This window comes from Lissotriton helveticus (assembly GCF_964261635.1).
Source record: "Lissotriton helveticus chromosome 1_1 unlocalized genomic scaffold, aLisHel1.1 SUPER_1_unloc_33, whole genome shotgun sequence".
In the NCBI taxonomy this organism is placed as follows: Eukaryota; Metazoa; Chordata; class Amphibia; order Caudata; family Salamandridae; genus Lissotriton; species Lissotriton helveticus.
In genome coordinates this window covers 1744588-1816676 of record NW_027611674.1, presented here as the reverse complement: position 1 = coordinate 1816676, position 72089 = coordinate 1744588, and the positions used below count along the sequence as shown (strand labels likewise).

Genomic DNA, 72089 nt, shown 5'->3' with positions numbered 1-72089 from the left:
CTGATTAATAGCCTGTTTAGCCCGGACCGTGTATTAGAGGTGGACCATATAGCTCCACTAGAAGGCACCCCTAATAAGGACATGTTCATAAACTATGGATTAGTCACCATAGCCTATAATAAATTGTGGCACAGGTATACCGAAGAAAGTCAAGACAAACAGTGGCCACTGGCAGGATCCTTTGACCTTGATAAAATAGAAACGTTAGAAATAGCCCTTCGAAATAATAAGACAACGCCTATTATGCTCGACAGTCTCGGTATGTGGCGCAGAGAGGCTATGCAACGACAGAGAAAAGACGAGGACAAACCAAGTAGAGAAATATACCGACAGGACAACCCCAGGACACCGCTACCCACAAGTTATCCCCCGACACTACGCAAAAGACGACCAGACTTAGGGCCAGACCAATGCGCTTTTTGTAGATATGTCGGACACTGGAAAGCCCAATGCCCGACTCTACTGAGCGTGAGTAAAGGCAAAGGGCCGACAGGAACGACAGACCGGCAGTACGAGAAAAAGCGCGAGACAAAGAAGAACCCGACTTACATAGACAGACCGGATAGAACCACCACGTTTGATTATGCCCGATGGCACAGATTTCGCCAGGACAATTTCAGCGGCATGCTCAAGTTCTCCTAGGTCGGGCAACGTCAAGACGGGAACCCAGCCTCGCTTTAAAATTTCACAGACGGACAGAGATAATTATGACCAATAACTGTTTTTTATTCGTCTTGGGTCTTTGTATGTCGTATTTGTACTGTCCCCCCGTCTGAGTGTGTGTGTATGTAATGTACGAATCTGCGTCATCCCTCTACACGTGTTTTCGTGTTACTCAACCTCTGTTAAGCAGAAACTTAGCATAAAAGCAACCTGGAAAGAAAGAAATGGTACAACAAAATCCGTAGACCATTGATGAACTTGAACTTTTAATTTAACACAGCAAACAAGAAATAATAACGGTAAACTGTAGAAAATGGAAGTCAAACAGAACATTCGCCCCCCCCCCCTTCTGGAACCTTCCAAAGTAGGGCAGGGTTACGGCTACGCCCAACCAGCGACAACCCATATAAGGCGGGCCCCGCTGCCAACTCTTGGTCAGGAAATCTTAACATATGGGGAAGCCGGAGGAGAGGCAGGGGCCAGCGGAGTCCAGCCGCAGCGGCCCTGGACAGTTGCAGGCAGTCCCGCCACATGCCTCCTCGGCCCAGCCGCAACGGGCCTGGATAGACTTAAGTAGTCCCGCCACATGTCCAGGGAGGGACGAGACACCTCTTTCTTTTCCCTTCCGTAACAGCCGCAGCAGCTCTGGACGGCGGGATGTCCTGCACGTACCTCCACAACAATTTGTCCAAGTTGGGCTGGGAGGGAGAGGCGACGCGGACGAGCCTCTCCCACCTCCACCGATAGGAGGTCTCCCAGCCCCCGGCCCAACGCCGAACACCCCCAGTCAGGCGATGGTGCCAATACTTGCACAGCACCGAACACACCATGGTGGCGCCCCAGTATTTGCGCAGCACCGAACGTGCAATGGTGGCCATATTTTCGGAACACCGAACCTGCAATGACTGCACTGATACTCGTGCCGCGCCGAATGCGCGCCACAGGTGGCCATACTCCCACAGCACTGAGCACAAGACTTGGGGAACACCGGATGTGGAGAGACCTTCATGCGGGGCGATGAAAAAGAACAGCACGGAGTGCACCGGGAGAAGGAGACGGCGCGAACGAGTCTCCCTCGCCCCCCCCCAGGTGGGGGCATCACAGCTGCACCCCAGCTGAACGTCCCGCTTTCACACAACAGGGACCTCTTCCTTTCACTCCGAAGGATCTCTTCCGCTCTTGCAAACTCGACGAGAGTGGCCCCTGTAGGGCCTCAAAATGGCGTCTGGGTCCGCTGGAAGGCGGGCCCCGGCCACTAGAGTAACTTTGACCAGCAATATAACTCGGACATTTGCCCACAGGGGCACGAGCCCCCATCTCCGACAGCATCTCCGCAGCCTTGGAGACCCTACAAAAGTCCCCGGCGGAACCTTCGGCCTCTGCAGGTTTCCGGTAAGGGACGGCTGCCTTGATCGCCAACGAAATAAACGTGACATTGCCACTCCTTCTGTTAGCATGAATTCTAGAACTGCCGAAAAGGACTCTGGTCCAACTGCCAGTAATGGGAAACATTTCCCCCTGATGCTGCTTCCGGACTGAGCCGGCCCCGCCCAAGATGGCGCTGGTATCAATCGGAACTTACGAACACCTCGTGGTGTTCCTTCGCACTAATATAAACTTGATGTTCTGAGACTTTATATGATCCTTTGTACACTTGGCTAGAAAAGACAAGGAGAGCTCACTCGACGAACAGTATGAAAGGATCCCGTTACAAATGTTGATCACAAATGTACAATGTATTATATTTTTTTATAGCTGATGTATAACCTCATCTACGACGCACACATACGGTATACATATAGGAAATCTGATTGCAACTATTATGATTATGCTTCTAAATTATGAAAATAAATGCCCCCCCCCGAACCCCCAGCCAATTAATAGACGTTTTTAGTTTCTTACAAATGAATGAATAAAACTTTCCGATGTTTTTATTGCTGCAAACGACACCCCCACTGTACGCACTTTAGCCATTGCCACGACCGGCCAAATACGACCGCACCCTCATAATCCACGTGCTGAAATGATTTTGCAAAATAAAGTTTTTGAAACTATGGACGGGTATCGCATGCTTTATTTTAAAAAAATGTGGGATCGGTGGGAAAGTCCTTTTCTGTGCACCCTACTCTGCTCTCTCTTTAAGGTTGAAAGAAGATGGTTGCCCAGCCCTGGAGGACGGATCGGATCGACAACACGACACTCTGCCTTCAAAGTACGCGACTGACCCATGAACTCTCGCGTAGAGGAAGACCTTGACTTCCAAGGATGGGTAAAACGAACGGTGTAAATGAGGGAATGTAAAAGGAGGGTGAAATGAAATAATGTAAATGTTATAAAGTACAACGTTCCAAGGTATCAGGGAACGGAGCTGACCCAAGAACCGAAGAACCTTAGAACGCCACAGCGTTGAAAGAGGTTTAAGGATCCCGATAGTGAGATACATCCTTTGACTAGATACCTCGCACTAAGCACCTCTGGTTTCCTTTTCACGTTTCCCCGCACACGACCTATATGGACACACTACCCCCCTCGACTCCAGAAACCATATCCCCGGGGACCCTGCCCCGAGGAGGAAAGACGAGTAAGAGGTAAGTAAAGGACTTATGAATCCATGTATTTGAATATGCGCGAATGCTGTCTCCCCCACCCCCTTTTTTCCTCTCTCTGCAGGTTACATCAGAGATTACAGCCGAGGTGTGGCGAAGATCTGAAGCCTTGCCATGTCTAATACACGAAGCAGACTAGCGCCGCAAGGTGGTGCCTAAGCACGCCTGCAAACTACTCACGTGTCGAACAAAAAAAAAAAATTAGCACAACCTGATAAAAAGTGATCGCCCTTAAACCAGACCGGACGAATGAACCCATGTCACGTATGATGCGAAACTATGAGAGAATGTGTGTGTGTGACTGAGGCGTTGACCCAACTGGTCGAAGGACCGAGAATGCGAGAAAGTGCGACAAAATGGTACCTCCTTTCTTCTTTCCTTTTCTCAAGGCACGTCCCCTCTACCCTGTCTAATGCTCAAACTGCATGATTACAAGATTCTAACGCAGACCCGCGAATGTCCTTTACTGTGTAATGCACTAAATAGCCTTTCTTGAATACACTGCCACCCTCTCTGTTGCACGTGTACTATTTAGCCTGCCGTTGCACTCTCTCTCTCTCTCTCTCTCTCTCTCTCTCTCTCTCTCTCTCTCTCTCTCTCTCTCTCTCTCTATTTTTGCACTCCCACTCTTCCGAGCGATTAGCCCCGAAATTGGCAGACTGCCACCCCTAGCGCACCACCTAATTGGCTTCAAATACCGTCAGTATTTGCACAAAAACTTGTCCTTAATACAATCACCCTGAGACCGTGTCATTACCTCTCCTTTTCCGCTAGAAGTCAATGAACCGAGGTTGGGCCGTAAGGGAAAGGACAGGTAAGACGACAGAGGTTCCCTAATCTGGCCCGAAATAAGGGAACTGCATGTCAACGGCTCCTATGGTATAAAACAAGGACCTCAGAATACGCGACCCTCCCCGCCCCGAATTGTCGCAATACCCAGACAGGAAAAATGATCACCCCTGTTACATCCCCTGTATCAGCCGCTCCAAATTGGAGTTATGAAACTACCCCTCATTCCCGGTTATGAGAGATGGGTCGATTTACGCCCTTACCATAAGTTTTCTATGTCCCTAGGTGTCTTCCGATGAGACCCCTGTCTTCTCTAATTTAGTAATCCGGCCGCGAGAGGCTGCATAGGGACCAGAATGATGTTTTGCAAAGTTAAGATTAGACTGGAGCAAAGAAAACCATTACACTGTACCATGCCGAAAGCGAAAATGTTTAGTTGAGAAGCAGGAGGCATTGATAGAAAATAAATGTTTAGCCTATGTTCGTCCCTCAGCAAAATGCCTGTGTAGTACCATGTTGACAACTCACAGTACCCTTTGTAAATGTAAAACTCTAGAGAACGGCATATCTTTGCCAGGTTCGTCTCACGAAGGTGGGTCACCATCAGATGAACTGTCGTGACTGTAATAAATAATTGTGAAGGAAAGTCATAGTAAATCCAACAGGCCCGTCACCGGTCATTCATATGCCAGTTGTGAACACTAATATAACGGGCATTTTCATTCTTTGCCTGGAGCTGGGAGAGAAATAGACTTTTTGATTATCTTCATCTGCAAATTCTCTAAAGACTGTCTTTTCAAACTTGTTTAAGGGCACTGCTGTTGGAGGAGAGAAGGACCGGATGTGGGAGCACGAGGCCTGACTGCAGACTAAGGAACACCTGCGACATTAGCCAAGGCGAGACCACGACAGAAAAAGAGCTGCAGGACGAGGCACTGTTTTCGACAACATGAGAAAAAAGGGCCGACCTGATGCCCCTGCTCGATGTCCAGTGTTTGCCGACAAGTCCCCGCTCTCTGAATTCGGTCACACGCCCGCCTATCTGAAGTCTCTCGTTCCCCTAGTTTGTTCCTAATTTGGCCTTGCTCCATCCCCCTTTTCCTCCGACCTACCCTATGGACTGTTTTGTACGCTCTTCTTCCATCTGAACTTTCTGACAATCACCTCAAAGGACACAGGGCGAAAAGGACCTTTCCGACCAGAAACGCGAGGAAAGGGTCGTGCCCTGCAACGCAGAACTTAGAATAGAGCTGGACTTGTAGCTCCACCGCCGGTGCTCCTCAGCGCCAACGAAAGACAACAAAGAATAATGAGAACTCGTTAACTTCGAACATTTGACATCCTCAATCACCGTTTCTGCTATGCCTCATTTCTCTCCCAGCCGCCATTGTATTGATCATGCTCCAATCCGAATCTGATATATGTAGTAACTTACCAGTTCACGTTATGAAATGTATTCGCTGCTCTCGCTACAGAATCGTTTTTTTGTATTACATTTTTATGACTTTCCTGCTAAACAAATTGATCAAAGTTTATCAAATAGGTCCACCTCCTAAAAACTAGAAATGTTAAAATGTATTGTTTACAACTCTTTTTCATCTAGGGTTCCTACCGTTTTCTTTCTCATGCCCACCACAATAGAACCGAGTAGAAAATGAACCAGCAAGATGTCTTGAATATGTTAAAGGGAGGACTGTTGAAAATTAGTACGGTTTGGTGAACATTATCTGCGCCATCTTGCCTCTTCCCCTGATGCCACACTTTTGTCGTGCGCACCCGCCATTTTAGAATGCCCTGATCAGAACGAACCCTTTTTCATGCCGCTGGCCCCTGACATAGCCCTTCGCCTTCACTAAGCCTGCACGCTGACCAACCCCCTGCTTGCACCTGCCTAGAATCATAAACCCCTCTTCGGCGCTGCTCTGCCCCAGGCCCTCATCCTGTTCCCAGCGCGACACCTCCCTTCTTCCCTTTCATGATCTCCGGCCCTTAGATGCAAAATCCCCTTTTTCCCCGTGTGCCCGTTTGTCTTCCCCGTTCCCAGGCCGACACCCAGCTCTGCCGATACCATTCCTTGCCCCTCCCTGTACAATAGAAAGCTTCCCCCATCAAAGGATCCCCGGGTTGATCAAAGCCCCCACTCCATGAGATCCGATCAAACCCCCCACATTCCGTGACTCGGCGGAATATCCAGCTGCGCGATACTCATCACCTGTTGTGACTAGGGTGGGGACTTCAACTGTAAATGTGTGTGGGAACGGGCCCAAAGGGGAGTTCCGGGAATGTCTTTTCCATACATCAAAGCTTTAACATGAATATGTAATCTGCAATAAAGTCATAAAACAGTGTATAAGAGGCCAGGCCTCAGAAATGTAGTTAGAGCACCTCAGAACGATACCTTCTGCCCGTTTTGTTGTGTTCTCCTCCGGAGAGAATAAAAACCTTGTTTCCTGCCTTCCAGTCTCCAGCGCCTGCCTCTTCATTGATTAAATAACTAGAGGGTCACAGAGGCAATACCGCCGGGCAAATACCGATTGTCCCCGACCCACCCCAGGTTCAACAATAGCCTAGTAAGTTGGGATTTCAGGGTACTGAAGAAGAACCTCCCTGGATTATATGGAATGTTAACAAAGAGATATAATAGTTTTGGCAGCAGTACCATCTTGGCCAGAGCTATCCTTCCAGCCATTGATAGTGGGAGGTAAATCCACTTGGTGACATTATCAGTAATTTTGTCAATGACAGTGCCATAATTTGCCCGCATCATGGCGTCTTTCCGCCTGGAGATGTGAATGCCCAAGTATTTCAGGTCTTCCTGTTCCCACACAAGAGGGTAGTCGAGTGGGTGTGGATGAGTGTTGTCAGTCAATGGGAAAATGGCAGATTTGGCCCGATGTATTTGCACTCCGGCAATTCCCCCAAATTTGGTGATTTCGCGCAATACCGGGTTTAAATTTTCTTGGGGCTTCTTAATGTAAAGAGTCATGTCATCCGCGTAGAGGGACACGAGCAGCTGGCGGGCGGGGTAGATGATGGTGCGGTGGTTATGCTTTTGACGGAGTTTCGCGGCAAGGGACTCGATCGTGATGGCAAAAAGGATAGGGGATAGAGGGTATCCCTGGTGAGTACCTCTTTGAACAGTGAAGGGGTCAGATCTGGCTCCATTAAGCAGTACGGTAGCGGTCGGTTGGTGATATAATAATCGAACCCAGTCTATGAAGCTGAATGGCATCCCATTGTGTTGTAGTGTACCCAGGAGGTAGTCCCACTGAAGCGTATCGAAAGCCTTGGTGGCATCCGAGAATACCGCCGCGGCTTCGCACTTAGGATCTATGTCCTGCAGGACAGCATGTAGCGTGCGGAGATTGTGCGAAGTTGCACGGTTGGGGACAAAACCAGCCTGGTCCGGCAGGACCAGTCGTTCCATGAGGTGGTTAAGGCGAGTCGCCAACACTTTAGCCAAGATTTTAGTGTCACAATTCAGTAGGGCTAGGGGCCGATAGGAGTCGCATTGCGTAGAGGGCTTGCCAGGTTTAAGTAGAGAGGTGATTAGTGCTTCGCGCATGGTGCGGGGGAGGCTGCCTTCTTCAAGCACTGCGTAATATACCTGTTTCAGAATGGGGGCTAGGATTGGAGCAAAGAGTTTGTAAAAGTCAATAGGTAGACCATCTGATCCACGAGTGGTCTGAATGGATACGGGCTAAGTGTTGTGTCCGTGTAAGCCATGGCGCCAAACCCGCAGATATGAATATGTAGTCTAAGCGCATCCAGGAGGAATGTACAGAGGAATAATGTGTGCCTTCTTTAAGGGAGGGGTGGGCAAATCTCCAGGCATCAATCAAGCTATTATCTTGTACTATGTCATTAAGAGTTCTTTGAGTGTTTGTGTAGTGCGAGGGGAGTGCTCTCGACCTGTCCAGCAGGGGATGCAGTGCAGTATTAAAATCACACCCCCAGACGACCTGAGTGATGCCCAGAGTGAGGATCTTGCCCCAAAGTACGAGCATGGCAGAGGGGTCGTCCACATTGGGGCCATAGTAGTTCGCGAAAAGGATATCGTGTGCATGAAGTCGTCCCCACGGCAGGCAGATCTGCCTCCCGTATCAAGGTCCACTCCGCCCGGTACGAACGCCACCCCGCGCTTGATAAGAACAGTGACCCCTCTGGAATAGCTAGAGTAGGAAGAGAAAGTGCGGCTCATGGCCCATTTGGATGGGAACTGAGTAGACCCCCCAGGGGCCAAGTGTGTCTCCTGTAGGAGGGCGATTTGTATTCCATGTCTGTCTAGGTAACCTAACACTTGTCTACGTTTTCTGGGGTCGTTAAGGCCTCGTATGTTCCAGGTGATAATTTTGATATTCTGTATTCTGTTGTGTCCTATCCTCGCCAAGGGAGACGATATATACGGATGAACATTCGTGAGTGTTTGGAGTGTGCAATTAAAGATAGTAGTGGATTCCGTGATGCAGAATAAGGTTGCGGCATAATTACAGTAAATGCAGCGGTACATTGTGTGACACTTCTCCTGTTGATCCCTCCCACACCGGTTTCCCCAACTTGCCGGGTAGCATTGTCCCTCCCATTTGAACTGCAACTTAACAGAGTAACAATAGAGTCTCCAACCAAATAGTAGTGGAGGAGTAGCAAGGGGTTCGTCCTGATTAAGGGGAAGAGTCACTAGGGGCAGTCGACCCGCCCATACATCTCCCTAATTTCACCCACCGGTTGCCTAGCCAGTAGCCAAGAACTCGAATGTGGGACGGAGATGTAAGTCTGAGCATCAAAGTGAGTGCAAAAAGAAAAAGAAGAAAGTCAAACGGTGTAATATTCTTATACGTCACCCAGCAGTTCAGAAAATGGGCTCAGTGTTCGCACGGCAATGGACTCCATCAAGATCCGTTAATGCCCATAAGATCAGCATTGTTGAGAAAGTGGAGAGGGCGATCTGGAGCGACCCCCCGTAGCCGCCACCTTGGAGTTCACCTGTTTGTGTCTTTTGAGGTAGTCCTCGGCCTGCTGAGGGGAGCCATAGATGTGTTGCTTTCCATTATGCGTGATCTTGAGCTTTGCCGGGTAGAGCATTGCGTAAGGGATTTCCAGAGTCTGCAGCTTTTTCTTTATTCCTGCGAATTTGCGGCGTGCTTCCTGCACCGAGGTCGTAAAGTCAGGGTAAAAGGACAGCGATGTGTTCTCATAGGGGACATGTTGCTTCTCTCTGGCCAGCCGCAGAACTGTGTCCCTGTCGCGGTAGTTGAGGAACCTGACGATAATAGGTCGTGGTGGGGTGCCTGGGGGGACACGGGCCGCAAGGGACCGGTGAGCCCGCTCAACTGTAAGGTGTGCAGAGGAGTCCCTGCCAAAGAGGTCGACTATGAGCTTTTCAATGAAGTCTCCGCCAGGCCCAAAATTTGCACATTGTTTCTTCGCGACCTGGCTTCGAGTTCCTCATTTTTGTCTGCGATGATTTTAAGCAACTTGCCCATTTGGGTGACTTGGCGACCAGTACTAGTAGCAGTGTCCTCTAGATCGGAAATACGGCTCTCCGCCTCCTTCAAACGGGTATCGTGCTGGCCCAATTTCACCACGACAGTATCCATACGTGAGTTAAGCGCGTCAATTTTGGAATCAATTGAGGTGAGGCTGTGTTTCATGCCCAGGAGAAGTGACTTCCAATCTTCATCGGCTGGGGCCGTAGCACCAGAGGCAGTCTGCTCTGTTGGTTGGGTTTCGGAGTTCTTCCGGGCCTCGTAAGGCAGTTTGGATTTTCTGGCATCATTTCGCCCCATGGTATAGGATCAGACAATAGGGTGACCGGAGGGCCGTGCAACGTCAATGGGATTGCGAGGAAGTAGTTAAGATCGAGGGAAAGGGTGTGCCGGCCGGGGGAACAGGTTCACAGCGCAGTCAGAGGGTGTTGACCATACGTGCGCAGACAATAATGCCGGGTTGAAGTGGTGCCGCGGGGCCTCTTGCTGTAAATGCCTAGCGCGGATCCGCCAGGTTCAGTGGCAATCCACGTGTTAGGGGGTAACTTCCTCACAGGCGGCCGGGCCTGGGGGCATTTAATATAGCTGCTCCAGCTCTAGCAGTGTTCTTTTGTTGGTTTTTAAGGGTGCCCAGAAAGGGGTGCCGCTCAGCCAGGTGCAGCCCCAGGGTCCAGAGCGGGGTGACAGGCGTCGAAACTGTCCGAGCCGGTGTATCAGCGCACAAGATCTCAAGGTCGCAGCAGCCAGGCGGAGGAAGATGGATGTAGGGCCTAGCCCCGGCCAGAAGATGCGTCATTGGCCTCGCGAGGGCCCGGGCACCGCAGGGAACCAGCGATGTAGGAGCGTAGGAGGACGGGAGCCGGGAAAGCTCCTGCAGACTCCTCACTTTGGCTCCGGTCAGCAATCGGTCCAGGGCGGCACCCAAGTCGTTACGCTCCTCCTAAGTGTAGGCTCCTCACCAGGTCGGGATCGGGGATAGGCCTCAAAGCGGCGGTGTATGTTCCCGGGCCCGCCCAGGTCGCGAGCTCGCGCGAGGTACGGCAGAGACCGCAGTAAGGTCGAGGCGGCTGCAACTCAGCAATAACCTCCGCTGGGTCAGCAAGTTTGGTATCGGAGGAATCCTCTCAGCCTCACAGAACCAGTGGTGACATTTGCGGGCAATTATGAGCACTCAGGATGATGTGGAGGATCGGATGAAGCTCAGAAGGGCTAGAACCTCACTAAAGCGCGGCCATCTTGGTCCAGCGCTACCTAGTGCCTCACTCAGGTAGTGAATCTTAACAAACATAATTATAGATGAACCCAATGCATTTCAGGTTTTCAAGAAACCCTTCCTCAGAGGTACTCGAATCAAAATTCACAGTTCAGATCTACAACAAGAATACAATGAATGTCCAATGAGCCACTGTATGTATCAAGATGCATTAAAAATCGGATTTGCACTCGAAAGGTCAAAAAAGACAACGAGTGTAATGTGCTGAAGTTATTCAGATTGGAAAAAATAGTGACGTTTGAGAGAGTGTCATCTTGAATACTAGTCAGTGTCGGAAGAAAAGGAATATTACTATCACCACAGCCCCGTGCGGTCTAAACAGTATGACACTGATGCCTCTGACCCAAAGCTCGAATGATAGACACTGTGTACAAACAGGAACGTCAGAGTTTGTATTAGGCAAGTACACAACAAACATGAAAATACGACGTGGCAGCAGCCGCCGCCTAGAACTGCAGCAAAGCAGCAGAAATGGAAGGAAGGGCACTAACTGGAGACAGCAGCATGACTGCAGCTCTCAGTGACAGAGACATTTAACCCCTGAAATAAAACCAAACACATAAGTCCAAGGAAAAAGCTAAATAGCAGAAATTACGCCCTTTAAAACAGTAATAAACTTTGGAAAAAGGTTCCTAAAGGGGCTTCTGCAAAGCCGCTGAATTGCAAACTTACTAACCTACAGCCCCTTTCTAAGATGAATGTTACTGGAAGGGGGCCTGCTAGCAAAAGGCTTGTGTTTTAAAACTTCATGGGATATAAATTGCACACGAATGATCAATCATGGTAATGAAGAAATCATTTTTAGAACCATTATATGTGAACTGTAACTCATCCAAGCATGTTTTTTTTTTAAGGGACCATTTCTCCTTTTTCCGTCTTCATACTGCTTTTCAAAAAAGGTTTTCGTTTTGGCGTTTATAAAAACAGAAGAGTTCAGGTCTTACAAGCAATACTCTGCTTAGGCCGCATGTGGAGAGCAGGGCACGTGCACACTCCAGTACGGATGACAGCACTAGGTCAGGTGTAACATGAAAACGAAGTACAGAACTCCCATGATCGCTTTTAGGTGACCTCGAGACGCCACAATGTACTAAAGAAACAGTCCATGGAAAATAAAATGCAATAGTTTAGACAAAAACGCAGTCATGTAGATAAGAACAGGAGTATGTGCAAAACAAGAGAGGTTCGGTATTAAATACACTCGTATCACTGCTAAACAATTCCCAAGCAGGCCTCTGCAACAGGTTATGAAATAATTGCATAACATTATGATGTGAATGCAGAGCCCGCACACTGCCAAGGTGAACAGAAGGGCCCTGCACACATTTGTTTTCAGAAGTTGCTGTCACGGAGAGCTACAACATAGATACTGAGCACGTGAGCTGTGCCGAATTAAGTTCGCTAGAAGAAACCAGGAGAACCCGTTTACTAAATAGAATAATTCAGTCTAAAAACAAAGCTACATTGGCACAACTTAGCTGAATAGCTTAGACAATTGAGACAAATGAGGCTTCTGTCTTTACAACAATGGAATAAGACACCTGCAATGTATTCGTATGTCTTGTAAATAAAAAAAAGCTCTGTCAGACACGCTAGTTACATGATGAAAGAGAGCGCACAACGGGAACGTCGTACCACACATAAATCAAGGACAATTTGCAATTAAAGAAATTTTTACTTTTTAAGGAACGCTACAAATTCAAGATATTTTCCATTCTTATTGAACGATGCCACTCCAGTAAGCAAAAACATAGCCGGGACTGCATAGAAGAGGGTTTCGCTGTGAATAAGCAGCAGAACCTTTTACTATTTAGTACAAACAACTCAGGTCACAAACTGCCACTGAAAGTATTAGGAACGGCAGTACTGGCAGCACGCTAGCGCTTTTAATAAAATGTAAAGTACACTTCGAAGAAAACCGATACCTCTCGAGGAGCAGCAATTGTACGGGCCGGACCTTGCCGCAATGACTACCTCCGACAATCAACTCTCTCCCGTTGCTTTGCACCACATCAGGGTTTGCATTTCTCTGCTGCTTTCTTGTTCACCTCCCCCTTCAGGAGCTCACTCATAAAACAAGGAAAGAAGCAGCACAATAAAGTCATGAGACAGAACCATCAGGTGTGACCCACACATGGGTCTCTCACTCAGTGGATGGGGTCTGATGGAGGGGTATTTCACCCACACAGGGGTCTCTCACTCAGTAGATGGGGTCTGATGGAGGGGGTATTTCACCCACACAGGTGTCTCCCACTCAGTGGATGTGGTCTGAGGATGGAGGGGGTATTTCACCCACACAGGGTCTCTCACTCAGTGGATGGGGGTCTGAGGATGGAGTGGGTATTTCACCCACACAGGGATCTCTCACTCAGTGGATGGGGTCAGATGGAGGGGGTATTTCACCCACACAGGGGTCTCTCGCTCAGGGGATGGGGTCTGACGACGGAGGGGGTATTTCACCCACACAGGGGTCTCTGACTCAGTGTATGGGGTCTGATGGAGGGGTATTTCACCCACACAGGGTCTCTCACTCAGTGGATGGGGGTCTGAGGACGGAGGGGTTATTTCACCCACACAGGGGTCTCTCACTCAGTGGATGGGGTCTGAGGATAGAGGGGTATTTCAGCCACACAGGGTTCTCTCACTCAGTGGACGGTGTCTGAGGATTGGAGGGGTATTTCACCCACACAGGGGTCTTTCACTCAGTGGATTGGGTCTGATGGAGGGAGTATTTCACCCACTGTGAGAAGTTGGCCTGATAGGGGATGTTTCCAATTCTGGAACCACCTGCTATCTGACCAAACAATCCCTTATGGTGTCTGGTTGTAAGTCAACCTTATTAGACAAGCTATCCTAGGGGTAGCATGGACTAAGCAGCCTAAAGGCTTAACTTAAGAGGTCGTGTTAAGCGAGCTGTTTTACCACTTACAATCCTGTAATACCAAATGAAAGGACACCACACAAGTATATATTATAAAAATATATGTGTTTATTACTAAAAACAATCCCCAGTATTCTTTATGAATAAAGGGGCACAAGCGTTAAATCAAAAGTACTGTTTAAGCATATAAAGTTGCACGATTATGGATGAGGGCGGGGGCCACTCAAACCATATACTAAACAAGTGGTATAAGAGATACCAATCAAACAGTGGTTAGGCCTAGGGCCTAGGGAATCGCTGGGAGCAGTCGGGACAAGCAATGCTGAAGTCGGGAGAGGCCCACGGGATTCGGGTGCAGTGCGGAACGCGCACGCATGTACCAATGTTAACCAATGGTGCGTAAAAGTTGTAAAGTTAGAGTTTAAGGACACTTCCGCTGAACCTAGAGGAACGAAACTTAAGACACAGACCCTAGAGATGTGCACCAGTGTGGGAACACCGGCGGAGCAAAGTTACCTCACCCACAGGAAGCGGGTGCATAGGGTCGAAGTCGAGTCGGGTTTCGTCACGCAGGCTCTTGGTGCTTGAAGCTGAAAGGGCTGCAGGCGGTGTGAAGGAGAAGTGTCCGGTGGAGTCCAAGGGTAGACTCAAGTCGAGAAGTACCTGAAAGCAGAGGGGACAGAGTCTGGGTCACTCAGCAGTGACCAGGGTGGAACCAGGACGGAACCAGGCAATGTCGGGCGCAATCAGGCGGTCGTCGTGTAGCTTCTCTCCGCTGTCACGTGGGCTCTGGGGCATCTGCGACGTCCAGGAGCAGGTCACGATCTGTCCCACGCAGGCTCTCGCCGTCGGCGCTGTCGGCTTCAAGATTGGAGCAAACAACACTTGGCAAAAGCAATCCACGCGGAACCGGGAGATTGCTTCTCACTCGAACCAGGAAGGTCAGAGTGGGGGCTCCTTTTCAGGGGAGCTGGTGTAAATCTGGAGCAACCAGATTCAGAGGTCGAATTTCAAAGTTCGTCAGTGCAGGGGCCACTAGCCGGCTGGCAAGTGACCGGACCAACGCGTTGAGCCAAAAGAAGCAGAAGGGTCCCACGCGGCACTCGTCGAGTGTGGGGGGCTGGACTTCGATGCAAGAGTGGCTCAGGGTTGGGGCTTCTCAAACCCCGGTGCACAGCTTCGAGGGTTGCTCGTGGGCTGCACGGTCAGCGTCTCGTGGTCAATTCAAGATGGCGAGCCCCACGCTTCCGGTCGCCTCCACGGGTCTCAGCTCTGCAGGGACTGTGGATCGGGCTGTTGGAAGGCAGGCAAGCTTGATCTCGTCGATCTCAGTCGCTCGAGTTCCGGCGGGAACTGCGACAAAGCAGACGTCGAGTGCTGGATGGTGCCTGCTTACACAGGGTGGTCACTCCTTGACCACAAGGGAGATTCTTCGGGCTTCCACGTTGAGTAGGATGTCGAAGGGTCCAGAGTTTCATTTCTTAAGTTTCCTCAGGATAATCTAAAGTGTCTTGGCACTGCTCCCGCTCTTATTCGAATCTGGGGGGCGTGATTACCTGCTAGGTCCCCTCCTATGGGTGGGACCCAGGAAGGGGGTGGTTACACCCCTTTCCTTTGATCCAGGCCGCCCTGGCACGAGGGCTGGAGTGCCCCAGAACCGGTTTGGCCGGATCATGCAAGGGGCAGCCTTGTGCGCCCCAAGCAGTGTCTGCAGTGTCTGGTTTCTTTCAGACCTCCCTGCTACAATCCACTATTTCCTGTCTGGAGGGTGGTAAAACCCCCCTGCGACAGGAAACCCTTTGTCCAGGCCCCATTTGGCGGACTTTCGGTCAGCTGCAGGGGTCCAGACCCGTGTCTGTGGCAGAGGCATCCATTTTGTGGATCTAAGGCCCTTTTAGAAATTAACCGCATTTAAGTAAAGTAACATGTCTTACCCCTCTAGAGGGGTGGAATGCTATCCCCGTCGCCAGAACTGGCGAGGGGATAGCATTCCAAATCGTATGACACCTTACACGACATGTTTTGATAAAGCCAAACCAAAGATGCTATATAACCGCGAGGATTATAAGGCACTTAAGAGTATATGGTATGGCGTTACCCTGAAACAGCTTAGGGAGTTGTTCCCGACAGCTGCAGACAGGCTCAGCTCATGCTAGAGCTCCATCTCACATTAAACCACGCACTCTGCCTCCAGGATTGATGAGGCCTTCCATAGGAGTGGCTCACAGGTTTATATGTGTCCAGATATAGGTTTAGACATAGGTATACTATATCTAAGTAAGGGGTGTTTACACCACCTTACCCCAGCTGAGTGATCAGCCAGTTGTGTCAATTTAAGAACCAGCCAGGGGTGGCAAAAGATATGCTGCAGCCCCGGGTAGGCCTTGGTGGCCCCTATGCCCTGGGCACCTATAGTGCATTATACAGGGGCTGACAAGGAGTCCATTTCCAATTGTGGTATGTGCCTATAGCACATGTATCAGTAATTTAGTGAGAGAACAGCAGGCAGGGGGTCTGATCAGCAGGCCCACAGCCTCAGTAGTCGAAAACCAGTGAAGCAAAAAGCAAAAATTTGTGGTGACCATAGGATAGCAGACCCTACTCTCCTACACCCACACAGGGGTCTCTTACTCAGTGGATGAGGTCTGATGGAAGGAGTATTTCATCCACACTGGGGTCTCTCACTCAATGGATGGGGTCTGAGGACGGAGGGGGTATTTCACCCACACAGTCCTAGATCTACTCCTGAGGCGGAAGCTGGGAGCTGTGTTTCGTGAATTTCTACTCTGTACTTTTTAACACTTGAATTATCATTTAGCAATTTGCTCACATTTTAAGATCCTTCGCCGCAATCACCCCTCAGCCAGGTAGGCGCTGAGTTGACATACGCACCCGGAGGCTGCCGGACAAATCCAGCGGCCATCTTTGCCAGGTACGCTGGGTGGTGGTCTAGTCTTTTCTGACGCGCTCTGCGACAGTTTAAAAGCAGGAATTACCGCGCAGGCGCTAGTCCTAGATCTACTCCTGAGGCGGAAACCAGGAGCTGTGTTTCGTGAATTTGTACTCTGTACTTTTTAATACTTGAATTATCATTTAGCAATTTGCTCACATTTTAAGATCCTTCGCCGCAATCACCCCTCAGCCGAGTAGGTGCTGAGTTGACATATGCACCCGGAGGCTGCCGGACAAATCCAGCGGCCATCTTGGCCAGGTACGCTGGGTGGCGGTCTAGTGTTTTCTGAAACGATCTGCAACAGCTTAAAAGCAGACGGGCATGCCTCTGCGCAGCGGACGCGAGAAGCAGGCACGCTTAAAACGCGCCGAAGGAGCGCCTAAGGAAAGCCCGTCTGCGCCCGTCCACGCCCGCACAAGCCCAGAGACCTTGACCCCTGCCCAAAATCAGGTAACACCTATTTCTCTCCCTCGGATTTCATACTCATCTGATATCTTACATACTATCAGAGCCACACAAACTCTCACTAAATGACCTAGCGCTAGCTGTATAAATATTTTTCCTGACTTATTGGAAGGTCCGGTAGCTTGCAGACATTGTTCCTTCCAGAGAAATCTGTATATATCTTTCGTCTCACCAGCCCGACTTCAAAGATTCTTTTCTCCTGAGGGCACCTCTTTCATCCTATGCAACGTGCGCTCCTTAGCCAAACACCCATATGAAATCTGGGACACGATCACCTCTCACTCACCAGAGATATGGGTTTTTTATGGAAACTTGGCTAAATCCCTCAAACCACCTCACTATAAACATTGCCATTCCAGAGAACTCCAAATGTATCCATCTGGATCGGACAGGGAAAGTAGGCGAGGGGATAGCCATTGATTTCAAAAATCATCTCAAACTATCCTGGATTTCCACTATGATAGATGAGAGCCTAGAAATAGGCATTTTTAAGGTCACTAAATCCCCTACGGAAAGTTGGCTTGGAGCATTAGTCTACCGACCTCCTGGCCCAAAAACAGACTTTGCGGCTACCGTAATAGACTACATAGCCATCCATGTCTTTGCGTCAAATAAATTCCTGATGCTGGGTGATTTTAATCTTCACTGTGAGGCTCACATAACTCAAGAGATCAGTAATTTCCTCGGTGATCTAGAACAGTTAGGGCTTACACAAAGAGTAATAGGTCCTACCCACCAGGCGGGCCACACCTCAGACCTAATTTTTTCAATATAGATCAGATCAAATGCGATCCTCCGTGGCCTCTTACGTGGACCGATCACTCTATGATCAAGTTTGCAATGCCCAACATCGCCCTTAAATCTCCAACACAGTTGGCTCTCAAAAAACCATCATCCCGTAGGCCCTGGCATAAACTAACGACCTCAGCTTTCAATATAAATTTTCAGGCCGAGCAACAAATACGAAACCATGATCAAGATGCATCTGCTATGCTGACTTTTTTTAATAAGGCTCTTGAAAATTCTTTTGACAAAATTATTCAGACAAGTAAAAAGTCCAGACCAATCCCTTGTCGAACCTCAGCCCAATGGTACTCCTTAGAACTAAGACAGAAAAAATCCTCCTGCAAACAACTAGAGAGACACTGGCGAGCGACCAAGTGTTCTCAAAGTAGACAGATATTTAAACTAGCTCTAACTAGTTACCATCGAAATCTAAAGACTGCCAGACGCCTTTTTTATTCTGAATCAAATTGAGAATGCCAGTAACTCCTCCAAAGCCCTCTTTGGCATTGTTAGAGAATGTATATCACCTGAAGTGTGCAAACAATTGCCTGTGGAATCCCAGGAATTCTGTGATTCCCTAACCGCCTTCTTTCAGGAGAAAATCTCAATTATCTACTCCAATTTTCCTTCACAGGATAACATTCCCCCTTCAATCCTGTCCAGCCTAAAAAGTCCCACTAGCAGGTTAACCTGTTCTCTGGACAGTTTTGTTCCTGCCACACTTGAAGAAGTGATTAAAGCACTAAATGTGGCCAAATCAGGCTCCCCTGCTGACCTTTGCCCCCCTAAAATTATGTCTATTTTATCCCACAGCTGTGCACCAACCATTCAAACAATTTTCAACCACTCTATTCAATCGGGCACTATCCCTATTTCCTGGAAGGAAGCGTTTGTTCGTCCCATCCTAAAAAACCTCTGGCTAACCCGCAGGAGCTCAGCAATTACCACCCCATTTCACTGCTCCCCCTGCTGGCCAAAATGCTGGAAAGCATTGTAAATAGACAACTAAACAGTTATCTTGAAACCAACAACATCATGGCCCCCTCGCAAACAGGGTTTCGCCCAGGTTTTAGCACAGAGACCGCCCTGTTAGCCGTTACGGACTCTTTGAGGCTGACTGTGGATGCTGGAGGATCTGCCATACTGATTCTCCTTGACCTCTCCGCGGCCTTCGATACCGTCTCCCACACCAGGCTCGCGGAGAGGTTAATATCCTATGGCATCCAGGGTCTAGCCCTTAAATGGCTTCAAAACTTCCTAACGGACAGAGCCCAAACGGTTATCATGGGTCCTTTCCACTCAGATAAAACAACGCTGGACAAGGGTGTCCCACAAGGCTCCTGCCTCAGCCCTAACCTTTTTAACATTTTTTCTGGCTCCGCTGGCTGAGGCAGTAGAAGCATTAGGTTTCGAAACAATCTCCTATGCACATGACACCCAGCTACTGTTCACCATCGGCCCAAACCCAGAGGCTGACAGGCTCCGGTTAACCAAGGGCAAACATGCAATATCCAACTGGATGACCGACAACTGTCTCCAATTGAACCCTGGTAAAACTGAAGTTATGCTGCTGGGAAAGGCCGCTACCATCTGGACAAACAAATGGTGGCCTTTACAACAGGGTATTACCCCTGCTCCAAAACAGAGTGTAAAAAACCTGGGTGTGAAACTAGATCGCCTACTGTCAATGAAGGATCATGTAGCAGCCACTATTGGTTCCTGCTACCACAGCCTTCGCCTACTTCGGAAAATGTTCCCATATATCTCAACTGACAACCGTAGAACGCTGATCCAAGTGATGGTGATCAGCCATTTGGACTACGGGAACGCCTTACTGGCTGAGGTTGGGACCACACTTCAAAACAAACTTCAAGTAATCCAACATACAGCTGCAAGAATTATCCTAAACATGCCTGCTGGTTCTCCGTCATTGCCTTTGTTAAAATCTCTACACTGGCTGCCGGTAAAAAAAAGATCCATCTTCAAAATCTGCTGCTTGTCTTTTAATGCTTTAAACGGCCGAGGCCCTCAATATTTACAAAAGAAATTGTACAGATACACCCTTGGTCGTTTGCTGAGATCGGGCTCGGCGAGGCTGCTTCATATTCCTCGCATCCGTCTCAAGCGTACAGGTGGTATGGCTTTCTCCTATCTCGCCCCCAAATACTGGAATAGTCTTCCCAAATTTCTTAGAGATATTCCACTGTATACATCCTTCAGGAAACATCTAAAAGCCTTTCTGTACTAAATTCCAACTCAGCCCCGATGTTGCTATCAGTGATGTTTTACTCTAGGCAGCACCGAGATGCCCCAGGGTGATTCGAGCGCTATACAAGAGTGACTAACATAGCATAACATAACATAACACAGGGGTCTCTGACTCAGTGGATGGGGTCTGAGGATGGAGGGGGTATTTCACCCACACATGGGTCTCTGACTCAGTGGATGGGGTCTGAGGATGGAGGGGGTATTTCACCCACACAGGGGTCTCTCACTCAGTGGATGTGGTCTAATGGAGGGGGTATTTCACCCACACAGTAGTCTCCCACTCAGTGGATGGGTCTGATGGAGGGGGTATTTCACCCACACAGGGGTCTCCCACTCAGTGGATGGGTCTGATGGAGGGGGTATTTCACCCACACAGGGGTCTGTCACTCAGTGGATGGGGTCTGATGGAGGGGGTATTTCATCCACACAGGGGTCTCTCAATCAGTGGATGCAGTCTGATGGAGGGGGTATTTCACCCACACAGGGGTCTCTCACTCACTGGAGGGGGTCTGATGGACGGAGGGGGTATTTCACCCACACAGGGGTCTCTCAATCAGTGGATGTGCTCTGATGGAGGGGGTATTTTACCCACACAGGGGTCTCTCACTCAGTGGATGGGGTCTGATGACGGTGGGAGTATTTCACCCACACAGGGGTCTCTGACTCAGTGGATGGAGTCTGATGGAGGGGGTATTTCACCCACACAGGGGTCTCTCACTCACTGGAGGGGGTCTGATGGACGGAGGGGGTATTTCACCCACACAGGGGTCTCTAACTCAGTGGATGGGTTCTGAGGACGGAGGGGGTATTCCATCCACACAGGGGTCTCTAACTCAGTGGATGGGGTCTGAGGATGGAGGGGGTATATCACCCACACAGGGGTCTCTGACTCAGTGGATGGGGTCTGAGTATAGAGGGGTATTTCGCCCACACAGGGGTCTCTCTCTCAGTGGAGGGGGTATTTCACCCACACAAGGGTCTTTTACTCAGTGGAGGGGGTCTGAGGACAGAGGGGGTATTTCACCCACACAGGGGTCTTTCACTCAGTGGAGGGGGTCTGAGTACAGAGAGGGTATTTTACCCACACAGGGGTCTCTCACTCAGTGGAGGGGGTCTGAGGACAGAGGGGGTATTTCATCCTCAAAGGGATCTCTCACTCAGCAGAGGGGGTCTGAGGACAGAGGGGGTATTTCACCCTCACAGGGATCTCTCACTCAGTGGATGGGGTCTGATGGAGGGGGTATTTCACCCACACAGGGGTCTCACTCAGCGGATGTGGTCTGAGGACAGAGGGGGTATTTCACCCTCACAGGGATCTCTCACTCAGTGGATGGGGTCTGATGGAGGGGGTATTTCACCCACACAGGGGTCTCACTCAGCGGATGGGGTCTGAGTCCGGAGGGGGTAGTTCACCCACACAGGGTCTCTCACTCAGTGGATGGGTCTGATGGAGAGGGTAGTTCACCCACACAGGGGTCTCTCACTCAGTGGATGGGTCTGATGGAGAGGGATGTTCACCCACACAGGGGTCTCTCACTCAGTGGATGGGGTCTGAGGACGGAGGCAGTATTTCACCCACACAGGGGTCTCTCACTCAGTGGATGGGGTCTGAGGATGGAGGGGGTATTTCACTCACACAGGGGTCTCTCACTCAGTTGAGGGGGTCTGAGGATGGAGGGGGTATTTCACCCACACAGGGATCTCTTACTCAGTGGATGGGGTCTGAGGACGGAGGGGGTATTTCACCCACACAGAGACGGTGGCGAGGCCGAGGTCAGCGGATCTAAGCTGGCGGTTCGGGGTGTAGAAGCTGAGTCGTCTGTTGAGGTAGGCTGGTCAGGTGTTGTGGAGTGCCTTGTGTGCGTTGCTGAGGAGCTTATTTATTTATTTATTATTGCAATTTGTAAAGCGCAACGTATGCCCGTAGGAGCTTGAAGGATATCCTCTTGATGGGGAGCCAGTGCAGGTCTCTCAGGTGGGATGTGATGTGGATGTGGCGGGGAATGCCGAGGCTGAGGCTTGCAGAGGCATTCTGTATGCCTTGTAGTTGTTTCTGGAGTTTGCCAGAGGTTCCTGCTTAGAGGGCGTTAGCGTAGTCCTGCCTGCTGGTGACGAGGGCCTGGGTGACTGTCCTTCTGGTTCTGGTGGGGATCCATCTGTAGATCTTGCGGAGCATGCAGAGGGTGTTGAGGCTCGAGGAGGATACGGAGTTGACTTGCTGGGCCATTGACAGGGATGAGTCCAGGATGGACCCCAGATTGTGTGCGTGGTCGGTGGGAGTCGGTGCAGCTCCCTGTGTGGCCGGCATTCAGGAGTCGTTCCAGGTGGACGGGGTGCAGCCGTCTTGTCCGAGAACTGTTTCAGGTGGATGTTCTTCATCCATTCGGCGACGGCCTTCATTCCTTTTGACAGTTCGGATGAGTTGGTGGTGTCTGCGGATGGCGCTCTTTTGGGCTGCATTGCTGTCCGGTGGTGTCTGTTTGTGGTGCTACTTCATTTCGAGCCTTCGGCAGGTCTGCTCGGATGCCTGGAGGTCGGCGGTGAACCAGATGGATATTCTGTTGATGCATCTGTTTGAGGGTTTCTTGATCTGGGCGAGAGTGTTGGCACAGTCGTCGATCCATTGCCTGAGGTTGCGGGCCGCAGTGTCGGTGTCGGCGGTGTCAGTTGGTGGGTTTCGGGCAAGGGTGGCGATTAGCTGGTCTTCGGTGACTTTGCTCTAGCTGCAGCATTGAGTCTGTTGTGTGTGGTGGTGCATGGTGGGTTTCTCAAAGGGGAAGTGGATGCAGTGGTGGTCGGTTCAGTGGAGTTTGGTGGTGTAGTTGAAGGTGACATAGTTGCTGGCGGAGAAGATGCTGTTGAGCATGTGTCCAGCGGAGTGGGTGGAAGTCGTGACTAGCTGTTTGAGTCCGAGGTTGTTGAGGTTGTCGAGCAGAGTGGTAGAGTTGCTGTTGAGGTGGAAGTTCAGGTCTCTGAGGCGGATGTAGTCCGTGGATGCAAGGGTGTGCGTGCTGACGAAGTCGGGGATGGAGTCGTTGCACTGTGGCCTGGTGGGTCTGTAGACGAGGGTTCCTCTGAGGGTGGTATTGGGGTCGATGTGGATCTGGAAGTGCTGTCGTTCGGCGGCGCTGAGAGTGTCGTCGGTGCTGGTCGAGATTCTGAGGGAGTTCCTGTGGACGATGGTGATTCCTCCTCCTGCTCTGTTGGTACGGTCCCTGCATGTGATCTTGTAGCCGTCCAGGATGGATATGGCGATGTCGGGTGCAGAGGAGGGGTTCATCCAGGTCTCCGTTAGGAAGGCGACGTCCGGGGAGGATGAGTCGGGTAGGTCCCAGAGTGCGATGGGGTGCTTGTGGGCAGAGCGGGTGTTGAGTAGTACGCATCTGAGGTGGTGGCGTCCTACCCTGGTGGGCAGGGTGGCGGCTTGGAGGCCGGCGAAGCTGCAGCTCCGGCAGGAGAAGGGTCCTTGGTTGCGCTTCGGGTGGCCAGTAAGCAGGTGTATGATCGGCCGGCGTTGAGTGCGTGGTCGGTGCTGGTGTGGTAGTGGCGGCGGGCATTGTGGCATTTGGGGGCCCAAGGGAGTCTGGCACTGGGCGCGGTTCAGGCGTGGACGAGCGCAGGCAAGTTTGCATTCGGTGCGCTTTCGGCACGGCGGCCATTAGAAGGGGAGGTGGGAGGGAGGAGCAGCTGGGAGACGGGAGCAGGATGAATGGGCAAGCAGGGGTAGGGGCCGCAGGGGACGCAGCGGCGGGGAGGGGAGAGGTAGGCTGGAATGCTGGAGGGCCACAGAGCAAAAAAGAGGTGGAAGCAAAGAATACAAAGAAAAGGAATACAACAGTGGGCACAAAATAATACAGCAGCAGAATACTAAAAAGTAATACAACAGTGGGTAACAGATACCGCAAAAAGTAATACAACAGCAGGCAAATAACAGGCAAAAAGGAACAGAGCGAGCACACAGATACTTACGGCTCACCACTGGGCCACCAGGGATGAGGCGCAGGTGGGAGCCTGCAGGTGGTGGAGGATCTTGAACTCGCGGCAGCAGCGAGATCAGGGACATGGGCACAGACAGGTAGAGATGTGCGGCGTGGGGAGCAACCTGTCTGAATCAGGGTCAAGGGTCGCTCCTATATCTCACTCTTGATTCATGGCTCTTTATTCAACCATCAGCCACTCTCGGCTCCTTTATCTCACATTGATTCCACCTCATGGCTCTTTAATCCACCCCAGACACTCTCGGCTCCTTTATCTCACTCTTGATTCCACCTCATGGCTCTTTAATCCACCTTGAAACCAAGGAGAGGGGCTCGTAAAGTCCAATAGAGACAGAGCACCATAAATAGTTATATAAAACAAGTTTTCCCTATGGACTCTTCTTTTCACTTTATCAGTCATACACACCACACTCACAGGTTTGGAGCCACCAACAGGACAATATGCTGCCTGTTTGTTACAAATGTATTCAATATCAGACAAATAATTAAAAACACAGGAGATCATAAATATCTCAAATTGAATCAAATCATTTGATATCACAATATCTAAAATTTCATTACATAAACATCATTACCAATACACATTTTAAAATCATATTCCTAACTAAGTGTATATAACAAAACACAGTAAAACAATATCAAAATCAATAAAACCTCATACGGAAGGAAAACAAAACCAAGGCCATAGGTTTCGGCCCTTGCAGTGTTAATCTGCGTTGTGCTAAGACCACAGGAAGAGACCAAGGGTTTAATAATTCTGCTCTGTGTCCTGCTTCAGATTTAACCTCAATTAGGCATCGACGCGTTTCGGTGGAGTTTTGTTATTTTCTTCCACCTTCTTCAGGACAATTTACAATAGAGATCCTTCCTCTCTTTCTGCTTTCAATAAAATCTAACAAAAAACATATTACAGTCAGTACCCTTTCGGGCAAATAATACAATTAAAAGCATCTGTAACGATACACTTCTTCTACCTTTATCTGACATATGTAAGACAATTCATTCAGCATCACTATGACATTTATTTTGAGTAAAACCCACAAATAATTATCACATTAATCCTTCTTCACATTCTTGTTATAAATCCTAAGGGGTTCCAAATACTCATCATTCTATCGCGCAGACATACTTATTCTTATTGTCTGATAAGCAATTCTGATCACCAACATCTGATAAAATGTATTAGTTAGAGTCCCTGATTCGTTTCCATAACCGGATCTAGATCTCCCGATTCAAATTCACAATCTTATTAAGACATGACTCCATTAAGCCTTCTATATCTAAATGAACAAGTTTTTAGAGCCCACTTATATCGGTCCTCATATAGTGTTCCATATTAAGGTCCAACCCTTCCCCTATCAATGTTTAGGGTACTCATTTTCTTTCATTGATATATCACCTTATTCTTTATAGTGTGTCGGTTAGACAATGCCCCTATAGTGCTTCCATATTGCGATCCTTAGACCATTTGTTGTAGGATCTCAATTAACAAAGAGAGAATAGGGATGACGCTTTCCAACATTATACCGACAAAAAATCAATGTGGCCCAATCTTCACTGGCAACTGCAAACACAACAATGATGGACAGAATGTGGATCAATGTCCCACATTCACCCCAGTCCAAAGATCTGGGCCCAAATCCATCGTTTTTCCACTCCACACCACCCTGGGTTAGACAATGGCGATATGCAAATCAGCGCTGACCCTGTGCCCCATGGGAACAGTCCAGTCCGAACTACAAAAGCCATGTCCTTCCCAGAACGGAATCAAGCATCCGAGGACCGGCCCGGTTTCGAGGTAACACCTCTCATCAGCCCGGCTAGCTTGACTCCAGTGGTGTGGAGTGCCTGGGACTCACGTCTGAGCATCCCCAGTACACTTAGAGCGGTAACTGCAAACACAACAATGATGGACAGAATGTGGATCAATGTCACACATTCACCCCAGTCCAAAGATCTGGGCCCAAATCCATAGTTTTTCCACTCCACACCACCCTGGGTTAGACAATGGCGATATGCAAATCAGCGCTGACCCTGTGCCCCATGGGAACAGTCCAGTCCGAACTACAAAAGCCATGTCCTTCCCAGAACGGAATCAAGCATCCGAGGACCGGCCCCGTTTCGAGGTAACACCTCTCATCAGCCCGGCTAGCTTGACTCCAGTGGTGTGGAGTGCCTGGGACTCACGTCTGAGCATCCCCAGTACACTTAGAGCGGTAACTGCAAACACAACAATGATGGACAGAATGTGGATCAATGTCACACATTCACCCCAGTCCAAAGATCTGGGCCCAAATACATCGTTTTTCCACTCCACACCACCCTGGGTTAGACAATGGCGATATGCAAATCAGCGCTGACCCTGTGCCCCATGGGAACAGTCCAGTCCGAACTACAAAAGCCATGTCCTTCCCAGAACGGAATCAAGCATCCGAGGACCGGCCCGGTTTCGAGGTAACACCTCTCATCAGCCCGGCTAGCTTGACTCCAGTGGTGTGGAGTGCCTGGGACTCACGTCTGAGCATCCCCAGTACACTTAGAGCGGTAACTGCAAACACAACAATGATGGACAGAATGTGGATCAATGTCACATATTCACCCCAGTCCAAAGATCTGGGCCCAAATCCATCGTTTTTCCACTCCACACCACCCTGGGTTAGACAATGGCGATATGCAAATCAGCGCTGACCCTGTGCCCCATGGGAACAGTCCAGTCCGAACTACAAAAGCAATGTCCTTCCCAGAATGGAATCAAGCATCCGAGGACCGGCCCGGTTTCGAGGTAACACCTCTCATCAGCCCGGCTAGCTTGACTCCAGTGGTGTGGAGTGCCTGGGACTCACGTCTGAGCATCCCCAGTACACTTAGAGCGGTAACTGCAAACACAACAATGATGGACAGAATGTGGATCAATGTCACACATTCACCCCAGTCCAAAGATCTGGGCCCAAATCCATCGTTTTTCCACTCCACACCACCCTGGGTTAGACAATGGCGATATGCAAATCAGCGCTGACCCTGTGCCCCATGGGAACAGTCCAGTCCGAACTACAAAAGCCATGTCCTTCCCTGAACGGAATCAAGCATCCGAGGACCGGCCCGGTTTCGAGGTAACACCTCTCATCAGCCCGGCTAGCTTGACTCCAGTGGTGTGGAGTGCCTGGGACTCACGTCTGAGCATCCCCAGTACACTTAGAGCGGTAACTGCAAACACAACAATGATGGACAGAATGTGGATCAATGTCACACATTCACCCCAGTCCAAAGATCTGGGCCCAAATCCATCGTTTTTCCACTCCACACCACCCTGAGTTAGACAATGGCGATATGCAAATCAGCGCTGACCCTGTGCCCCATGGGAACAGTCCAGTCCGAACTACAAAAGCCATGTCCTTCCCAGAACGGAATCAAGCATCCGAGGACCGGCCCAGTTTCGAGGTAACACCTCTCATCAGCCCGGCTAGCTTGACTCCAGTGGTGTGGAGTGCCTGGGACACACGTCTGAGCATCCCCAGTACACTTAGAGCGGTAACTGCAAACACAACAATGATGGACAACGATGGATTTGGGCCCAGATCTTTGGACTGGGGTGAATGTGTGACATTGATCCACATTCTGTCCATCATTGTTGTGTTTGCAGTTACCGCTCTAAGTGTACTGGGGATGCTCAGACGTGAGTCCCAGGCACTCCACACCACTGGAGTCAAGCTAGCCGGGCTGATGAGAGGTGTTACCTCGAAACCGGGCCGGTCCTCGGATGCTTGATTCCATTCTGGGAAGGACATGGCTTTTGTAGATCGGACTGGACTGTTCCCATGGGGCACAGGGTCAGCGCTGATTTGCATATCGCCATTGTCTAACCCAGGGTGGTGTGGAGTGGAAAAACGATGGATTTGGGCCCAGATCTTTGGACTGGGGTGAATGTGTGACATTGATCCACATTCTGTCCATCATTGTTGTGTTTGCAGTTACCGCTCTAAGTGTACTGGGGATGCTCAGACGTGAGTCCCAGGCACTCCACACCACTGGAGTCAAGCTAGCCGGGCTGATGAGAGGTGTTACCTCGAAACTGGGCCGGTCCTCGGATGCTTGATTCCGTTCTGGGAAGGACATGGCTTTTGTAGTTCGGACTGGACTGTTCCCATGGGGCACAGGGTCAGCGCTGATTTGCATATCGCCATTGTCTAACCCAGGGTGGTGTGGAGTGGAAAAACGATGGATTTGGGCCCAGATCTTTGGACTGGGGTGAATGTGTGACATTGATCCACATTCTGTCCATCATTGTTGTGTTTGCAGTTACCGCTCTAAGTGTACTGGGGATGCTCAGACGTGAGTCCCAGGCACTCCACACCACTGGAGTCAAGCTAGCCGGGCTGATGAGAGGTGTTACCTCGAAACCGGGCCGGTCCTCGGATGCTTGATTCCGTTCTGGGAAGGACATGCCTTTTGTAGTTCGGACTGGACTGTTCCCATGGGGCACAGGGTCAGCGCTGATTTGCATATCGCCATTGTCTAACCCAGGGTGGTGTGGAGTGGAAAAACGATGGATTTGGGCCCAGATCTTTGGACTGGGGAGAATGTGTGACATTGATCCACATTCTGTCCATCATTGTTGTGTTTGCAGTTACCGCTCTAAGTGTACTGGGGATGCTCAGACGTGAGTCCCAGGCACTCCACACCACTGGAGTCAAGCTAGCCAGGCTGATGAGAGGTGTTACCTCGAAACCGGGCCGGTCCTCGGATGCTTGATTCCGTTCTGGGAAGGACATGGCTTTTGTAGTTCGGACTGGACTGTTCCCATGGGGCACAGGGTCAGCGCTGATTTGCATATCGCCATTGTCTAACCCAGGGTGGTGTGGAGTGGAAAAACGATGGATTTGGGCCCAGATCTTTGGACTGGGGTGAATGTGTGACATTGATCCACATTCTGTCCATCATTGTTGTGTTTGCAGTTACCAATCTTCACTGGCGCCACTATCGTCTATGGTGGCTTTAAAGATTATGTAATTCCATCTCACCTTAAATTAAAAAACCTCAATCAGTTCATTTTCTTCGTTTCCTCTGTATCCAGTCAAGTTATGGAGACAAAGGACCTTAAAAACAACCAGGGCACCGTTCTCCGACGTGCAGTTTGTCTAAAAGAAGGAAATTTCCTTATGTAATTATATTCAATGTAGTCAGTTGCCCTTAAAAGGTGAGCTCAGTCAATAGTGGCTTACCTTGAACTACTTATTTCAACCGAACTGTTACTTCCCAGTTTTTCTTGTTTCAATGGTCGGGACACTCATTTATTCCATCTGTACAAATTATGTTTTCAATTTTCTTCAAAATACCAGGGCTATTAAATAAAATACAATATAAATACCAAAGGTAGCCCATTTTTTAAAAAAAATTCAAAGACCTTTCACCTCTACTGCTTATCTTTGCTCACTAGAGAAAGAGATTATCAAGTTTTACCTCCCTTTAGCATAGATGCCTGTTGGTTACATTAAGGCAATACTACACTTTTCTATTTTTATCTAAGACTAGCTTGGTTTACCAACGTCTAGGGATAGTCCATCCCCTGCTGCTGCCCAAGCGGCCTCCTTCGGTAGCGAAAAATACACATTTCTTTTTAACAGCTCCCTGCCCCACATCTTAATTTTCCCGAGGGGATGGTGACACTAACACTTATGTAAAAGAATGAAACTCCCGCTGCCCGCACTCAACTTATGCCCTAACTGCTTGTGAGTTCAACCCCCACCTTATCACATTTGGGGCCTCTCTTATAGGCAATCCCCTTGCCTCTATTGCTCCTGGAGACTCGCATCCACCCCCAGACACTCTCTGCTCCTTTATCTCACTCTTGATTCCACCTTGTGCCTCTTTAATCCACCCCCAGACACTCTTGGCTCCTTTATCTCACTCTTGATTCCACCTCGTGGCTCTTTAATCTACTCCCAGACACTCTCGGCTCCTTTATCTCACTCTTGATTCTACCTCGTGGCTCTTTAATCTACTCCCAGACACTCTTGGCTCCTTTCTCTCACTCTTGATTCCATCTCATGGCTCTTTCATCCACCTCCAGACACTCCTGGCTCCTTTATCTCACTCTTGATTCCACCTCATGGCTCTTTAATCAACCCCCAGATACTCTCGGCTCCTTTATCTCACTCTTGATTCCACCTTGTGGCTCTTTAATCCACCCCTGACACTCTTGGCTCCTTTATCTCACTCTTGATTCCACCTCGTGGCTGTTTAATCCACCCTAGATGCTCTCAGCTACTTTATCTCACTCTTAATTCCACCTCGTGGCTCTTTAATCCACCCCAGACACTCTCGGCTCCTTTATCTAACTCTTCATTCCACCTCGTGGCTCTTCAAACCACCCCAGACACTCTCGGCTCCTTTATCTCACTCTTGATTCCATCTTATGGTTCTTTAATCCACCCCAGACACTCTCGGCTCGTTTATCTCACTCTTCATTCCACCTCATGGCTCTTTAATCCACCCCAGATGCTCCTGGCTCCTTTATCTCACTCTTGATTCTACCTCATGGCTCTTTAATCAACCCCCAGATACTCTTGGCTCCTTTATCTCACTCTTGATTCCACCTTGTGGCTCTTTAATCCACCCCATACACTCCTGGCTCCTTTATCTCCCTCTTGATTTTACCTCATGGCTCTTTAATCCACCCCAGACACTCTTGGCTCCTTTATCTCACTCTTGATTCCACCTCCTGGCTGTTTAATCCACCCCAGACGCTCTCAGCTACTTTATCTCACTCTTAATTCCACCTTGTGGCTCTTTAATCCACCCCAGACACTCTTGGCTCCTTTATCTAACTCTTCATTCCACCTCGTGGCTCTTCAAACCACCCCAGACACTCTCGGCTCCTTTATCTCACTCTTGATTCCACCTTGTGGCTCTTTAATCCACCCCAGATACTCTCGGCTCCTTTATCTCACTCTTGATTCCACCTTGTGGCTCTTTAATCCACCCCATACACTCCTGGCTCCTTTATCTCCCTATTGATTCTACCTCATGGCTCTTTAATCCACCACAGACACTCTTGGCTCCTTTATTTCACTCTTGATTCCACCTTGTGGCTCTTTAATCCACCCCTGACACTCTTGGCTCCTTTATCTCACTCTTGATTCCACCTCGTGGCTGTTTAATCCACCGCAGACGCTCTCAGCTACTTTATCTCACTCTTAATTCCACCTCGTGGCTCTTTAATCCACCCCAGACACTCTCGGCTCCTTTATCTAACTCTTCATTCCACCTCGTGGCTCTTCAAACCACCCCAGACACTCTCGGCTCCTTTATCTCACTCTTGATTCTACCTCGTGGCTCTTTAATCCACCCCAGACACTCTTGGCTCCTTTATCTCACTCTTGATTCCATCTTATGGTTCTTTAATCCACCCCAGACACTCTCGGCTCGTTTATCTCACTCTTCATTCCACCTCATGGCTCTTTAATCCACTCCAGACACTCTCGGCCCGTTTATCTCACTCTTGATTCCACCTCATGGCTCTTTAATGCACCCCAGATGCTCCTGGCTCCTTTATCTCACTCTTGATTTCATCTCATGGCTCTTTAATCCACCCCCAGATACTCTTGGCTCCTTTATCTCACTCTTGATTCCACCTTGTGGCTCTTTAATCCACTCCATACACTCCTGGCTCCTTTATCTCCCTCTTGATTCTACCTCATGGCTCTTTAATCCACCCAGACACTCTTGGCTCCTTTATCTCACTCTTGATTCCACCTCGTGGCTGTTTAATCCATCCCAGACGCTCTCAGCTACTTTATCTCACTCTTAATTCCACCTTGTGGCTCTTTAATCCACCCCAGACACTCTCGGCTCCTTTTTCTAACTCTTCATTCCACCTCGTGGCTCTTCAAACCACCCAGACACTCTCGGCTCCTTTATCTCACTCTTGATTCTACCTCGTGGCTCTTTAATCCACCCCAGACACTCTCGGCTCCTTTATCTCACTCTTGATTCCATCTTATGGTTCTTTAATCCACCCCAGACACTCTCGGCTCGTTTATCTCATTCTTGATTCCACCTCATGGCTCTTTAATCCACCCCAGATGCTCTTGGCTCCTTTATCTCACTCTTGATTCCACCTCGTGGCTCTTTAATCCACCCCAGATGCTCTTGGCTCCTTTATCTCACTCTTGATTCTACCTCATGGCTCTCTAATCCACCCCAGATGCTCTTGGCTCCTTTATCTCACTCTTGATTCCACCTCATGGCTCTTTAATCCACCACCAGCCACTCTCGGCTCCTTTATGTCACTTGTGTAGGTTCCTGCTTTCCCCCTTTGTTGGTTCCCTCCCTCCCTGTTTGTATATTGCTAACTAGGACACAGGCTTGTGTCCCACTTTATGTATTGTTTTGTTAAAACTGTCTAATATTATTGATCAAGTAAAAATTAGACCTCTGTCCGGCTGGACTTGTCCCCAAAATATAGTTGCTATTGAGTTTATATTCTTTTAAGAAATTAATCCTTGTTCTAGGGACCACTGTTGTTTAAAATGGAGATTGAGAAAGGCAGGATGTGTACCTCAATCTCCAGAGCCTCTACCTTCATATCTGGAGATTGAGAGTGGCAGGACCTGCAGCTCACCTTCCAGAGCCTCAACCTTCATATACGGAGAATGGAGGGTCAGGACCCGCACCTCACCCTGCAGAGCCTCCGCCTTTTTGTCTGGAGATCGAGAGCGGCAGGGCCCATGCTCGCCCTGCAGAGCCTCCACCTTCATGTCTGGAGATCGAGAGGGGCAGGACCTGCGCTTACCCTGCAGAGCCTCCACCCTCATGTCTTCAGATTGAGGGGACGGGACCCGCACTCGTCCCGCATAGCCTCCACCTTCATGTCTGGAGATCGAGAGGGGTGGGACCCACTCTCGCCCCTGAGAGCCACCGCCTTCTCCTACCTTGCAGACAAGACCTGGAACACCCTCCCGACCCACCTACGGCAGACCCAAGACCTACTCGCCTTCAGTAGCGGCACCCCCATCCCCTCAGCACCCCGCCCACCACCGGCCCATTGGCCGAGCCGCTCCCGCCGCCCAGCTGACCCGCCCTCTCGTCCCCCTTCTTAAGGGGACAGCAAGGAGTGCTCGGGAGTGACCACTGCGCCTCTCACCAGGCCTGGTCACCCACTTGCTCCTCCTGCCGCCTCCCGCTCCTGCCTGCTCCTGCCTGCCAGCCTTGCCGCCTTTTTTCGCCGCAGACGCCCCCCTGACCCACCGAGCGGCCCAGCCTCAGCAGAGCCGCCCACTCGCCAGTTTCCCACCGCAGCTCGCCACAGGCCCCTCCCACCACCGGCCCATTGGCCGAGCCGCTCCCGCCGCCCAGCTGACCCGCCCTCTTGTCCCCCTTCTTATGACGCCCCCTGGGCGACCGCGCAGCGGACGCGCGCAGCGGGAGCACCGAATGAGCGCCGAAGGTGCGCCAAAGGTAAGCCCGTCTGCGCCCGTCCGTGCCTGGACCGCGCCCAGCGCTAGGACCCCTGGCCCCCGCAGACCCCAGCCCACCTGTCGGACGTACGACGCCGCCACCCTCAACGCACTCAACGCCGGCCGAATCCCAGGATGCTACCGAGCCACCCCGAGACGCACCCACGGACCCTTCTGCTGCAACGTCTGCAAGGTCACCTGCATCCGGACCAGCACTACTCCTGCACCAACCAAGACCAAGACGAGCAACAGCAGCAGCCACCTGAAATGCATCCTGCTCAACACCCGCTCCATCCACAGACACGCCATCGAGCTCTGGAACCTGCTCGACACAACCTCACCAGACATCGCCTTCCTCACGGAAACCTGGATGAACGCCTCTTCAGCGCCCGCCATCGCCATCGCCATCCCAGACGGCTACAAGATCTTCCGAAGGGACCGCATCAACCAGACCGGAGGAGGCATCGCCATCATCCACAGGAACACCATCCGCATCACGACCAACACCGACGACACCCTCGCACCCGCCGAGCACCTGCACTTCCAGGTCCACATCAACCCCAAGACCACCCTCAGAGGCACCCTCATCTACAGACCCCCGGGACCACGCACACAATTCAGCGAAGACATCGCCGACTTCATCAGCCCGCACGCCCTCCCCTCCGCTGACTACATCCTCCTCGGGGACCTCAACTTCCACCTGGAGAACAACAACGACCGCAACACCACCACCCTGCTGGACAACCTCGCCAACCTGGGACTCAAGCAGCTGGTGACCACCCCCACCCACTACGCCATACACACACTCGACCCCGTCTTCTCATCCTGCAAGGACATCGCCTTCAGCCACGCCACTGGACTCCACTGGACGGACCACAGCTGCGTCCACTTCAGCTTCAGAAGGACCGCGATCCACCACCACCAGCAACAGGTTGCACGCAGAAGCTGGAACAAGATCACAGCCGACCAGCTCGCGACTTCCCTGAGCAAGAACCCACCCACCAGCTCAACGAACCCAAGCCAGGCGGCCACCAACCTCGCGAAGTGGATCAGCAACTGCGCAGACGACCTCGCCCCTCTGAAGACCCCGCCGAGCAGACCCGGTAGCAAGAAAGCCCCATGGTTCAACGACGAACTCAAGAGCTCCAAGAAGAACTGCCGAGCCCTCGAGAGAACATGGCGCAGAGACCCAACACCGGGCAACATGACTGCCCTCAAGCGCGCCACCCGAAAACACCACCAACTCATCCACGCCACCAAGAAAACCGCATTCAATGAACGACTGGACAACCACGCACACAACAGCAAGGAACTCTTCAACATCATTAAAGAGCTCTCCAACCCCAACGCCGGTAACAACGACATCACCCCTTCGCAAGACCTCTGCAACTCCCTCGCCTCCTACTTCCACAACAAGATCGCGGACATACACAACAGCTTCAGCACGCAACCGACACATGCCACGACAAACCACCGCCCCCCACCACCACCCTCCACGCCTGGACCCCGATCAGCACCGAAGACACCGTCCGCACGATGAACTCCATCCACTCCGGATCTCCTACCGACCCCTGCCCTCACCACGTCTTCAACAAGGCCGACGCTGTCATCGCACCCCACCTGCGGGACATCATCAACACCTCCTTCGACACCGCAACCTTCCCGGAGAGCTGGAAGCACGCCGAACTCAGCGCTCTACTAAAGAAACCATCAGCCGACCCCACCGACCTCAAGAACTACCGCCCCATCTCGCTGCTCCCGTTTCCTGCTAAAGTCATCGAGAAGACCGTCAACAAGCAGCTGGCCGCCTTCCTCGAAACGAACGGATCCCTCGACCTCTCGCAGTCCGGCTTCCGGGCCAACCACAGCACCGAGACCGCCCTGATCGCAGCCACCGATGACATCCGAGCACTGCTTGAAATGGAGAAACAGCAGCCCTCATCCTCCTAGACCTCTCCGCGGCTTTCGACACTGTCTGCCACTGTACACTAGTGCAGCGACTCAGCAGCGTCGGAATCCAGGAGAAGGCACTGGAGTGGATCATCTCCTTCCTCGCCGGAAGGACACAGAGAGTCCGCCTCCCCCGTTCAGATCTGAAGCCACCGAAGTCATCTGCGGCGTTGCTCAAGGCTCCTCGCTCAGTCCAACCCTCTTTAACGTCTACATGAGCCCCCTCGCAGACATCGCATGCCAGCACAACCTCAACATCATCTCCTACGCCGACGACACCCAGCTGATTCTCTCCCTCACCAACGACCCCGCCACCGCCAGAGCCAACCTTCATGAAGGCATGAAGGAGGTATCCGAATGGATAAAGAACAGCCGCCTGAAACTGAACTCGGACAAGACGGAAGTCCTCATCCTGGGATCCTCACTCTCCGCCTGGGACGACTCCTGGTGGCCCCCCACCCTAGGCAGCGCACCCAAACCAACAGACCACGCACGCAACCTGGGCTTTGTCCTGGACTCCTCCCTCTCCATGACCAGAGAGGTCAATGCCGTCTCCTCGTCGTGCTTCAACATCCTGCGCATGCTACGTAAGATCTTCCGGTGGATCCCCACCGAGACCAGGAAGACGGTCACCCAGGCCCTCGTCACCAGCCGTCTGGACTACGGCAACTCCCTCTACGCCGGAACCACCGCCAAACTCCAGAAGAGACTCCAGCGGATCCAGAACGCCTCAGCTTGCCTCATCCTGGACATCCCCCGTCGCAGCCACATCTCCGGACACCTGAGAGACCTGCACTGGCTCCCGGTCAACAAGAGAATCACCTTCCGACTCCTCACCCACGCACACAAAGCCCTACACAACCAAGGCCCAGGATACCTCAACAGCGCCTCAACTTCTACGCTCCCAAACGCCAGCTTTGATCGACCGGCCACGCCCTCGCCGCCGTCCCCCGCATCCGAAGAGCCACCACAGGGGGACGGTCCTTCTCCTACCTCGCCGCCAAGACATGGAACTCCCTCCCGACCCACCTCCGCCTGACCCAGGACCACCTCGCCTTCAGGAAGCGACTCAAGACCTGGCTGTTCGAGCAGTAGCGGACCCCCCTCCCCCAGCGCCTTGAGACCCTCTGGGTGAGTAGTGCGCTATATAAATGCTTTGATTGATTGATTGATTGAGACCCTCACGGGTGAGTTGCGCACTTTATAAGTACTCTGATTGATTGATTCATGTCTGGAGATCGAGAGGGGTGGGACCCGCGCTCACCCTGCAGAGCCTACACCTTCATGTCTGCAGATTGAGAGGGGCAGGACCCGCACCTCACCCTCCAGAGCTTCCACCTTCATGCCTGGAGATTGGGAGTGGCAAGACCTGTGCCTCACCCTGCCCAGCCTCCACCTTCATGTCTGGAGATCGAGAGGGGCAGGACCCGCGCTTGCCCTGCAGAGCCTCCACCTTCATGTCTGCAGATTGAGGGGGCGGGACCCGCACCTCACCCTGCAGAGCCTCCACCTTCATGTCCAGAGATTTAGGTGGCGGGACACATGCCTCACCCTCCAGAGCCTCCACCTTTATGTACGCAGAATTGAGGGGCAGGAACCGCACCCCACTCTGCAGAGCCTCCACCTTCCAGTCTGGAGATCGAGAGGGGCAAGACCCACGCTTGACCTGCAGAGCCTCCAACTTCATGTCTGCAGACTGAGGGGGCAGGAACCACGCTTGCCCCTTAGAGCCTCCACCTTCATGTCTGGAGATAGAGAGGTGCGGAACCCGAGCTCGCCCTGCAGAGCCTCCACCTTAATGTCTGGAGATCAAGAGGGCGGGAACCACGCTCGCCCTGCAGAGCCTCCACCTTCATGTCTGGACATTGAGAGGGGCAATACCCATACCTCCACCTCCAGAGCCTCCACCTTCATGTCTTGCAATTGAGAAGGGCATGACCCAGGCCTCCACATGCAGAGCCTGCACCTTTATGTCTGGTGATTGAGGGGGGCGGGACTCGCATCTCACCCTCCAGAGCCTCAGCCTTCATGTCTAGACATTGAGAGAGGCAGGACGTGTACCTCAATCTCCAGAGTCTCTACATTTATATCTAGAGATTTAGAGGGGCAGGACCAGCAGCTCACCCTCCAGAGACTCCACCTTCATGTCTGGAGATTGAGAGGGGCGTGACCCGCGCTCGCCCTGCAGAGCCTCCACCTTCATGTCTAGAGATTGAGAGGGGCAAGACCTGTGCCTCACCCTGCAGAGACACCACCTTCATGCCTTGAGATTGAGAGGAGCGGCACCCACACCCCAACCTGCAGAGCCTCCACCTTCGTGTCTGTAGATTGAGAGGACAAGACCAGTGCCTCACCCTGCAGTGCCACCACCTTCATGTCTGGAGATTGAGAGTGGCAGGAGCCGCACCTCACCCTGCAGAGCCTCCACCTTAATTTCTAGAGATTGAAAGGGGCATAGGAGCTCCTTCCAGCTGCCAATGGAGGTGGTTGATGTAATTTTGTCAGCTTATTGTCCCCCCCACCTAGTCAGTCTATTCTGGAAGGTAAAACTCATACATCGTCTGGAGTGTTGATAATAACATGGACCCTTCAAAGGCTCTCCTTTCAGAAAGTTTCCATTGTGCTCTGTCACTGGTCCTGCGGAGTTCTGCAGTAGATGAAGGATACATTGCTGCCCTGTCCAGCATGCCTCATACAATCTCCATTCATATCCTGATTTTTAAGGGCCTGGCACATATCTTTGCACCTATTCCCTTTTTCATGTGTCAATGGTCTTTGTTGGACTTGGCCCTTTTTGCAGGCTCATCCCTAAACTTTTTGCCTTTCTCCTAGCCTTTTTGCTGACATGGTGTTGGTGGTTTTAGGACTCTGAGCACTTTAGCACTGCTGTCCAGTGTAAAGTGCGTGTGCTCTCTGTGTTACCTATGGGAAGATTGGTCTACACCGATTTGGCCTATTTAATATACCTGTCAGTCCCTTGTAAAGTGGTATCTCATATACCCAGGGCTGGTAAATCAAATGCTAATGGTGGGCTTGCAGCGCTGATTGTGCCACCCACCAAAGTAGCCTTTCAAACCTATCTCAGGCCTCTGCCATTGCAGGGCCTGTGCGCGCAGTGTTACTGCCGCTGTGACGTGGCACCTAAAGTGTGTGCCATGTCTTTGACACCCCTTTTACTACATGTCAGTCACCCCAAAGGTAGGCCCTAGCTAGCCCTATGGGCAGGGTGCATTGTAGGTAAAAGGTAGGACATGTACTTTAAGTGAGTGACATGTCCTGGTAGTGACAAACAGCCATTTTGGTTTCTCACTACTGTGAGGTTGCCCTCCCTTAGGAATGCATTGGGGATTCCCTGATAAGTGTTTCAGTGGCAATTCTTGATATGAGAGGAGCAGTGTAGTCAAGTTTGGTATATTTGGAATAGGGATAACAAATGCTATGCAATGGTGTGACCGGATTTACTATAACAATTTTAGAAACGCCACTTTTAGAAGTTGCCATTTCTGGGTGCTATGTGTCTGCCTGCCTGATATGAATTGCATATCTGGCTTTTGAGTGACAGGGGCTGGGAGGTGTGTGCAGATCCAGGAGGGGCAGGGTGAGTCAGCGCTGGGCTGAATAGGATATCGGCATTTGGAGTAGTAGGAGTAGTAGTCCCCTGACCCTGAATAGGATTGTGCCTGCCCTAGTGAATGCTGGCTCGGCCCCCCGTTGGTGTGTCTGATGGCCGAGCCCCCATCTCCCAAAGAAGGGTGTGAGCACTGTAAACAGAGAGCTCCAGAACCAGTTCTGGCTGGTCCCCCCAAGCCCTGTGCTTTGCTGACAAAGAGATGTGTAGTATAAATATAGGGGCTGTGACCCCATGAAAAGTTGTGTATTTTGTGCTTCTTTGGGACCTGTTGCTGCTGGGCCCCAGGTGGAACCCCCACAAGGGCATGCGTGGGCAGAGCTTTGTCCCTTGAGGAAATCTTTGTGGGGGCTTAAGTGCCTTGTGAGCGATGTGACGATCTCCTTCATTCTCCCAGGATAGGAGAACCTTTGGTTGCAGGCAGCGCTGGGCTGCCTGCAGGAAGAGAGCGGGATCCCAGCCTGCGTTTGTGTGTGTCTTGAGACGGGGACCACCCTGCCTTTATTCTGTTTGCGGGAGCCTACCCCGCTGATTTATGCTTAAACACCAGGAGCCCACCCTGCATCAGTGCCTTTAGAGTGGGGACACACCTCGCAATTACCTTTATTTACTGCGGGAGCCCACCCCACGTTTCAAGGGAAGAGCGGGTGACCACCCCACAATGGCTTTATCTGAAGCGGGTGCCCACGCCGCACTTGGCCGAGAGAAGACCGGAACCACCATGGCCCGGAAGCCAGGCAACTTGCCCGGTCGGGGGTGTGTCATCCAGAGACATCGGCGCCCGGTCAGATTAGATTACATCCTTACATCTCACTCTATTCTCCACATGTGCTCAATAGAAAAACATAGACGAATCATATCGTATCACAATCCCTTGGGTCTAGAGGGGAAACAAGGGTTAACAAAGATACGATTAGTTGGACGTTTGATCGCTCTCTACTTTCTAATGACGAATATTGCAAACACATGAGGCATTGGATCCCCCAATTTATTAAGGAGAATTTGGACAATACCAGGATAGAAGTGGTCTGGGATGCACTCAAGGCCGCAATCAGGGGAGAAGCAATGAGCTTTTCGCTAGCTTGTAATAGGGAAAAACGCCAATTATTGGATCTTTTACAATAGCAATTGGCAGCTGCAGAGAAAAACTTGATCATAGTATATAGAGATGGGGAGCACCCTACAGAAGCACTGGCGAAAATAATTTCAGCCAAATCATTAGTTATAGAAGTAATCGCCCATAGGGCAGCAGATAGTATGGAGACTTGGAGAAAAGAAGTGTACGAGTGTAGTGAACAAGTCGGACACCATCTTGCAATCAGGGTCAGACAAAAAGCCACAAAAAATACTATTACGGCAGTGAAAGATACCTCCCAGGCCATAATTACAGACCCAGAAGGTATACGCAATGAATTTTTAACATATTATCAAAACCTATATCAAGAAACTACCAAAGCCTACCCAGACAATATTATGACTTACCTTAATCTAATTCCAAAAGAACAATGATCTTGAGATGACCAGGCCCAACTTGGGGACCCCCCTCAATGGTTTGACGCTCTGCTGTGTATTAACAGTCTCCCTAATGGCAAGACAACAGGCCTAGACAGTATTCCAGCAGAGTTTTATTAAAAAAAATTCTACAGAAATAAAAGAAGCCATTTTTCCTTCGTTTGTACATTTTTTTAAGGTGGGAAGACCACCAGAATCATGGTCGCAAGCAAAAATAATTGTTTTTCTTAAAAAACATAAATCAGCACTAGACCCTGCATCTTATCGGCCAATCACATTAATAAATGCGGATAGCAAAATTTACTCCAAAATATTAGCGACCAGATTAGCAGGGGTAATTCATAAAGTAATATCCCCAAGGCAACATGGATTCATCCCGGAACATGGTAAAACAGATCACATAAGAAGAACCATCTCACTCTATGATGCAACACAAATTTCTGGAAATGCCATGGCACTCATTTTACTCAACGCTGAGAAAGCCTACGACAGAGTTTCCTGGCCTTGTCTTTGGGAGTCTCTGTCAAGGGTTGGGATTGGCCAACATTTTATACAGGCATTTAAGATGCTGTATTTTCAACCAACCGCGTAATTATTCATAAATGGTACACGTACTAACACCTTTAGAATAACTCAAGGCACACATCAGGGATGCCCTAGCTCACCTCTGCTATTTGCCATATATATGGACCCCTTCTTATGCACTCTGGAGTGAAATCAGAGGATTAGGCCGATAATCAGTCAAGGCTGGGAAACATAAGTATTGCTATATGCCGACGACATAGCGCTTGTAATATCCAACCCGATAGAATCTATGGCAGAGGTAGAGCGAGAGGCGATGAGATTTGGCCTTTAGGCCAGATATTCCCTAAATCGAAATAAAACCCAGATTATCTGTAAAAACTTCAACATGGGTGACGACGTGAGACAGGTAGGAAACGCCACGCATTGGGGGGTAGACATTACCGCCAATATCGAAAAGCTAGTCGAAGCAAATATCGACCCCATGATTGATAAAATAGAACCAGAACTGAGGCGACTACATATTCTGCATCTTTCAATAATCAGATGTAATATAATCAAAATGCTTTTTTCCCTAAGATCTTATATCTTATAAGAGCTATTCTATTGGAATTTAATCCCAAATGTATAAACAAGATCGAAGATATATTTTCCCAGTTCATTTGGTCTTATGGGAAACCAAGACGAGCATATAGGTTCCTTTGTCTACTATAGTATAGGGGTGGTTTGGCTCATAACATTAACCTTCACTATTGGGCAATTACTCTTTTACACAATCACACCCTTTTCTCCCACAAGCCACTAGACGACTGACTTAACCATATCCCCACACCTATAGAACTAATAATGGGTAAGTAGGCCTGGGGATGGGCCTGGAGATTCTTGAATGATTCTCACTACAAAAAGGTATGTTATAAGACGCTGGCAGCAGGATAATATAAAACTATGAAGGCAGTCCGGAAGATGCTAGGATTGGACTGTGGGAATTATTATACCCCGATCAGTAAGTAAGTAAGTAATCTTTATTGCTTCATTAATTAAAATCTTAGCGGTCTGTACAATAAAACACGTAATTAGCACTATTTCATATTCCCTTAAAAGCTAAGACTCTGTATTCTAAAAACTAGAGTTTTACTAGTTAAAATTACATGTACTTAAGTTGTGTTAAACTTCATTAGTTCAGGCAGAGTCTGTGGGCAAATCCTGAGCTTTCGTCTTCTCCTGGGCCCATGGGTCTTAATTGGGTTCATAGATGAGCACCTGGCGGGGAACCTCAGGAGGAGTTGAATATGCTCGGGGTTCTTCGCCTAGTTTTGTCTGTGCTTTTTCCATAAAGTGGACAAAGCTGCAGAGTAGCCTTACGTTGGCCCCTTCGAAACACGCCTTCCCTGCCTGTCTGCAGGACCGAATGTGCACAGCGTTTATATGTGGTTTTAACAGTTCTCTTCTCTCCAGGTCGAGAGTCTTACAGATACACAGAAGGTGCAACACATCTTCTTTGGTTTCTCCACATAATCTGCAGAGGGTGGTTATTGGTGGGCGTTTCCAAGGGGGCATATGAGTTTGAGTAGGTAGAATCCCCATCGTCATTGCCAAAAAGCGTTCCTTCAACGTTCTGGAGAAGCTAGAAGCTATTGCCTAGATACGATTGTGGTAGGCATTTTGAGTAGCTTTGAATCACAAACCAGCTGTGTGCCCTCCTGTTTAGGTCTGCTCGATCTTTCTGAGTAGAGACTAGGATTATTGACTTGTTAACTAGGGTTTTGACGTTTTTATAAGGGAGACCAGATTCCCAGAAGTTCTGAAGGGCTAACTCGCTGATCCCTAGTCGAAGGTAAGCCTTGGCCGGGGAATTGTTTTTCCGTATAATTTCTTTCCAAAGAAATGAGTTCAGTGATCCGGCCGTGGAGCTCTTTATTTTATACCAGGTTTTGACGTACGCACCTTTCCGGTTTATTGCCTGGTTTGGGAATCCGCATTCCAGTCTTAGTTGCGCTGGAGAGGTGTATTTTGGCAGCTTGAATATTATTCTCAGTGCTTTGGAGACTGTTTTGTCTAAGGTTGTTTAGTCATTCCCCCTCATGGCCTCGTTGCCGTAAGTTATCATTGGGAGGAGCTTAGCTCGTAGTACTTCGAGCAACGGGAGCAGGTTTGGTCCAATTATTTTGTTTTTAAAGTTTTTCAAGGTGATAGCTAGGAGTGTCCCTCGCCTTTGTATTGCCTCATTTTGTTGGTCGAACAAACTTTTGTTATCAATAATTATCCCTAGATATTTGTACTCTTTGACCACTTCCCGATCAGTAATAACTGTAACTTGCCCGGAATCTTTAAAGACCCCACAATCAGGAGATGGATTGACAAAGGCCTATTCAAGCTTGGAGATTTTTATTCTCTCACTGATATAATCACTTTTAAAAATCTTAAGACACAATATGGATTAGAATGGAAAGATTTGTTTAAGTATTTACAAATACATGATTTTCTAAGCAAGTAGGATGGAGGCCCAATAGGGTTCTTAAATAACTCCATTATAGATAAACTGAGACAGAATAATCAATCAATCGGAATGGTATATAATTCGCTTAACTCCCTGATGACGGATGGCATGGGACATCGGGCTAGCAAATGGAAAGAAGAATTAGACGTCTCAAAGGATTTACTTCAATACTCTACTGAACTAGCACAGAAGCTTTTAATACCAGCACGACTTCAGGCGCAGTATTATAAAACTTGATTTTCACTTTATTATACGCCAAAAAGGATCGCTAAATGGGGAACTGGGAAGGGGACCTTATGCCCTTGATGTTCGCTGCCCCAGGCAGATTTAGAGCATATGCTGGCATCCTATACTACACTAAATATCTTAAAATCTGACATTACGAATTTCTTTACAGAGATCCTAAGAAGGGATATAAACCTTTCATCAGCCCTGATCTGTCTAGGGGTAGATCAGGAGACCCAAGGGATGCCCGGAGAATGACAAATTTTTATAAGTATGGCAATATATCGCCTTACCCTAACATCAGCCTGGTTAGCTCCATCGCCGCCAGTGTACTGTCAGTGGTTATCACGTCTAATCACGAGCTACAACTTTGAAAAAGGATTATATGGGAAAAGGGGGACTCGATCCCGGTCAAAAGGGTTACAAATCTGGGAACCACTGACTAAATGGCGCGAGAGATAAAAGCAGTGGAACACGACAGATACACCCCAGAACATCTAAGATCTACAAACACAATATCACATTTAGATAGATGGTCAACACAAGGAAGGGAGGGGGTGAAATATCAAACTGTGCATGACACTATATTATAGAAATGTTACAGCTTTGATTTAACGCCTTTTTAAAAAAAAAATTGCTTTAAGTTCACTGGCTTTAAAGACATGCAATTTGTAACCATTTAATTTATGTATTTCTTTTTTGAACATGCAAACTACAAGGTCATTGTGTAACATTGAAATCATGCACCAATAAAAATAATATAAAAAAAGACAACAATGGTGCGCGCGGGAACGCGGCTTCTAACACTCAGAAACTTTATTTGCTGTGCGCCTCAGCGAAACCATCAGCCCGATTACTGATGGCACATATTTATATAGGGCGAAGTCACTTTAGTCTGGTGCTCAATTACATGTGTAGATGTGAGTCTGGTGGTGCCTGATAACTTAAAGGCACACATTTGTTTACATACCATTTCATATATGTCTGATTTCTTATTCCTATTACAGCGCCTTTTACCTTGAGAAGGCCCATCCTAGACCAGCGTGTGGACAAAAAACATGCCGACAAATCGAGGACAAAGGGATTGGGACATGGTCTAGGAACACTTACAACAAATCCTACATCAAACCTCACGATTAACTGATAGAGCGCTATAAAGCAATATACTGAGAAAAAGTAACCTGGAGAATTGATGCAAATTAAAGTAAATTAAAAACAAACTAATAAAGAACTACATAACAACAGCTGTGTGACCTGGAAGCCGATTAATTCTCAATGTAGCCCTTGTTTGTGATTACCTTACAGTGCTCACATTTATCATCCGCGCAAGAAGAGATGGGAGACTGGGGTATCTGATTAGAGAAGCTCATTTACATACAAATGGGGGTGACAGCCTGTTCACATCGCACAGCACAACTTGTTTACGTAAAATGCTTGTACACAAACAGGGTAAAGTCTTGCATCTCTTTTTTCATTTTCTTTAATACATCTTGCACCTCGCTCTCTTCTTCTCTTCCTCTCATTTCAATTCATCGTAAAGTACTCAAATTCTCTATTGCTTTATCAGCGCGGCACTTGTCGGGGGTTGACACAGTTTGATGGGGTCCCCCCACTATTATCTACAAAAGGGACTCAGTTCCACCTAGCTCCTTAGCCTACGACTGGGAAATGTTACTTTGCTTCTTGCATCTGCCAACACAGGCCTCAGAGTGTTTGTAACTATCCGTCCCACTAGCAGCGTCCCCTTTATTTATTTGTGTGAGTCGCGCAAGAGAGGAACAGAGAACTAGACAAAATTAGCCCTTCTATTGCTTAATACACTGTAAATGGGAATCTCCCATCCCACTGTAGCCATTCTGTTAACATCGATTCCGGCTGTCTCTCCTGCATACACTGTCCCTTTAGGGTAACTGAGGCTACTATTAACACCACTCTAAGTACTAAAAATACGAAAGGAGAGGCTGTCCTAAATATGGCTTTGGTCAACTGCCGTTCTTTACCAAAGCATGCCACAGAAGTTGCATTATTAATTGAAAATTCAAATTTGGATATCCTCTTCTTAACAGAAACATGGCTTGGACCGTCATCTGGTCCTGATATTGTCGGCGCCCTACCACCTGGATATCTGATCCAACATAAGGATCGAGGACCGAAGGTTGGTGGAGGGATTGCTATTCTATACAGGGAACACTTAGCTTGCCGCTTGATCGATTGCCATATCCCAGACTGTGAGAGTATACAATTCTCCATTACACAATCTCCAGAAGTTTCTCTCTCTGGCTTTTTAATTTATCGACCCCCCGGCCTGATAGGCCAATTTGCAGAAGGGCTAATCGAAGCCACTCTGGACGCGGCCAGCAAGGTCTCCAACTTTATAGTGCTAGGAGACATGAACCTTCACTTTAACAATCCCTTGGATACTACTGCACAGGAATTAATCAAAGATCTAGCCATCTGTCATCTTAATCTGATGGTTCAGCTTCCCACTCACCTTAAAGGGAACCTTCTAGACCCCATTTTTTCTAATGTTCTAGATTTATCAACAGATGATCCTTATCCGATTCCTTGGTCTGACCATATGGTCATTCCTTTCTTATGGAAAATCACCAGACCCAGCCACAAAAAACCTTCCCATAAAATTTTAAATAGACGCTGGACAAAACTAGAATCCGGTGATTGGATCGAATCGCTAAAGCAGAGCGAACCTCTGGCCAATCAAAACATTGAAAAGGCTAACGCAGACTTCAATCGCTGGATTGAGCTGTCACTGGACAGTGTGCTCCCAAAAAAAGAAATCACATACAAAAAAAGTTCCAATAAACAGCCCTGGTTCAACTCAGACCTCAGGCTACTCAAGCAGGAATGTAAAAAAGAGGAGAGGCTATGGCGAAAACATTTTGACAAAGAAAAGAAAATCATATACAGATCATCTATAAAAAAATATAAATCCGCCCTTAACACAGCTAAATCCATCTTCTATGCTGAAAAAAATTGAAAAATCTGTTAATGCCCCTAGAGAGATGTTTAGAATAGTAAAAACTCTGATAAAAGCCCCTGACCCACCTTCCTCTAAACTTTCTTCAGAGGAATCTGGTGAGCACTTGCACTTGCAAGTTTTTTTGCCACAAAAATCAAAAAAATTCTTCTCTCTTTCCCCCCTTCCCTCAACTGAACCAAACCAGCTGCCGATGGATGCTTCAAATGCCACCTTACCCCGCCTGGTATCTTTCCATCCGCTCAATAGTGAACTCTTTCCCGCTCTTTTCAATTCCATAAAAAGTGGTTCTCCACTCGATCCCGCACCTATGAACATCCTGAAACTGGCCCTACCCTATGCCAGTAACCACATCATTAATCTTGTGAATGCCTCACTGGAATCCGGTGTGGTACCACAGGATTGGAAACTGGCTATGGTAAAGGCCTTGCTAAAAAAAACTAACCTTAATCCCGACGATTTTTCAAATTATCGCCCAATTTCTCTCCTTCCCAGTATCAGTAAGCTTACTGAAAAATGGGTAAATAAACAGCTAGCGTCATACCTAGAGATCCATGACCTGCTACACCCTACCCAAACGGGATTCCGAAGGGGACAAGGGACCGAGACAGCCTTGTTGAGAGTGGTCGAGGACTCCAGGAGGATTTTGGACGCAGGTGGCAGCGCGGCCATCATCCTCCTGGACCTCAGTGCCGCATTCGACACGGTCAATCACTGCGTCCTTTTGGCTCGCCTCGAGAGGGTTGGAGTCATGGGTAAGGCCCTCGAATGGCTTCGGTCCTTTCTTAGTGACAGTGTCTTCAGGGTCTTCTCGGATACCAACTGCTCCCTCCCCGTGCCATTGCAGTGTGGGGTACCACAGGGTTCTTCCCTTAGCCACACACTGTTTAACATATATATGGCACCTTTAGCGGAGGTTGTAGCCCCTTTTGGAATCCAGCTGATAAGCTATGCTGACGATACTCAGTTAGTAGTCTCTCTAAATCGAGTGGGCCACCCCCCAAACAATCTCTGCAGCTGCCTGGAGGCGGTGGCGAAATGGATGGATGCGTCCCATCTGAAATTGAATGGGGGGAAAACTGAACTAATGTTACTGGGAAGGAAGGCCACTTTTAACAACACCATCCTGTGGCCTCCTTGTATGGGTCCTGGGCCCACTTCAAAACCTGAAATAAAAACCCTTGGCTTCTGGCTTGACTCGGAACTGTCTCTCAAAACCCAGGCAAGAAAGACAGTAGCCACTTGCTTTGGTCTAACCAAGACAATCCGGAAAATCCTCCCCCAGCTACCAGAAGCTGCAAAAAAAACCATAGTCCAGTCCCTCATTTTGTCTAGGCTGGACTTTGGGAATGCACTTTATCTGGGTGCCCCTACTTCAGTCATACGACAACTTCAGATTGCCCAGAATTCCGCAGCAAGACTACTTACCGGAACCAGCCGCCGCATATCAGCTGCACCATCACTTAGGACCTTGCACTGGCTCCCCATAAAGGAGCGGGTCCATTTTAAATCCCTCTGTCTGGTCCACAAAACTTTTTATGGGAATGGTCCTCCCATCTTAAAAGACATGGTAATACCATACATACCATCTAGGGATCTCCGCTCAAAACAACAAAAACTCCTCACAATCCCCAGGACCTACAGAGCTCGAACAGGGGACCGCCTGTTCTCGCGTAACGCGGCTAGGTTGTGGAATGCCCTCCCTCTTCCACTTCGTTTAGAGCCCAGTCTGACTGTCTTCCGGAAAAAGATAAAAACCATTCTGTTCCCCAATACATAGATAAACTCATCTAGTTTACGTCTGATTTCCTCTTCCTCTCACTTTTTTCTTTCTGGTTAACTATCAAGCGCTGGGATGCTCTCGAGTAGCCATGCGCTATAGAAGAACCTTTTCAATTCAATTCAATTCAATTCAAATGTGAAACACTTTGGTGCTTAGGGGCTGGATAAAGAACGTTAGTAAACAAACGCAAATTAAAAGCACATTTTATTTATTCACTGAAAACTGTTTAAAAATGTAATTTCCAAGTTCCACATGTCTGTTTAAAAATATTTACACTTTCAATCAATTCCGAGTTTAGTTACAAACTGATAGTGGGAAAAACACTTGATGTATAAAAACAGAAACCAAAAGCTTCTTTGTTTTTGTTTTTAAAACAGGCCGTCGACTTTTTCCGTGAAAATTATTATGAGGGCCTGACATCACTTCTTGTGACTTCACTACATGTGACGTCATTGTGATTTGCATATGATAATGGGCTCGATCACTATTTTCCTTACTTGTTCCCTGTTTATTTGCATGACATAGGTCTATAGGTATTAAAAGTAAATATATAAATTCACAGGTAGTCAGCCCATTTCTCTGGTGATGTCACACATTGACATGTATTTGGCTGCTTCTTCTATTTTTAGGTGAATACAAATAACCTGCCGTTCCCCCTCCTTCCATTTCTCTTTCTTTTTCTCCCCCTTTCTTTGTCTCTCTCGCTCTCTTTATCTCTCCCCTCTCTATCTCTCACCAACAACAACCTCCCAAACCCCCCACAAAAGGAACTCCACACAAGGTATATGTAAAAATAGCCTTTGTATTACAAAACACATTAGATAGTAAACACACACTTTACAATGTGCCAGAGGCACGGTTAGAATTTACAGGGGATTATATACATGGGACAGGGCCACAGGGACCACTGTCAGGAATAAGCACTTGGTAGAACTAGCACTTTGTAGGAATAACACTTAGAACATAGCAATTGTAGCACCAAAGAGCAAATGTAGCACACAACCAGTAACCACTGGTAAAAGGTAAGTACCACCTACGCAACCCTAACCACCTTAGGAAAATATCACGCAGGGAACCATGAACTCACTAGCATAACTATACTAGGTAAAACAACCACCTAAGCATGAAAATACATTTAGGGGTATAGGCCAGAAGCTTTACATATGATGCATAAAGCCACATACAGAGGTGTCAGAACACAGGGTGCACAAAACATACTACACACAGTACATTTCATAACACCCAAAGCATTAGAGCATAAATCACATTTAGCACATAAATCACATTAGCGCAGAAATCACATGTAGCCCATAACTCACATCAAGGCCCAGGTTGCGCCACTGCGTCAAAACCTAAACGTAACAGCTGCCCACTACTTGCTGGGCATCTGGGGACAATAGCAAGGGGCCTAAACGCTGCAGCTGGCACTAAGTGCTGCGCAGTTGGGGAAGGCCAAGGTAGGGATGAGGGAGTGCGACTCACTCCTGGGTCCAAAGAACAAGTCCCCAAAGAAGCAAACCCTAAACGGTGCAGCTGCCCACTACTTGCTGGGCAGCTGCGAATCAGCAAAACTGCGACAAGGCCCTCACTGACCCTAGGACAAAACTGCGCCAACTGTTGGAGCCCTCTAGGCTCAGGAAACACTATTGCAGTGCAGGCTGGAGCCATCTAGGCTCTCAAGACAAATAGTGTACCCATGGGGAGCCCTCCTAGGCTCTAGAACAACTGGGGCCCTCAGCGGCATGAACACGGGCCCCTCTGGCCCTCGGGACCCCCACCGGGGCCCTTTACATTACTCTGGCCATCGTTGGAGCCCTCGTGCTCAGAACAACTCATGGGAGGCAGAGGATCTACCTAGCTCCTTGAATAAGAATGCCCTAACATGTTGGAGCCTCGTGGGCTCTAGAACAATGAGCAAAATGGAGGAGCGGCCCGCTGCCAAACGGGGCCGCACGAATAATGCCTCCCATGGTGCTGTGCCTTGATCTGGCAGCACCGATAGTCCCCACGGAGCCCCCCAGCCCTTTTGTACTCACCGGGCTGCTCGTGGGGGACTCCTCTCTCCGGTGCGGCGGTAGCGCTTTGCGGGGCTCTCTCACCACCTGAGAGCCTTGCCTTCAAAGTGCGCCCGCTTCGCCCTGATCTTCACCTGGTCCCCGATCTCAGGACCGGAACTTTTAAAATGGAGCCCGCAAGGCTCCGGGTCTTCCTGCGGCCACTCGGGGAGGCGGGGTAGGCTCCCGGCCTCCCCATGCAGCACCAGCTTCTCTTTCCGGCAGGCGGGCGGGCGGGCAGGCAGGCAGCATCTCCGGTCTCCCTCTCCATACGGGAGACCGGAAAAGCACACAAAGGCTTCCCCCAGGCAAGGGGAAGCTGAACAAAGGGTCACCAGGCCCTGCCCACCTCCACTACTTCCGGGTCGCGGCAGGCTGCGGCCCAGCAACGTGTCAACAAGCAGCTCAGGGCAGCGGCGGTGATTTCTCCGGCTGAAAAGAGGGGTAGGCTCCCTCGAGTAAATTATAAATAAAAGTAGAAACGGGGTGGGCATCCGTGCCTAAATAATTAAATAACCGGGGTGGCACCCGTAGGCAACCACAAAGGAACAAATGCAGGGTAGGCTCCTGCTCGAGTAGAGCACACAATCCATGGACACAATGCAGCGTAGGCTCCGGCGCACCACGCACAGGACACTTCAAAACAAAGCAATTCCCAGGCACTAAAAGAGACAGAAACCCTGGCCCAACAAAGCAACTGGGACAAAAAGGAGTTTCAGCCAGTCCTGGGCATAAAGAAATGGAGCAACCAGCTACTCAGCGCAGGGAAGTCCTCCAGTCCCCCAGGCAAGTCAGAGGGGTCCCAGTACAAAGTCCATCAGCAATCCAGGGAGGCAAGCCTTCCCCTGGGCCCCAGCAGCAGCACGCCCCTGGTAGATTCTAGTCAGGAAAACAAGAACATTTTACAAGAGGTCACAGCCTCTTTTTATACACTAAATCCCTTTGTCTGTGGGGTGCAGGGTGGGGGAGAAACCAGGCGCAGCTGGTTTTGGAGCACTCTGATGTGCTCAGTCCCTCTCACTATTCACTGGCCAGGCTAGGGTCATCAGTCACACCACAGGGGGCAGAGCCAGCATTGTGTGGGGAAAGCCCAGCCCTATTCAGGTCCCAGGTGCACCCCTCCCTCATATCAATCATGCAGATCTCTCCACTCACCACCGGGGCAGACCCATCCTGACTCCTGGAGCCAGGCTCACCAGCCCTCTACAGCCTATCACAAGCCAGACAGCCAATTCACATAATTAACACAGCCATGCCAACTTTTAGAAGTGGCACTTCCACACTAGACATATTTATGCCGCACACATCATCGCGCAGTATTTAATCACACGAGTCCGCACATACCAAACTCCCCACACATCAGGAAATACCATGGAAACACATATTCCCCATGCATTCCTGTGGGAGGGCAGGCCATTCTCATACACGCACTCAGAGAGCGCACACACTTTACACTGCGCCACAGTGCTAAAGTGCGCAAAGACCAGAAATCACTACAATGATGTAACATTAAAAGGCAAAAAGTTCAGGGGTGAATCTGCCAGAAGGGCCAAGTCCAACACTCTCTTTATCTCTCCCCCTCTCTATCTCCCACACACTCCTGTTAGCTTTAGCTTCATGAATTTCACTGCCACTTCTGGCATTCATACAACAAATCCTTCAGAACATTTGAGAACAAGGGACAATCAGTGTGGAAGACGAGTTGCTGTGAGTGCAACTGATTGTCCTGGCACATATATGCTTTTGATGTGTGTTTTCGCTATTTCACCACATTCTTCAAACAGAGTCTGATGCTTACAGTGGTTCAATTCTGGTAAAAAGTAGAGTTTGGCAAGACACAGAATTAATAGGGAGAGCCGAGTCGGAAAGGATCCACAGGTCACACTTAGCTATAAGGCCCGAGGCACGAGCTGATCCATCAACCGATAACAGTGTGGAAAAGATGCAGCAAACGTTACTTAAAAACAAGGTATATGCTCTTTTATATCTAAAAATAGGTTATTTCTTGAACACCTGTGTTTCACTTTAGTTCATTACATATATTGCAGTGGCATTTGTTAATAGTAATACATACCAAAAAGACCATGGCATAAATTATCTCGCAATGACCTCCACACCAACTTAGGGGAATTCCACCATGACATCAACTCTGACATCAACGCCAATTACAGTGCGTTTCACGAGTGGATCACAGGCGGACTAGATAGCCTCATTCCAGCTAAATGGGCAAAAGGACGTAACTCTCCATCCAACCCCTGGTACAACGATACTCTTAAAACCTTACGCAAAGAGTGCAAAATGGCGGAGCGCCTCTGGCGAAGGGAATATAACTAGGAGGATAAATCAAATTACCTACTTCTACAAAAAGCGTACCACAAAGCCATCCGTGCTGCGCGAACCGCTTTCTACGCCGAAAAAATTGAATCTAGTTCCACCCCTGCTAAAGAAGTCTTTAAGCTCGTGCAAGAACTTCAGAGCAGCAAAGCTCCCCTCCCTAGCATTTCCTCCGAGCAACAATGTGAAGAACTCGCTAGGTTCTTTGTCGACAAGGTACAGAAAATTTACACTTCCTTTCCTCAGCACTCCCCTAGCACTACCAGCATTCCCTCCTTTCCACCCAACTACCCAAATTTCACTTGCATCCCGGAAATATCTGATGACACCCTCATCAAACTATGTAAAAAAGTAAAATCTGGTTCCCCTGCAGACCCCATGCACCCGGCGCAATTCTTAGAGTCTCTCAACTTCTTCCTACCAGCACTTACTGCTATCCTGAACCTCTCCTTCACTTCAGCGTGTGTACCATCTGCCTGGAAGCAAGCGTGGGTTTCGCCCATCATCAAGAAACCCACCCTAGACCCATCAAAACCGGAGAACTTTCGTCCAATCTCCCTGCTCCCATGGCTGTCCAAACTCGCTGAAGCGCATGTCAACAATACTCCATCCCAGCACATGGTTAAAAACAACATCCTGGACCCATCGCAAAACGGGTTTAGACCAGGCCATAGCACTGAGTCCGCTCTCTTAGCCACCACAGAGCACCTCCGAACGATTTTAGACGCCGGTCAAAGTGCTGCGCTGATTCTTCTGGACCTCAGCGCGGCCTTTGACACGGTATCCTATGACATCCTTCTTAATCGTTTGGAGACTTTTGGAGTATCTGGCCACGCTTTGGACTGGTTCCGATCATTTCTCGAAAACAGATCCTTTCGAGTCTCTGCCCCTCCCTTCTTATCCAAACCCCACCCCATTGCACAGGGAGTGCCGCAGGGCTCTGCGTTGAGCCCTTCCCTTTTTAATCTCTACGTCCAGCCTTTGGCGGCAGTGGCCAAAGAGTGGGGCTTGACATTAGTATCATACGCCGATGATACACAGCTGGCCATCGCCCTCTCAGAAGGTCCCTCCAACTCATCCTTTAACTTCAAAAACGGACTCTCTGCGGTCGCCCAATGGATGACAATGAATTGTCTACAACTCAATGCTGGTAAGACAGAGGTGCTACTCCTTGGCAAAAACACCAGCCTCTGGAATGAGCACTAGTCGCCGTCTTCCCTGGGCACCATCCCCCCCCCCCAAAACCCTAGTGAAAAATCTGGGCGTCTGGATGGATGCCTCACTCAACTTTCAGGCCCACACCAAAAAAGTGGCCGGCACCTGTATTGGCCTGCTGAGGAGCCTCAGCCACATATTAGGCTTTTTCGACGCTAAAACTCGCCAACTCATTATCCAAGCCACCATCCTTTCTCGCCTAGACTACGCCAATGTACTCCTTCTTGGCGCCAACAAAAGTGAGATAGCACGACTCCAACGAGTGCAAAACTCTGCGGCTAGAATTCTGGTCGGCCTCCCCCGCAGATGCTCAGCCAGAGCGACTATCAAAAAACTACACTGGTTACCCGTTGATTCTAGAATCAAATTCAAGACCCTCATTATGTCCTTCAAAATCCTCAAACTCAATACCCCCCCACTTCTCATTCCCTACACACCGGCACGGAATCTAAGATCCTCTAACCAAAACCTTCTATGCGTCCCACGCATAAAACTCTGCCGCATGGGCGGCCGCTCCTTCAGGGTCCTTGGAGCCAAGCTGTGGAATGACTTGCCGCAACACATTCGCTCCATAGAAAGCCTACCGGCATTCCGGAAAGCAGTGAAAACATTTCTATTCCCTTCTCCGTAAATTTCCCTTCATCCTTGTTCTCCGCTCAGGCTAGGATCTGGGTTTTCAGCGCCGGGACGCCTCATTGCTGGGGCAGCTGTTTGCGCTCTACCAAAACTATAGAATAGAATAGAATACATTTTACCAATGAAGCTTCTATCTCCAGAGCCCTGACAACATGTCCACTCTGGGTGTGTTGGGTTTATAGGTTTTATTACTAATCCGACAAGTTAGCTGAAAATACTGCTGTTAGTCCCAGTATTGTTCAGTGTTGCTTTTACAGGTAGTGTGATCATGTGCTATTTAATGTTTTTCTTTGTATCTCTTCTTCACCAAATAAAAATCAACAATGTTTCTTTTCTTTTATTTCACATTGTGCTCAGTTCCCACTGTGTATCCTGGTACATTATGTCGCTTTGCTATGTGTACGGAAGTGAACAACCACTGTAAACACACACTTTTATAATTCTGCAAACACTGTTATCTGTTTTTCTCCTTCACTGTTTGTCGGGTCTTCTATCATCTGGTATTTCAATGTTCCACATAATTTGAATTTTATATTTTCCGTAATTCATTCCTCTCACAATAACTGCACTGTTCAGCTCTTGTCTATGTCCTCAGATGGGTCAATATTATTTTTGATGGTCTTAAGTTCTTTCCGGAATCTCTGCATCTCTAGCATTGTTTACATGTGAGTTAAATGAAGGAGTGAATTCACTGAGGGCTGTGTGTGATTGAAAATTGACAAAAGCCCTTCTCACTTCAAACATTCACTACAATGATAGGGTTTTTCCCCGTGTGTGTTCGCTGATGAATTTGTAGGCCTGATAATCGACTAAAGCTCTTCCCACATTCATTGCAGTTGAATGGTTTTTCTCCTGTGTGTATTCGCTGATGTGTTTGGAGGGTTGATAAGTGACTAACGCACTTTGCACATTCACTGCACTTGAATGGTTTTTCCCCTGTGTGTATTCGCTGATGTGTTTGGAGGTGTGATAACTGACTAAAGCTCTTTAGACACTCATTGCACTTGAATGGTTTTTCTCCTGTGTGAGTTCGGTGATGATACCTTAATGCTGAAGAGTAACTAAAACTACTGTCACATTCACTACAATGATACGTTTTTTCCCCTGTGTGCGTTCGCTGATGAATTTTTAGGCTTGTTAAGTGACTAAAGCTTGTCCCACATTCATTGCACTTGAATGGTTTTTCCTCTGTGTGTATTCGCTGATGTGTTTGGAGGTTTGATAACTGACTAAAGCTATTTAGACATTCATTGCACTTTAATGGTTTTTCTCCTGTGTGAGTTCGCTGATGAGACCTTAATGCTGACAAGTAATTAAAACTACCGTCACATTCACTACAATGATAGGGTTTTTCCCCCGTGTGCGTTCGCTGATGAATTTGTAGGCTTGATAAGTGACTAAAGCTCTTCTCACATTCACTGCAGTTGAATGGCTTTTCCCCTGTGTGTATTCGCTGATGTGTTTTGAGGGCTGATAAGTGACTAAAGCACTTTGCACATTCACTGCACTTGAATGGCTTTTCCCCTGTGTGTATTCGCTGATGTGTTTGGAGGGTTGTTAAGTGACTAAAGCTCTTCCCACATTCACTGCAGTTGAATGGCTTTTCCCCTGTGTGTATTCGCTGATGTGTTTGGAGGGTTGATAAGTGACTAAAGCTCTTGACACATTCACTGCACTTGAATGGTTTTTCTCCTGTGCACGTGTGCTGATGAAGATTGCGTAGTGATAACAAACTAAAGCTCTTGCTGCTGGTGTATGATTCTTCTTTCTTGGTTAGTGTCTGTGGGTCGGGCATAGATTTGTCTACATCCCATGACTGCATTTCCTGATGGGCCAATATGGCTAATAAAGTACTTGTGTTTTTCTCACACACATTAAATGTGTGCAGTATTTTGCACGTTTGATTTATGTTTTAACAATAAAATGCAATAGCCACCAAATATTCGCCACACTCCAATACATAGAAGGTGTCTCTGTAGAGCCGATTGTGCCTTTAGATTGGATTATGGCTATGCACGCTTGTGATTAAAGTTGGATCTTCCTTCCGGCCGGTGCAAATTGGGACAGTCTTTTGTATTGTAGATGGAAGAACTTGTCTTTCTTTTAGCCGTCAGTTGTCCGGCTCCACTCTGTTGTGCTTTTCTCTGGTGGCTGTGGTTTGGCCAGAAAGAGTTTACAATTCACCCAGAGCACTGAATGATGGCTGTAATGACATCATACCAATACCATAATCAAAGTTGTTATTGGGCACTTGTTTATATAGGAGGCGATTTGTTATTGTTGTTGCCTTAATTTTCCTAAGGTCATTTCTTCGTCTTGTGGCGTGGAGGTGCACAGCTCAGACTCTTACATCCACCGAACTACCCTTGTCTGCTTCATCCGGGATCTGTCAGTTTGTGTGCAGGTTCCTCTGTCGCCGACTGCGCTGATGTTTTTCTGAATACTGTAGTTCATTATTTCTGCTATTATTGAATATTTACAGTATTAGCTTCTTTATTGATAGTCATTTCATACATTCAAGGCTTGTTTTCTGTTGGATGTAAAGATATTTAAAATTACTAAATTGAAACATAATGGAATGAGAATTCACAATCTTTAACTGGTTGTAAAAGACACTTTGGGGGATATTTACCCCCCCCCAAGAGGTTGTGCTGCGTTGCGCGACAGGGAGGGAACAGGAGAGCACCATATTTGCAACGATATGGCTCTCTTCTTCCCTTTCCCTTGCGCCGGCACTGATTACAGCGGCCCTGCGCCATGCACACACCTTAGCGCCAGAGAGCAAGAGTGTGTGTGTGAGTCCAGCATAGGTTTTGTACAGGAAGGACACCCTTCCTGTACAAAATACTATGAAAGACACAAGGGAAAGCTTTTCCCACTTTGTATGCCTGTTGCACAGAGAAGCACGCATGCAAAGTCAGAAAAGGATGGAGAAATGAAAGCATTTCTCCTTCCTTGCAGCTATTTTAAAAGGGTGCAGTTTTCTCACACTAAACCCTATCTACTGTATTTGGTAAATTGGGTTTAGCGTGAGAAACCTTGGGTGGTTGCACGGGATCACCCTTGGCAGGCCCTCATTGCACAAAGTAATGCAAAACAATGCTATGCGTAGTGTCACATTACTTTTACGTTAATTCCAGCACAAAACAAGTTTAGCGCTGGAAAGTAAATTAGGAAAAAAAGATTTTGCGCCATTTTGTGCCACTTTTGTGGCGCAAACACAGTGCAGAATTATTAGTAAATCTCCCCCCCTTCTTTACCGCCTTTGAAACTTAGCAAGGAATATTTCTTCATACACAGATATTTAACTAAAAGTTCTGTTGATCAGGTGACATCTTATTAATGTCTGAAAAGGAGGTGATTTACCAGTGTTTACAGAGTAACTTAGCAAAGTAAAGGTGCTCACGGAGCACCCAAGTGCTTGAGGTATAGCTTAAGATAGACGCATATGGTCAAGATTTCATTTAAACAACAATAGAGTTTAGAAAAAGAGCTGGATCAGGCTGGGCTGTAAAATTTCCAGTAACTCTTTATGAAGTATACAACAAAAGTAACTCCATTTACACACTTCTTCTCATTCTTTCCGATTCACTTAAGATCATCTCAAATGCCAACTCCTGTCTTTACTCGCTGTTCATAAGTCACCTTTGACACTTTCAACAGCTCCCTTGGTTCAAGCATTTCTGGTTTCTTCTAACCTGGAAGATTGGAACATTATTGTGAGTTGAGAGGGGTTTCCTATCACCATAACATCTGTCCATCTCCCTGAAACTAGTGCCGCTTACAGAGCCTGGTTCTGGCCCTGGAAGACAACTTTAAAAAGCAAGTCTTTATCTCCTAAAGTAGATAAAGTTCTGTAAGATGCAGCTCTGTCCGGGGCTTTTGTGTAAAACAGAACGAGGGGTTCAATGCAAGCCCCATCCTTTACATTATAAGCGCAGATCAGGCAAACAAACGTTGATTCATATAATTTAATATTCAATGAGATCAGTCATTTAGTACTTATAGAGAATCCATCACAACCAATAATTTACCTGACATATCCCTGCAGCAGGTGTGTGCATATTACTCTTTTCTCCCCTTTTTCCACCAATACATGGCATCTGGCATGATGTTGTCTTTTTGGGGCCCAGGATGCCATTTGTGACCGGATGGGCATTTTGAAGAGCAGGAGGAGGTGTCAGTTATCCACAGGTGATGCGGCATTTCTACCTTTCCATATTTCTCATATTCAAGTTCATCTAATTTCCTGTCCTTCGGCCCCCCTACTGCCCTCTGGCTCTGCACTCACTCTGTGGGGTTCATCAGAAGTCAGATAACTGCCTCATACTCACAAGGCCATGGATCTCACTTCTTCTACAACACTTATTGCAGGTATAGGGCCTAGTTAGGAGTTTGTCCAACAGATTATTGCCTCAAAACTAGGGGTGGGTGAAGAATTCTGCTCTGCCGGCAGACCGCGTAAAGTTTTGCCCACTCCGTTCCAAAAAACTCCACAAAGTGATGCAGAACAGAGTTTTTTTCTCAAGCGGTTCGCCAAAAGTAAGGTGACGAGCGCTTGTGAGAAAATACAACGCGCTAGACCTCCTCCTGGTGAGATTTATCATTGCGGGAGGTCGCAGCAGGTTGCGACTACTCGAGTGTATAAATCTGCCATTCTTGTTGATGAAGCTACCATTCGATTAGAATGTCAATTCGAGCGGCAGGAAGCAGCAGCCCCCTCTGGCACGATGTGTAGTGCAGTTCATGCTGATTTTACAGTGCGTGACAAAATCCTGGCACAAAAAATCTGTGAGAGCATTGCAGCTTAACAAACTCTGCCACTAGCGGAAGTCCGCAGAGTGCGGCGGAGTTTCCCTGGCGCTTTGTGGAGTTCAGCGGAGTAAAACTCTGCGAACTACACAAAGGCCTAATCAAAACGTGACAGATATCCTGTCTTCCTTATTATAATTGCTGCAGGATGCAATGCATTTTTAATGGGGCGGGCAGGATACCTGTCACATTTGTGATGGAATAAACCATCCGCTGAAATCTAAATCAGGCCTTTGGTGTACATTGTGTCCAGTGTGCCTAGCTGGGCTTGAATGATCTTGTGGTTTGTGGGTCTCTCACTGCTTTGAGGTCACCACAAGGCAGAACTTCTGTCAGCTGTGCCCTGTGCAGAACTTCCTTCCAGGCAGGACTTCTGTTAGCGGCGTCCTGTGCAGATCTTCCTTTCTAGACAAGACTTCTGTCAGTGGCGCCTTGTGCAGACCTTCCTTCAGGCATGGCTTGTGTCGCTTGCACCTAGTGTTGATGTTCCTTCCAGGCAGGACTTATGCCAGCTGTGCCCTGTGCAGATCTTCCTCCCATGCTGGACTTCTGTCAGCTGCGCCTTGTGCAGATTTTTGATTTCCCTGTATTACACAAGTATGTAGTTTTGGGAGGTGTCTGGCTCCCCTGCCGCCACTCTGGAATGGTGGATTGTTATGACTTTTGTTTTATGTGTTGCTAGCGTTGGACACCATTTCTTTTCTTTGTCTCTGTTACCAGTAGCTGATACTTCACCAGGGAGTGTGTTAAGGTCGCAGGGGTTGCTGGACCCTAATTAGGTTTATATTTTTCCCTCACATTATCTTTTAAACTTGCTAATATTGTGATGAGTAGTACTTTCGTTTCGTATATGCCTCTCTGGCACACCCCGGAGGTTGTGCTACAAAGACAGATCTACGGTGCGCCGAAGTGGCGCCTAAGGCAAGCTTGTCTAAGCCCGTACGGGCTTATACTGTGCTCAGCGCCGGTCCTCCTGTTGGTTTCACCCCCCATCTGGTTGTTCATATCCGCTACTCACGGGATAAGCTGCTCACTTTTGAACCTTCAGGTAAGCCTTGTTTAGACCCTACTTTGATTCCGAATGATACTATCGGCGGGAATAGTTGCGCAGATTGTAAGCTCACTCTGAGCACCTCCAGGATTGTTGCACATATCTCTCCTATACCGCATGTCTTCAGGTTGCCCACTCCTCAGAGAGAAATCAGAGGCATGTTTATTAATGCATGGTCTCTAACAGAGAGTGCATCCTATGTTGCGGACTTTCTAGAAGCGTGTGCACTGGATTTTGCTTTCATCACTGAGACCTGAGCATGTGCTTAATCTGACCCAGATCTAATTGTTGCGACTCCCCTGGGTCTTCCAATTTCAGTCTTGATTATTTGGGGAAAGGGGCAGTGAGTTAGCAATCATTTACAGGGACAACCTCAATGCCTCTTTTTAGACATTACCGGCCGCATCTGATTATGAAGCACGTGCATATAAAATTGCTCTTTCTAATCCTTACTCCTTCAGTGGGGTACTTATTTACCGACCCTCAGACCCTAGGACAGCCTTCTTAAATAGTAACAATCAGCTCTAGGACATTAAACCCAATTCCCTCGATTTCACTCTACTCGGTGACTTCAATTTCCATCTTGAAAATTCTGCGGATAAAGATAGGATCGATCTCTCAGACCCTGGGGCAAGTCTGGGTCTCACCCCGTTAGTGACGGCTCTGACACACTCAGCTGGCCACTCATATGGTATTTTCTCAGGCAATCCCTCAGTTCAAGTCACTACTGCACGTCCACTTCTCTGGTCAGACCATTGTGCAGTTATGCTTCAACTGAATTTGGAAGCTCATGTTCTCAGTGTTCATCCTCAGCTGCTGAGGTCCTGATGCCGCTCCTGGCATAAAATGACCCCTGAACTATTGATGGCACAGCTCACTCAATCTATGCCTGAGATTACTGCAGATTTAGATGCCGCCACGGACGTATATTGTCAGTGGATTGACTCCAGTCTCCATTCGTTTGCTTCATTTAAAAATCAGAAAAATAAAAGATTTTTTCCCTCCGAACCTTGGTTTGACGAGAACCTTAGAGCTCACAAACAAGCTTCAGAAGGCTAGAAAGGAAACGGCGCATCCACTAGGATCCCTGTGATAAGATCCCTACAAGCAGGCCATTCGGGCTGACCAGGTGGGACTTCTGTCAGCGGTGCCTTGTGCAGATCTTCCTCCCAGGCAGGGTCTTCTGTCAGCTGTGCCTTGTGCAGATCTTCCTTCCAGACAAGGGCTTCTTTCCTCAATGATCAGTTCAAAGGTCGGGAGAGGTAGAACTGGTCTAGGTCCTCTTCTTTATTGCAGTTCTACTGTTCAAGCCACAGACCTCGCGCTCTGAGATGAAGGAGAGTCTGGATATTCTGAGTTCCGTAGAAAATTAAGACAGTTCTACCGCATCCAGCACACACTACGAGACTCCAAGAGTCAACGCTACAAGTGCTGCTCCAAGGTTTAATTCAACCACTGTCCCCTGGCAAATGCCAACTAGAGAATAAACATCCTGCCTGCACCAGCAGAGTGCAGAAAGCTTTTCAAAACCTCGAGGTACATGGACTTTCTCTGTCTGTCATAAATGAAGATGTTAAACCTTGGCAACATCAATCCCCTTTGACAAGGTCCTCCATTTTGCTATGAGAATGTAACTCATCCTGCGCAGACACAAACCCTCAAGTCTGTATTGCATGAAGCTGGGTGGTTCTCACCCAAAAGAGGGCCCTCCACAAATTGCTGACATTTACTTACACCCCCCTGGACAGCGCTGGCAACACACAGACCAACTACACCCCCATCCACCTGCCAGGATCAAGACTCAGATCTTTCAACCTTCTCTGTTACCATCTTTAGAACGGCCCGTCTCTGGGATTCGTGGAAGCTCCACACTCAGTGAGCTCAGATTTGCCTTGTAAAACCATCCCATGAGAGTGGAAGAAAAGAACATTGCCAGGAGTGTTGTTGATGCGTTGCCAGGAGTTACGTTCCTGGTGCACTTGGGTGAGTGGTGAATAAATCTTACCCTTAGCCTACTGATGACACGAAAGTTTGAATACCACATAGACATTGCCCTTTGGGGGGTGGGGGTACACAGCGCCCACTCTCATGGACTATTCACCAGAATGTAACGTGGCCAAATAATAAACTTTGGAAAAAGTAGTTCTGCGTTCATCAGACTTAAACTGTTTAGTAATAGGCAAATCCTACTCTTTCTGTGCCTCTGTCCTCTGATCTGACAATGTGTAAAGTAAAGTAAAGTCCACATTTGTAAAGCGCACAATCACCCGTAAGGGTCTCTAGGCGCTGGGGGCCGTCGGGAAGATTAAGCGAGCTATTGCCCAGCGTCACATGGTGCTGGGCTAATCTGCCGCCGGAGCCGGGGATCGAACCGTGGTCCCCATATTCCAGCGTCAGTCGCCCTGGCCGCGGCGCCACACCTCTCTGCAATGTGTGCACCTCAAAGGAGGCTGGATGGAAGAAATAAACAGCAAAGGCACGTTCCCAGCACAAACCACCAGCATGGATTTTGTTCACTCGTTCAGAGCTGCTTAACTGCAGGTCTCTGCACTCCATATCAGCATCTCAAATGCAAACACTGTCGAAGCAAAAGGGAGGGGGCGAGCCCGTATAATCCTCTAGAGCCTAGGCCGCTCACTAGAAAACAACGACGAAGGACAGGACTCTAACAGGATAAACTGATCCAACTCAAATATGAGGTCAATGTATTATTTATCACCTTAATGGTGCAAAAGTCATTCTGGAATTAAATCAATACTATTCGAATAATCAATGTTAGATTTAGAATAGAGGCATTGCTGTGCTGCAATAAAAGAAATAAGCGGCAACAATAGCTATTCTCACTACAAAATGTACTTATTTCAAGTTTGGCTTGAATATTTAACAAGAAGGGGATTAAGCGACAACTGATAGACAACATTATAAAGATTACCAACCTTTCCTTATAAAGGTTACTGGTACTTTTAGAGCAACACAAAGGTTAAGGAAAAGCAGAAGTATCAAGGTAGACAGTGTAACCACAATGGAGAACAATAAACCCTTAATAATAGTGACCGCATAACAACCGTTTCTACGTAGGAGCGCCTAATTACAAAAGACCTGCTAATACGATGAACGACTACAGCGCCTCACACTGTGACTATGACATTGGCCTATTAAAACATTTGTATTCTGCGTTTGTTCTTCTCGTTAGGTGTTGATCCTGGAAGATATAGGTCAATGGGTTTCGGGCTTGTGCTTTATGCACGCTTCAGGACTTCGCCGAACGAATGGTCACCCAAACATCACACCATGTTGAGGAGGCCATTGGAGTGGGTTGCTTAAACTGGAGTGCCACGATAAAAGAGCTGTTCGAAGAAGCACAGGGGTTACCAGCTTCCCAAAAGGGCATGTCCTCTGTTAAAATAGCTGTCCAGAGGGCCATAGACCTGGGTGGGGCCATCAATGTAAGCAATGGCCTGGAGCCGCCATGTCTAATTTGTAACTCCTGGGTCAGTTTGCTTGTGTGGTTGCGTCAAAGATTCGTAGTATGCTGATATGGTTGGGTTGGGATGCAAACACGATCCACAAACTGGCATGTGGACACTCACTTCGAGATCCTTGCTGCCCGGAAGTTACCAGTACTTCTGAAAAGTGCAGTATTTTCCTGGAAACCTAAAAAAAAGGTTAACACTAGCTACAGTATGATGGCGGTTACTAAAAATGTAAAATCTGATAGCATGGTAAGCATTTGCACGTTCTCTCTTTTTGAAAATTAAGCGCGACTGATCTTATACTCTCTACAGCAGATCCTATAATTTGTGTAGAGTATTTTATATTTTGTTTAATTCTTTCTTTAAACTATTGGCTTTCCTATTTGAAGTGCTGTCTCTCACAGGCAGGGACGTCCTAGCATTGTAAATATACAAGTCACTATTCCCTAGTGCACCTAATATGATTCAAATTAGCGACCCTCCAGTTTGAGACGAAGACATCAGAAATTATAACACTAAGCAATTGACCACTTCATACAGAATAGTTTAACTTGCATTTTCTCTTCATTTTAGATGTGTATACTATATTATATTTCCTCCCACTCCGCCCTGATTGGTACGACCCTCGTCCAGCTCAAAGTTCTGCTGCAGTCTACTGTGGCTGGTTCTGGCTCCTCCCCCTGACCACGAGTCTGATGGCAACTGTCAGTGTTTGGCGTGCTGCTCGCTACTACCGTGTGCAGCGCCTCTGAGGCTTTGGCGGCGGCGCTGAATTCGTGCCATTTCCCGTTACCTGTGGCCGAGGAGTTCAACTGTATGAGGCCCGAGCTGATCCTGTTTCTCTGTCGGTCTCACTGGATGTGAGGTGAGAGGATGCCTCTGCGACTGTACAATAATAAGAAAACTCCCTCGTGACCTACAAACTATTATTTTAGGAGCTTTCCCTGCTCGCCTTCTGCCAACACTGAATTGAACTTTGTCCAGTAACCTGGGAGCACGTCTGCTCGGTTACACTGTCTGCTGGGTCTCACTGCTTGGAGAGACAACGCCTACCGGGAGCGGGACTGCGAGGACCAGAGGTTCTTGCGCCAGGTCATCGCGCGCACCTGGTGCCTCTTCCCGCCCCCTCCTCCTCGCAGGCTTGATTATGGGGAAACTGACACGCCGAGGAGCTTTCCCTGCTCGCCTTCTGCCAACACTGAATTGAACTTTGTCCAGTAACCTGGGAGCACGTCTGCTCGGTTACACTCTCTGCTGGGTCTCACTGCTTGGAGAGACAACGCCTACCGGGAGCGGGACTGCGAGGACCAGAGGTGCTTGCGCCAGGTCATCGCGCGCACCTGGTGCCTCTTCCCGCCCCCTCCTCCTCGCAGGCTTGATTACGGGGAAACTGACACGCCGAGGAGCTTTCCCTGCTCGCCTTCGGCCAACACTGAATTGAACTTTGTCGAGTAACCTGGGAGCACGTCTGCTCGGTTACACTCTCTGCTGGGTCTCACTGCTTGGAGAGACAACGCCTACCGGGAGCGGGACTGCGAGGACCAGAGGTGCTTGCGCCAAGTCATCGCGCGCACCTGGTGCCTCTTCCCACCCCCTCCTCCTCGCAGGCTTGATTACGGGGAAACTGACACGCCGAGGAGCTTTCCCTGCTCGCCTTCTGCCAACACTGAATTGAACTTTGTCCAGTAACCTGGGAGCACGTTTGCTCGGTTACACTCTCTGCTGGGTCTCACTGCTTGGAGAGACAACGCCTACCGGGAGCGGGACTGCGAGGACCAGAGGTGCTTGCGCCAGGTCATCGCGCGCACCTGGTGCCTCTTCCCGCCCCCTCCTCCTACTTAGCCCAGCCTCCTGACGCGAACGCGGGAAGCGCGCGGACGGAAGCGCGTGCGAAGACCGGGCAAAGAGCGGGCCGTTTGAGGCCGTTCGAGGACGAGAGAGACTGGACCGGGCTACTCCCCTTATATAACAACATCGAGAAATTCACCTGAGTACTGTAAGTACTGTTCTCATATTGAGCCCACACCTCTAACTCTCCAAAGAAGCTAGTCCCAACCCCTTTTCCCTAAACAGACTATTAGCCTCCACGTATGGTAACGGCGTATTAAGAACCATGGTATTAACTAGAGGAAGTAAAAGTAAGGCAAAAGGGAGTGGGGGTAAATTATTAGGACCTATGGACGATTTCATCACTAAAGCTAATTTATTCATCGATCAGAGTATCACCTTGATGGAAGGCAGGGTGTCCCTAGACTTAGAACACGCTAAGAGATCCTCGATGGGTTACTTAGCGAATGTAAGATCCCCCCTAACAGGTAGTAATCCTGAGGAAGGAACCCTTTGTGAGGGCAGGCCCAGCCTACCAAACACCGTGGATTTATCAGTATCCCAGCTATCAGACTCCCAACTATCAGCCGACCAGATAACTACAGATCTGGAAAGGACACCAGAGCTCCCTCCCCAAATTACACCGGACGAAGCAAGGCAAGCAAGAGGGAGGAGGGAGGGCGCAATAAGTAAAAGAAAACAAAATCTAAAAAGTTTTAGCGCCACAGAAATTATAGAGATGGCTAGAGCGATAGAGAATGTACCTTCCAGGACAGAACAGATAGTAGTTACCGCAACTATAAACAACTCAGTACATGACTCACCTAATCTTATCAGTCTAGACTCACCTATCCCCCCATCTTGCACCAACGATATAACTGCTGGTAATAACCTGCAGTTCCTACATAATATCAAGGACATACTGCAATCTCTATTTGAGCCAGTAGAAGCAAGACTGGTGCACATAGAGAATCAGTTGGCTAACCTTATAAAACATACAAACAATAACTGTGCACACGTGAGATAAACAATTTTGTATACATGTATTGTTGGACAAACGAAAATGAAGCTGTTGATTTGATGAAAGCTTTATGTAATCCTCTTTAGAGAGTATACAGACGCCAGCCGACACGTGTTTCATCAAGCAGGTCGAAGCCTGTGATTCATCAGGGCTGAAAATGGCGTGGTGGATAGATGAGCTGATACGGTAGAGTGTTCGTATGAAGAGACGGGGGGTAGTCCGCGTAATGGGTGTATCAGGATGCAAAATACCAGGAACACAGTCGGGTACAACTGTAGTATGTAATCGTGTGGAACAGGGTAGCAGTGTCGCTCCTGCGGGGTATGGCTGCCCTTATAAAACACACAAAGCCGATGCAAGTTCCGGGGGGACCAACAAACGGTGAGAAATAAAGTCAATAAACAGCCTCTTTCCAACCATCCAGTCACACAAAATAACTTATCTATACTGCCAAACCAAACTTTAAAGACAAAAGCTTCTGAAACGATAAGTGAAAATAGCCTAGTAAAATCTTCTGCTAACACTGTCATAACTCTTTCACAGGGTAACTCACCGGTAGTTTTGGCACCGGCGCCCAAAACATCGGCGCCTAAGACATCTGCCCCAAAAAAAACGGTGCCAAACACCGTGGCGTCAAAAACACCGTTAGCAAAAACTCCGGGTCCCAAACCTTAAGGTCAAAAAAATCCGCCCCCAGTATCAAATAGAGGTGGCCCTAGAGGACCCCTTGAAGCTAGACTCCCTGTTGAAATGCCACCAGAAGCATCTCCCTTTGTGGTGGTACTGACTGGCGTCCCAGAGTTGGTGGATCATAATATAGAACCTACGTGGTCACTGCAAAACAAGGCCCAGCATTGGCTAAATAACAATCGCCCTATACCGCCAACCTGGCCCTCCAGGATTCTGATGGTCCGTAGGACTATCTGGGTGGGAAACGGTAGAAAAACAATTCCGGGAGATTGCATTGTCATTACATTTGAGGACCCCCGAGTAGTAGATTATATCTGCTCTTGGGACTCCTTGAGTGCAGCTGGAAGCATAAGCACAAAACCACTTTCCTTCTTTTATCCCGCAAGGCAATGTAACGGTCCCCTAAATGACTACGGAACCCCTTGGGAAATAACAGCCCCCCGGCCTTTTGAATACGGTAATCTAAGACAAATAGTCCTCCCTCGTCGTTACGACTATGATAGCTCCTGGCACACAGTAGGACCATGCCACAATAGGGGAGGATGGGACGATTGGGGCTCACATACACAGAGAACGATCCATAGAGAACCGCTACGCTGGGATACCTGGTTTAATATCCCGACGAGGAACAGATTCAGTGACCTCGAAATGGTCGATTGACCACTAGAGGCGACTGAATCTAATAATCCAATCTCACCTAAAGTAACAAACATACTGCTCCCAGTAATCGAAGAGGAGGGGATTAAACCAGTGTCACTGTCCCTACCCATCTTCTTTTGGAATGTGGCGGGTCTCCGCCCTAAAATTGAGGATGGGACGGCCCTGTATTTCTTGGAGCAGGGGAAAATTATCTGTCTCCAGGAGACATGGTCCACAGTGGAATTACACCTCCAAGGATATAAAACTTACTTTATCCCAGCTCTGACTTGCAACGCAGGCAGACCGAAGGGAGGGATAATCACATATATTGCAAACACTGTGAACCACTTAAAAGTAACGACAGTTGGGTCCGATCCAAATTTTCAAATACTCTGTCTGGCACCCAAGAACGGGGATTCCATCCTTCTAATCAACCTGTACAATAATTTAGAAGTGGGACAATTTGTGAACCTTCTTTTCAATATTCAGGAGAAAATAACCCAGTTCCGTAATTCAAAAACAGGAAAAGGGGCAATCCATCTTCTTTGGGGAGGGGATTTTAACTTACACCCATGCCCGCATGTCGAGAAAAACCAATGCGGGATAGTAGATGAACATGACACCCCATTAATGCACTTTGCTCACACTAAAGAGGGGGCCGCCATGAACAATATGCTATCGGATCTGGACCTGGTAATAACCAATAGGTTCAGTTATGATACAAACTCCTTACAACCAACCTATATCGGTAGGGGATGCCAGACGACAGTCGACTACATCCTCCTGTCATCTGGATTGACAGATAGAGTTAGATCTTTCGAGGTTAGGAACAATACTCTAAGTGATCACTCAGCACTGAGGCTGGATCTTCAATTTCTCATATCCAAACCCCTAGTTACAATCATAGAGAACACACTTGCCCGGAATAAACTAGAGATAGCTATAAAAAAAATGGATATACACTAAAATGGGAGAAGCTAAACCCGGCTGAAATTACTGGAAAACTGGTGAAAGCGGCCTACCCAAACATAATTAAATGTTTGGACCCGCACGAAACGGATGAGGCCGTTTTAAATAACTTCACACAAATACTGGAGAAAACCAAGAGCCTCCTTACAGCTAATCCTAAAGGACAAAATACCACCACCAGAGGATGGTTTAACCATAGCTGTACAGCGGCCTTAACCAATCTAAAACTGGCCCTTAAAAAAAAACCTAGAGACTCGGGCCAGATACAAATATGTAGACAACAATATAGTAAGGCACGAAAATCAAGAATACAAGAACTAAAACAGAAGCTATGGGATGAACTCCACAATAGTGCCCTCTCCAAAAATAACGAGGCATTCTGGCGCACAGTTAGATCGCCCTATCTAATAGATGATAACAGTCCCAAGATAGAAGTGGCCATAGGGGAAGACACATGGGTGTCCCATTTCTCAAAAAATGTTAGAAATACGTTAACATCAGAAGGGACAGAATACATACTCCCAACGGTCGAGTACCCAATATCCTTACAGTTTGACATCTCCGAGATACTAGCTGCATTAGATACAAGCAAAAAGGGGAAAGCACCGGGTCCGGATGGGGTCCCAGTAGATGTTTTTAAATATAATCTGGACCTCTGGGCCCCCATCCTCACCAGGGTGTGTAGTGCAGCAGCAAAAGTGGGACTGATGGAATCTTCGACTAATTCCATCATGGTCCCAATCTTCAAGAAGGGGGATCGCCAGGATGTTACATGCTATCGCCCCATCTCACTGCTGGATTCCCTGGGTAAAGTCGCAGGCAGGGTAGTCCTCGAGCGACTCCAGCAGTGGGCTGAGGAGAAAGGCATTATCTCCGATCTTCAGTTCGGATTTAGAGAGGGATTTGGTACGGTGGAGCAGGCCCTTAATCTCAGTTTGCTAATGGGCAAATACATTCAAGCAAAGAAGGACGTGGTCTACATGGTGTATGTAGACCTGTCCGCTGCTTTTGATTGTGTCTCGCATGCTAAGCTCTGGACAATTCTGAGACAAATGGGCGTGGATCCCGCCCTCTTAGATTTTCTCAGAGAACTATACTCTAGAGCCTCTGCAAGGGTGCGTTTTGGCTTAAAGGGGGAGCTGACGGCGTCGTTTGGCGTAGAGCGCGGAGTCAGGCAGGGGTGTGTCCTGGCCCCCTTCCTATTCTCCTTTTATACCAACGGCCTTGAGGAGGAGATGCTGAGGGAGGGGGGCCCAGGACCTGCCACGGGTAAAAAAGCGCCTGATTCCCACTCTGCTATATGCAGACGACGCCGTCATCTTGGCCCGCACTCCGCGCGAGTTACAGAAGTCCCTAAATAGGTACACTGATTACATGGGTAAGCTGGACCTGCATGTGAACGTTAAAAAAACGTTCGTCATGATAGCTGGTAGTGGGAGAAAACAACCAAAGAGCATTTACCTTAAAGGTCAAAAACTTGAGGTAACTGCCCAGTACCCCTACCTAGGCATTATGATCGACAAAAAACTAAACTGGCGGTCCGCAGTAGAGGCAAGATGTCATCTTTTTAAAAGAGCTACAGCGGCCCTAATGAGCTTCTCCCAGAGGTTAGGACGAAGGGCACCAGTAGAGCTACTAAAAATGTATAGCGCAAAGTGCCAGACAATTGCTCTATATGGGGCGGGCCTCTGGGGAAATGTAGACGTTAGTACTCTCCAGGTCGCAGAAAACTATTTTTTTAGATTCCTCCTAGCAACACCGAGATGCACTTCCATCTATGCATCTCACCTAGAACTTGGTGTCCCATATCTAGAGGATCTAATTAAGATTCAACCACTACTACTCTGGAGACGTATCTGGACTTCTGAAAAAAATTCATTGACACAGACAATTGCAACAGAGACAATGACTCTTGATCGAACTAACAACATAATATGGCTTCGGTACATTAGAAATTTCTTCATAGATCTAGGTATGGAGAAGTACTATTCCAACCCCAAATCCATTATCGATCTACCAAAGAAAGTGCTGAAACAACTGGCACTGAGCCACCTATAGTCATTGAGGCTGACATCTGAGTCCATAAAACCCTCGGTCATTCACGCTAATATGATTCAGACCACAGATTTGATCCAGCCCTATTTAACGCTACAGATCACCACCTACGAGAGGATGTTATTGACAAGATTCAGATTAGACCTCTTTTTCAGACTAGTAGCCTTTTATGATGGAAACAGATGGGATGCCACCTTTCCTGTCTGTCCTTGCGATGAAGATTCAAAACAAACCAATTTACACACAATATTATTTTGTAAATTCTATCTTCCGCATCGGAAAATATGGCTTCTACCCTTGTTAAGGAAATGGGGACTGAGACCGTGTCGTCCAGCAATGCTGCGTCTCCAGTTGCTAGAATCTGAACCCGTTTGTTTTCACGTCATGAATTTTTTAAAATGTATTATGAGGCACAGGAAAAACCTGTAAAAAAGTTATTTCGGACGTGGTTCTAGATGAGGCAATGTAGCAAAACACCTTGACTTTTTAAAATGTATTAACTTGTTCCTACCTGAGTCTTTGCTTATAACATGTTTACTTGTTTATTTCTTAACATATGAAATTGTATTATCAAAAAT

General features: G+C 48.5%; 1 protein-coding gene across 1 annotated transcript; it reads right to left on the bottom strand.

Moving 5' to 3' along the window:
• Positions 1 to 17723: 17723 nt before the first annotated feature.
• On the bottom strand, positions 17724 to 56796 carry LOC144805926 (uncharacterized). Its single transcript, XM_078672396.1, has 2 exons — positions 55717 to 56796; positions 17724 to 17807 (listed from the first exon to the last, which is right to left on the bottom strand). Exons 1-2 carry the CDS (start codon positions 56794 to 56796, stop codon positions 17724 to 17726), a joined length of 1164 nt encoding a protein of 387 aa, XP_078528522.1.
• Positions 56797 to 72089: the final 15293 nt, after the last annotated feature.

Bases quoted from the DNA above. Each gene is read 5' to 3' on its own strand.
- LOC144805926 (XM_078672396.1), bottom strand. From the start codon at position 56,796: ATGCAGTCATGGGATGTAGACAAATCTATGCCCGACCCACAGACACTA. The intron at 17,808-55,716 runs GTTTGAAGTGAG...TAACTGTTCTAG, and splicing joins ACCCTATCATTGTAGTGAAT to ATCACCGAGGAAATTACTGA.